The 61,180-nt window shown below is 38.6% G+C and overlaps 1 protein-coding gene and 1 long non-coding RNA gene across 3 annotated transcripts; one reads left to right on the forward strand and one right to left on the reverse strand.

The window, feature by feature from the left end:
- Nucleotides 1-37,513: 37,513 nt before the first annotated feature.
- Nucleotides 37,514-41,442, reverse strand: LOC121403107. 2 transcript variants are annotated; one of them, XR_005967056.1, is made up of 3 exons: nt 41,305-41,442; nt 40,613-40,807; nt 37,514-37,717 (listed from the first exon to the last, which is right to left on the reverse strand). It is a non-coding gene; the product is annotated as an uncharacterized LOC121403107 (long non-coding RNA). The 2 variants fall into 2 exon arrangements; XR_005967055.1 differs by having other exon boundaries at nt 41,290-41,435.
- Nucleotides 41,443-41,530: 88 nt separating this feature from the next.
- Nucleotides 41,531-60,219, forward strand: adh5.L (alcohol dehydrogenase 5 (class III), chi polypeptide L homeolog). The gene is given in 9 exon segments (NM_001092958.1): nt 41,531-41,664; nt 48,938-49,039; nt 49,678-49,819; nt 50,804-50,891; nt 52,747-52,966; nt 55,049-55,309; nt 55,593-55,728; nt 58,525-58,663; nt 59,976-60,219. Coding segments are annotated over 9 exon segments (1,131 nt in total). The 5' UTR covers nt 41,531-41,646; the 3' UTR covers nt 60,001-60,219.
- Nucleotides 60,220-61,180: the final 961 nt, after the last annotated feature.

Here is a 61,180-nt window from a genome sequence, read left to right on the forward strand (position 1 = left end):
TTGTAATCAGATAAAGCCTCAAGGAGCCCTGCACCACCTCAGTCTTGCCCAGTGTGTAAAGTCCAAAGAAATATTATGGAAGGCTGGTCTCTGAACAGAACACAGCTTTATTCTCTCAACACTTTATATACATACTTGTGCATTCCACACTAGACTCAGTGCTGTTATCTATCCTTTCCCTGTGAGGCCAAGCTTCTTTCCCTGACTCTAGCACTGCCTGAATGGACACCACTCCCTTTCTTCCTCTGGGTTTTATGTCCTCCTGCTTACAACTTTATTCACAACCTGACATTCTGAACACATATGTACACTGAAATGTAAAATATATTTCACCTTCTTACAAGCTCCCGAAAAGAGGGGCCCCAGCCTATCTTAGCCATGCTCAGCACCCCATAAATATTATAGGGGCCTTGGTCTTGCCTTACTTGCCTGGGCAAGGCTTTCCAGACTTTTGCCTTTTCTGACAAAAGGGATCCTTCAGGATACTGGGCACCCACAAGGGTGGCTTTGCCCACACTGCCCATGACCCATGAAGACATTAAAATCACATCCAGTATAATGCAAAAAGACTTTTTATACCCCATTCCCACACTTTAAAAAACGAACTTGTTAAAATGTAAAATATATGTCATATTTAATGGACTAATATTGTAAGTTCAATTAAAGTCAATGGATGATAAAATCTGATATAACTTTCATTCAGTTACTGCCCATACAGTTAAACTAAATTTATGCAATTCTTAACTTGTACTTGTCCAGATTGGAAGTATTATGACAACTGCACAGAATGTAATAAATATGGTTTACAGCAAACTGCAAATATCAGTGTCACATTTATAAAGCTAAAATAAAATTCTGCTCCTTAGGTAAACAGACATTTACTTCTGCCAAGATCACACAAGTATTTGCATTTTCTACATTTAATTCCACATTCCAGACTTGATCCAAACTAAGATATAATTAATCCTTATTGGAAGCAACACCAGCCTATTTGGTTTATTTAATGTTTACATGATTTTCTAGTAGACATAAGGTATGAAGGTCAAAATTACAGAAAGATTGATTATCCGGAAAAGCCCAGGTCCCAAGCATTCTGGATAACAGGTCCCATATAGCTGTTATTTTTTCATATAAAATATATATGAAAATGCTAAGTTCTATTCACATAGGATGTTTGTTGGACATTCATGGAGGAATATTATTATTAACTGAGAAATCATGCTCAGAAATAGGTTCTATTCTACATACTGTAGGTACTGAATGCAGATTGGCATTTTAAAAGTCTTAATTATGCAGCAGTAGGAAAAAAGTTAATAAATATTGAATTAAAGTGATTTGTGCAGTTACAGAAACAAATGTTCTCTACTCTCTGTTACTAGAACACAAGTTCTAGTAACCTATCTTCTACTACTCTTTTGTTTGAAAGCAAAAATATAATATATTGCTATAGGATACTAGTCCTGTGCAAACTGTAGATGTTTCCCGTAACTTATGTCCCTTTTTTATCAATAAAAAATCTTCCTTTCTTTCTGTATTACTATTATTATTGATCGTTCTATACCACTATTATTATTATTATTGATCTGTGTTATCTGTGTCTCCCTAATTGCAGAATATGTTCATAATTTGAAACAATAAATAATTTATATACCTGAAACATTGTTATGGCAGAAAACACTGTATATCACATATGTGCAGAAGCCTGAGCCAGAACAGAAAATTAATTTATCATATATTAATAATAAAAATCTACTCCCTAATTCAGTGCTGGCTATATAGTGTATAATGTTACTCAACAAGAAGGATATTGCCACCAACTGTATCAGCCAAAGAGAAATTCCTTGTATTTATCATAAAATGAAAATTATACTGTAGAAAATATTGAATATTGAAGAAAGGGTTCCTAGAGTTCAAACGGGCAAAAAAATTGCCTTTCATGAAGCCATTCCAAGATACCTCTGTTAGGTAGGTGTAACGGTTGGCACCCTAAACCCAGAACCGATGCCAAGCACCCTGGTCTCGGCTCTTGCTTCTGCCTGTAGCAGCTGCCTTTGGCTTCGGGAGGAGCCCTCAGCTACTCAGATGCCGCCAGGTCTTAATAACGAGAGGTGCAAGGCAAGGGGTTCTGGGCAGACAAAGGGGTACAACTGTAAGCGAAAGTCTCTGGGCAGAAGGTCGTGGTACAAGGCGTTAGACAGAATCATAGTCAGATCAGGCCGGGTCGAGGCACGCAGAGAGTAAATGTAGTCAGGCAGACAAGGGTCAAACCAGGAAGTCAATCAGAGGGGTTAAGCAGTTTGAAGTCGAATATCAGGCAAAGGTCAGGTTTCAGAAGTCAGGATAGTCGAATAGCCAGGCAGGAATCACAACAGGAATCAATCAGAAACAAAACATGATCAGAACAGATAGCTCAAAGCTCAAGAGCACCACAGGATAAACCTATCATGGGCAATGAGTGAATGAATGAGCTCCCTTTAAATACCCCTTTGAATTTCGCACCATTTCACTCCATTGCACGCTGGCGTCATTACGCCAGCGCGCCTGCGTCAACATTAGCAACGAGACGCGGCTGCGCGTGCCCTAAATTGCCGTAATGGTGGCCGAAGAGGAGCGGCGCAGCAGGCATCCCCGCCACACCAGTAGACTACCAGGGTGAGTTCTTTTTATCACAGTAGGCTTCTGAGGGATTTGGGTGTCTATCGCTGCTATTTTGAGGGTTATGGTGGGCATGCAAGGCGTTCTCTTCCAAATCTGTACTTACAGTATAACATAATTCAATTTCACACCTTAAGTTACTGAGGTTGCATAAACAGAATTGGCTTTTTATGACTGCTGTATAACCAAATTTAATTTGTATAAATTAAGGATTGACATTTTTAGAGCAATAAGAATGTACTAAGTGTAGGATCACAGTATTGGCTCCGCTGCACTCAGCCTGCTTTTTTCTGCAGGCGAAGAGAAGAAGATTTGTTCTCTTCCGCATCTCCCCAGCTGTAGGCATAAGTGGTGGATTTCAGAAACAAAATGTAACCCCTGAATCAGTTACATGTGTCTGCACCCAGGCCTGCATTTGTCTACTACACTACTTGTGACATTAGCTTAATCATGTATGATCATTTCCTCAATTTAAATGACATGATCAGACACTGGTGCATACAAAATAAATCAGTCTAGCTCTCATCTGCTTGATTTTTATGGTTTTTATTGCCTTATCACTTGTTGATAACACTAGAAATCTATTCTGCAATACTATCACGATTACTTTATATTCATGTTCTGTGTAGCAGAAAGCGCATCAAATGATAGCAAAAGAGGATGTATAAACAAAGATGTATCAATAATGAGACAGATTTGTACTGAAAACTTTAACGATAAACATTTATAAGCAATATTACATTAGAGATACAATTCTTAGTACCGTTGCTGGGTTCAGTTCTTTGGGCTAAGCTGATATGAAGTATAGAACAGAGGTTTAATAATTAACAGTGTATCTTGCAATGAATGGATTGTTAACAGAATCTTGTAGTATAATATAATCAAATCTCAAAGCAAATAAACTCAAGCCATTCAATAAATTTCTGTGGCTTTAAAAATACATAAAATGATAGTTGCCATTGAGAAATAATACGCAAGCTAATGTTAAACTATAAGCAAGGTGAGTAAACCAGACCTACACACTTTGTTTTGTGTGTTCATGGCTCAGAGAGATTTATCTGCATGAAGTTGGCTTTATACGGAGCTAACAATCCAATATAAGGCAATGTGAGTATACACACATATTTCACTGAGCAAGTTATTCAGTAAACAGAATAAGCTTAGTGTTCTGGTCACATAGTATAGAGGAGATGTGGCCCCTATCATTTACTAGCAAGTCTATGACCCCTTCCCTACATCCTATGGAGATTTATCTACAGTTTATCTAAATTGGCAACAATCCAGCACAAAATAACATGGGTATACACATATTTCACTGTGCTATTTTTTGCCCAAGGGGCACATTTACTAAAGTGTGAAATTTCTCTTCACCTAACTTTACCACAGTTCACCTCACTTCGCCAGGTGTATTTTCATAACACATCTCCATATTTACTAAAGTTCACTTTTTCAAGAGAAACGTGTTGTAATTATATTTCCCCATACAATAGTAGTGGGGAAATTTGTCTAGTGAATTTTCGCTAAAGAATTTTCGCCAGAGATTACTTGACCTTAGCCAAAAGGCAGAGAAGCAAGATAGTTATTCAGTTCATAATCTTAATTCTAGTCTCATAGTATAGAGGAGGCTCCCTACCACATTCTAGTTCAAAACCACAAACAAAAATATGAAATAATATCAATATAATAACTGTAGATTATGCAGTTTGCTGGATTATCATTTAAAGGGCATGTTGCAGTGATTTAAACAGAATTGGACATATGTTGGACAGTTCATGCAGGGAAGCCATCTTTTACCTGCTAATGCCAAGTAGGTTGCACAAACACACTTGTCCTCAAAGCTGTGAGGACAGTTTAATTCCTGCAGTTGATTTAGAGAACATGCCTTGCAACCCGGTGTCAAAACATTCAATCCTTAATAAAGATTGGGGGCCCATTTACTGACACTGTGGAAAATTTAGATATGCTTGCTTTCATCAATCTGCTTGTTGTAGTCTTATTTAATTGTGTGTGTGTGTGTGTGTGTGTATGCACTTCTGCCATTACAGGTATGGAATCCGTTATCTGGAAACCCGTTATCCAAAAAGTTCCAAATTACGGAAAGGCCATCTTCCATAGACTCCATTATAACCAAATAATACATTTTTAAAAATTATTTCCCTTTTCTCTATAATAATAAAACAGTACCTTCTACTTGATCCCAACTAAGATGTAATGAATCCTTATTGGAAGCAAAACCAGCCTATTGGATTTATTTAATGTTTACATGATTTTCTGGTAGATAAGGTTTGAGGATCCAAATTCCGGAAAGATAAGTTATCAAGAAAACCCCAGGTCCCAAGCATTCTGGATAATAGGTCCCATACCTGCACTATTAATATCACCACCAATCAGTATTTAAATGGGTAGTTTACCTTTAATTTACCTATTCATATGTTCTTCCTAGCAAACTTATAATTGCTTTGTATAGTTTTTTTTAAACTTCCACTTCTGCCTCTTTCCAGCTGCATAGTGGGGTCACTGACCCCAGCAGCCAAAATACTATTCCTCTGAAAAACTACCGTTTTATTGCTATTGTTACATTTTGTCACTAGGGCCGGTTTTACATAGCAGGCATCCCTAGGCCCATCACCCCCATCCCCTCCACTGACCAGAGCAATGGGGATTGGCTCACTGGAAATTTAAAAAATGATTTTAGCTCCTATGCATCCCCAGTGTTTCTGAACGAATGTCGGTGTGGTTAGGCAGCATGCCGCCCCATAAAATCCTGCCGCCATAGGCTGAAGCCTTGGTGGGCTTTCCACCAATCTGGGCCTGTTTGTTATGTACCGTATATACTTGAGTATAAGCCGAGTTTTTCAGCATCCAAAATGTGCTAAAAAAAGTCTACCTCAGCTTATACTCGAGTCAGTGGGCAGTAGCTGAGATTGCAGTCACTTTTAATCATTCCTATACAAACAGTTCGCTTGGGGAGAGACTGCAATATCACACAGCGCCCTCTGTTGGTTATATGAAAAATAACAGTGCGCCCTCTGTTGGTTATATGAAAGAATAACAGTGACTGCAATATCACACAGCACCCTCTGTTGGTTATATGAAAGAATAACAGTGACTGCAATATCACACAGCGCCATCTGTTGGTTATATGAAAGAATAACAGTGACTGCAATATCACACAGCGCCCTCTGTTGGTTATATGAAAGAATAACAGTGCGCCCTCTGTTTGTTATATGAAAGAATAACAGTGACTGCAATATCACACAGCGCCCTCTGTTGGATATATGAAGGATTAACAGTGATGGCAATATCACACAGCGCCCTCTATTGTTTATACGAAAGATTAACAGTGATGGCAATATCACACAGCACCCTTTGCACATGGTAGTGGGACAGTGGGACAATGCACACAATAATCCGTTTGGCAATTCTCTGTCACCATCAACTTTGCAAACAAGTCCGGTTGATCGCTGGTGGGGTCGCTTTGGCGGAATATGCGCTGCTGGGAGACAGGGCTGTAGTTGTGTCTAGTCTTATACTCGAGTCAATAAGTTTTCCCAGTTTTGGTAGGTAAAATTAGGTACCTCTGCTTATACTCGGGTCGGCTTATACTCAGGTATATACGGTATGTATATATTCTATTCAGGCCCTCTTCTATTTGTATTCCAGTAACCACTGACTGGATATTAGGGTAAATTGGATCCTAGCAAAAAGAAAGCTGCTGAAATTCCATACTTGAAAGCTGCTGAACAATGAAGACTAATTTCCAATTGTCTCGGAAAAACACAGTTTAAAGGAGAAGGAAACCCAGTCGGCGCAAAAACCCTCCCCACCTCCCGTGTGCTGCCCACCCTCCCTCCTCCCTGGCCTACCTGTCCCGCTGGGCAAATGCCCCTAACTTGTTACTTACCCTTCTGCGCAGGTCCAGTCCACGGAGTTCACTGGCACCATCTTCTTCCACGCGATCTTCTTCCTGCTTTGACTAAAAATTCATTATATCCGTACATAACCCTAAGCTGTGCAAATTTACAGTTTTTTTTCTGTCACCTATACTTTTACATCTGGGCTATTTCCATTATTAATAATTATCTACATGCATTCAAAACCTTTTCCTATTCCTTTCTCAAACCATAACACTTATCCACACTGTCTTTATCACCTTATGTTTGCTGTATTCTGTGAATAGAGAACTTAATCTAAAGGCCATCAAAGCCAATAGTATATTATCACAGAAGACAACAGTGGTTGTTTCAGATAAGGAGAAATTGCAAATCCATCTAGCAGAAAGGAAATTGTATATATGTGCATTATCTGTGGTTTTCATGGACTTCAAATGAAATGACTAGAGTTGGGATAGACTGTGACCAATGGAGGAATAGCTCTCTATAAAATCTTTATATCCATGGACTGACAAACATAACGTTTATGGTTTTAGTGCTTGTTTATTTTTACTTTATTAGCTTTATTTGTGCCTCACAAACATTACTGGAAATTACACTCTTTTCTGCAGATATATTCTATGGTATCAATAAAGACTATGAAATATTTGCATTGTGGAACTGTTTAACAAAAGGCAAGGTTAGTGACTATATAACAAAAGGCACCGCTGAGTCTAGTGTTTATATACATTTTCTATGGGAAGTAGATTGTAAATTATTATTGAAATATTATGAATTCTCTGTGAGGCACTGAAAATATATCAGTGCTAAATATAGAGAATAATAAAATAAACAAAAAGAGAGTGACTACATATAGTAACATAGTAAGTTAGGTTGCGCAACCATTAAAGTCTATATAAAACCTGCGTGACTGCTAGTTGATCCAGAGGAAGACAAAAAAACCGAGTCTGAAGCCTCCTTCCTGACTCCAAGATGGTAATCGGACTAGTCCCTGGATCAACTTTTAATACAAGCTATCTTTCATAACTCTGTATTCCCTCACTTGCTAAAAAGCCATGGGGTTTTTAGTGTTAAGGCTGTTGAATTTGGCATCTTTGCTATCATAATGACAAGGTATATGGATTTTACAGATTATTTTTGTTTTAAGATAATAAACTATGTGACGTCCTAGCTCAAAGAAAAGTGGCCAGAGATGGGTATTAAATATGTTACTAATAGAGTGCTCTGCATTGTTCACACTTCATATTTATGCTGCAAAAGCCCTGCATTGTTCACACTAGTTCACACTTGTCATGTAATCTAATGTGGATTTTATTGTTTTTGTATTGTTTAATACATATTTTCTCCAATTTTGTAGAACCAGTGGCTGCAGCAAAATAATCCTTAAATAAGAATCCAATTTTATCTTTAAGATATCCTCATAATGAAACGAATGAAGCATTTGAAGACACTTGATATGAAAACATCAATATAACAGTGATAATGATTTGGTTCCAGGGATATCTATTGCAGGAAATAAAATACAGAATGGGCCCAACCTCCCACTAATCCCCCAAACCCAAGGTAGTTAGCCCCACAGATTTGTAAACACTGCTCTAGAGGCAAGTACAAGTAGTTTGGGTCTTGTATTATTCATGTTACTGAGATACTTCAACCACTACAGCTTTATTATTATTTCTAAGGTGTCAAATCTTACTGCAGAAAAATATTATAGTCTATTTAACACTATACTGTATTTGGTTAGTCAGATTTGTATTTGCCATTTGAAGAATCAGTCACCTATATGTTATGGAACCTGTAAATGCAACTTTTTAGTTTTAAAAATGTATTTGTACCCTCCATTTTATAAAACTTTGCTTGCCCCATACCAGTTTCTTTTGATCATAGAAGCTTTTGTGTAAGTAGGAGTTGGGGTAGTAATTACAGGGCGCCTGGGCAGAATGTTGTGTATGGGGATCAGATTTGGCCTTGCAATTACAATAAGGTTCAGACTAGATATGCAAGTACAAAATACCTGTCAAGATGCTTGGTGCTACCTGGCACTACTGACACTTGTCATATTACTAATTAAAATTATTATTATATTTCTTTTAAGTAAATTTTCTGCACGTGCCATGTTGTGCCTTTTTTTTTTTTCATTTTGCACTACCAATGATAAATGGGCCCTATTATGTTTAAAACTACAGATGTTAACCTATCGAATTATTGCGTTAAGCACTTGTTGAATTCCTAATTGGTTTGGGGTGTGGAAGGTAAGGGGGGTTTTACTTCTTTTCTCTTGGTCTTAATTCTACAGTGTCATAGGGGCAGCAAATAACACCCTTCAGACAGCTACATTGGAGAGACACTGCACTGATACAGTGGTGTAAACATGCTCAGGAGCAAAAGAGCATATCCTTGTAAGGCGTTGAAATATATTTTTTTTGTAATGTAAATAGTTTAGGCAATATTCAGTACAACCACGATGTACCACCAACCCATAAGTTTGGCCTATAGGGGAATTCTTCTGCAAGAGCCTATATAAGGAAGTGTAGGAGCCAGAGACTTCCTCTTTGGCCTAAGAACATCAAGATCAGGTAGAACTAAAGAAAGCAGAGCCAGACCAGGTGGGAGGCTGTACCCAGTTAGAACTAGAAGGTGAGTTAGGAGATTGGTGTCAGCTCATAGGAGTGGGAGATAGTCAGGTTAGCTAGCAAGGACAGTCTGTTGTCCCAACAAGGAGTGAGTGTTTTTGGGTAGAAGCCCGGGCATTTCTGTGCCAGTTAGAGAATTAGAGTGTTCAGGAGTAGGCTAGTGGGAACCTACAGGAGCTGTAGTGAGACAGAGAAGTAGGGGAAAGGTTTAATTGGAAGAGGAGGGCTCCTCAATGGCTAGTGCACTTCCTCATGATAGAAGCACTGTAGGCTTCTGACAAGGGAATGTTGTGTGATTGTGAGGATGTGAGAGGATCCTCAGGAGTAGTGCTTATTTGTGTAACTGATATACTTTTACTCTACTTTTCTTCCAGTAAAGACCTACCCAATCCCCTTTCCTGTTATAGGAGTCTACCAGCGATTGGTAGCCCAGTTACAACCTTATTAATGTTCTGAAATAGGAATTGCTGCCTAAGCTTTCATGTTTCATTACATTAGGACTGTCGCTGGCTTGTGATATAGAGACATTTAAATACACAAAAAAGCATTTAAACGTTTTTTATTGCATCTGTCTGTAACCACCAATAAAGACGCAACCTGTTATTCCCACACATTAGTCAAACTCAACAAAGGCTTACTTATTCTCCATAAATCTAAACCATTTGCTCCCTCCCCACTGCAATCAGACCTCTGACAGGACTACCACCTGTCCTTGCAGATTAAATGGCTGATGGCGTGACCGACCCCAATCCTTGTGTACAAGTGGCCTTAAATGAGTTGGTGGGTATTTGCCAAGGGATTTTCCAAAGTATCATAAACCAAATGTATTATAACAAAGGTTGCAGCAAGAATTAAGCATCCATAATAATTGGTGTCATGGTATTTATTTGTCCATAATATTATACTTTACTTTTATTTGGTTTTGGACTGCAAAGTATTTCTTACATTCTTGGGCTCAATGACAGGGGCTTAAATATAGACCAGACGTGGTAGCTAGGTCCCTGATGCCAACATGAATTAAGAGAGATTTTTAGCAGTGTCACAAGGTTTTGCTATAAAGAACAAGTACAGTAAATTCCCTGACGAAACTAGGTTTGATGGTGCTTGTTATGCTTGTCTGTTACAGGACTATCATTGGGTTACAAATAACAAAGGAGTAGGAGAAAGGAAATGGGTGTTATATATTTGGGACTGGTTATACAGCAGCATATTAAACCCCCTATCATGCAGTTGTGTTTGTGCAGTAGGAGAGAGCAGCCTGCACATCTCCAAACAACTCTAAGAGAAAAGTCACCATGAACACAGCTGGAAAAGTAAGGAAAAAATATTCACCTTTGCTTTTTTAAAATGTGTTAACATCAGTGAATTGTAATTTGCCTTTGTATCCATTCATAAGCTACTTACATAAGACAAATATCTGCAGATAAATTAACTCCGGAAACATAGCATGCTACAAAAAGGGAAAGATGCTTAGAGATATATATATATATATATATATATATATATATATATATATATATATATATATAGACACATGGAAAAGTGCACAGAAGAAGTTCATATAAAATTAAAATATAGCAAAGCTTTAGTAACATAGCAAAGTAAAAGAATATACAGTAATATTTCATATTTCAATGTTTAAGAATGATAATATTTTATAATTGTTGTGGCTTTAAATTGCACAATTAAAATCAAAAATATCCTTACATAATACTGATACATATATATATATATATATATATATATTGTATTTTAGTCAGTTTCCCTTTAGAAATAAAGATCTACACTAGTTGGTAGATTAATAAATAGACTTATGTGCTCGAAATAAATGTATAGAAGAAGCAAACAATGGTTTGCCATTTGTGCCTAAGATTCAATTCCTCTTATTAAAAAAAACCTGTAAATCCCATTGTATGATATATATCTAGAGACATAAACAGGTGCCTGCACACAGATAGACAGTGACACAGCTGATACCTATGTCTCCTGTGTTTCGTGCTGATGATAGGGATGTAGTTATACAGTAAAAACTGTATTTAAGTATTATTGCAATTACATTATACAGAAAACCACTAATATTGTAAAATTGTTGTTATATATAGTCAGTAATCCATCTTTTATTCTAATCAGTGCAATGTTCAGAGTATTACTGGAAAACAGTGTGTCCAAAATGGAACATTAAGCAAAATGATCCTTTACAGTGGATAATATTATGTTTATTCAGAATCTAGAATTCTGTACTTGTCATAGGTAGTCACCAAAGGGAAATAAAAACAGATTGTGGAATTCACACATTACATTCATTATCAAACAGTTAATTATTTGAGCCATAATAGGTTAGTCAGATGTTCTTAATAGAAAAATATACCTCCGGTTTTTACATTAAGGGGCAGAATTATCAAGGGTCGAGTTTTTTTATGGCCAAAAAATTAGACTAGTGAATTGTTAAAATTGAATTAGAGTTTTTTAAAAAAATTTGAATTCGATTTTCGAGATTTATCATACTCTGCTTCTAAGAACTCAAATTTGACTATTCACCACCTAAAACACGCAAAAAATTGCACCTTTCCTGACAATCGTGTTTTTTAAATTCAAATTGAATTAGATGAGAATTCAATTTGAGTTTTTAGATCAATCCTATTCACCCGAGTTTTAGAAATTCGATTTTTTAAATAAATTTCGATTGGTCGAATTTCGAGTTCATGGGAGTTTTTAAAAACCTTTGATAAATTTAAAGTTATTCAGCTGGGCATATTTAGTAAAAAGTACATAAGCACCCCCGCCTAATGGTTTTTAAAAAATAGTGGTGAGCACAACTTTCCCTTGTTTGTTATAGTTATACAGGAGCAGTGACCAGCTCTATGTTGTAGCTCCCACCCCTCCCAGCTATAGTCAGGTGATCCCACTGGTGTCTAATAAAAGGGCAGCCAAGTTTGGGAGTTTTACTTTGAAAGCAGCTAGTATGTTGCAGGTAAAACTTAGTCCCTTTGTAAAATGTATAAGCAATTGAATTCTTAATGAATCAGATGAAAATTAAGTGTAGGACTGGCCAGATATGGGATGACTTTGACGTAGTTGGCCAGCTTAAATATATTGCAATATATGGACAAACAATCCCTGTGTTGTTTAAAGGGTAAGGCATTTTTTAGTAGCAGTATGCACAAAATGTCTCTGTCTTAAATATATTGATAATGGGTTGAGTGCAGAGGACCTCTTGTAGTTGACTATATGTATTTTGTGGTCACACCCTCATTGCACCCCCGCCTAATGGTTTTTAAAAAATAGTGGTGAGCACAACTTTCCCTTGTTTGTTATAGTTATACAGGAGCAGTGACCAGCTCTATGTTGTAGCTCCCACCCCTCCCAGCTATAGTCAGGTGATCCCACTGGTGTCTAATAAAAGGGCAGCCAAGTTTGGGAGTTTTACTTTGAAAGCAGCTAGTATGTTGCAGGTAAAACTTAGTCCCTTTGTAAAATGTATAAGCAATTGAATTCTTAATGAATCAGATGAAAATTAAGTGTAGGACTGGCCAGATATGGGATGACTTTGACGTAGTTGGCCAGCTTAAATATATTGCAATATATGGACAAACAATCCCTGTGTTGTTTAAAGGGTAAGGCATTTTTTAGTAGCAGTATGCACAAAATGTCTCTGTCTTAAATATATTGATAATGGGTTGAGTGCAGAGGACCTCTTGTAGTTGACTATATGTATTTTGTGGTCACACCCTCATTGCACCCCCGCCTAATGGTTTTTAAAAAATAGTGGTGAGCACAACTTTCCCTTGTTTGTTATAGTTATACAGGAGCAGTGACCAGCTCTATGTTGTAGCTCCCACCCCTCCCAGCTATAGTCAGGTGATCCCACTGGTGTCTAATAAAAGGGCAGCCAAGTTTGGGAGTTTTACTTTGAAAGCAGCTAGTATGTTGCAGGTAAAACTTAGTCCCTTTGTAAAATGTATAAGCAATTGAATTCTTAATGAATCAGATGAAAATTAAGTGTAGGACTGGCCAGATATGGGATGACTTTGACGTAGTTGGCCAGCTTAAATATATTGCAATATATGGACAAACAATCCCTGTGTTGTTTAAAGGGTAAGGCATTTTTTAGTAGCAGTATGCACAAAATGTCTCTGTCTTAAATATATTGATAATGGGTTGAGTGCAGAGGACCTCTTGTAGTTGACTATATGTATTTTGTGGTCACACCCTCATTGCACCCCCGCCTAATGGTTTTTAAAAAATAGTGGTGAGCACAACTTTCCCTTGTTTGTTATATATATATATATATATATATATATATATATATTGTATTTTAGTCAGTTTCCCTTTAGAAATAAAGATCTACACTAGTTGGTAGATTAATAAATAGACTTATGTGCTCGAAATAAATGTATAGAAGAAGCAAACAATGGTTTGCCATTTGTGCCTAAGATTCAATTCCTCTTATTAAAAAAAACCTGTAAATCCCATTGTATGATATATATCTAGAGACATAAACAGGTGCCTGCACACAGATAGACAGTGACACAGCTGATACCTATGTCTCCTGTGTTTCGTGCTGATGATAGGGATGTAGTTATACAGTAAAAACTGTATTTAAGTATTATTGCAATTACATTATACAGAAAACCACTAATATTGTAAAATTGTTGTTATATATAGTCAGTAATCCATCTTTTATTCTAATCAGTGCAATGTTCAGAGTATTACTGGAAAACAGTGTGTCCAAAATGGAACATTAAGCAAAATGATCCTTTACAGTGGATAATATTATGTTTATTCAGAATCTAGAATTCTGTACTTGTCATAGGTAGTCACCAAAGGGAAATAAAAACAGATTGTGGAATTCACACATTACATTCATTATCAAACAGTTAATTATTTGAGCCATAATAGGTTAGTCAGATGTTCTTAATAGAAAAATATACCTCCGGTTTTTACATTAAGGGGCAGAATTATCAAGGGTCGAGTTTTTTTATGGCCAAAAAATTAGACTAGTGAATTGTTAAAATTGAATTAGAGTTTTTTAAAAAATTTGAATTCGATTTTCGAGATTTATCATACTCTGCTTCTAAGAACTCAAATTTGACTATTCACCACCTAAAACACGCAAAAAATTGCACCTTTCCTGACAATCGTGTTTTTTAAATTCAAATTGAATTAGATGAGAATTCAATTTGAGTTTTTAGATCAATCCTATTCACCCGAGTTTTAGAAATTCGATTTTTTAAATAAATTTCGATTGGTCGAATTTCGAGTTCATGGGAGTTTTTAAAAACCTTTGATAAATTTAAAGTTATTCAGCTGGGCATATTTAGTAAAAAGTACATAAACTCTATCTGACCTTTCAGAAATAATTTGTATTTTTTACACAGGCATACCAGATTCCGCAGACTGAAAGGAAACAAAGATTGTCAATCTCTGTGCAGCCTGGGACCAGTACCCACCCCTTAGGCTCACAAGGTAATGCAACACTTCCCCAAACTGAAGTGATAGTGATTCTGGAACTTGAAGTTCCTCTGCATTCCACAGGATCTGTGCACCACTCATTATGGAAAGCAGAGGAACTTCAATCATAAAATCCATCACTTCACAGTGGAATAAGATGAGAGAGGGGTTGCATTACACTGTGAGCCTAAGTGGGAGGTTGGGAACACGACTTTCTTTCAAATCAAATATATCTGTAAAAAATATATTATTCTTGGTTTAAAAGTGTTTACTTAACTTTTCTAAATAATCTAACTGAACAAGCATGTTAAAAAGAGAGGTTATATTTTTCCTTTAAGATGTGGTTGAGCTCTCTCAGCGTTTCAGTTCTCATCTGGTAGCCTACAGAGGTTGAAAGATGTTGGAAGTCGCTGCATCTGGAGAAACTCCATTCACTTGTCCAAGGTAATGCTGCATGAATTCTCATCCAAGAGAAAACAGTATAATATTTTCTTATATCTATTATTTTGGAACAGACCAAAAAAACCAAAAAAAAACATATATAAGGATGGCATTATCATCTTGCTATAACTTTAATATCAATACTGTGCCAGTTAAATCTTGCAGTGTTATGTTTTCCCTCCAATCAATGTTTTTTTTTTAATATAGCAAATGTTTCTGTTCTTTTCAACTATCTTTTACTACTCTATGGTGCAGAAAAGTAAACACTAAGAAAACATTAATGAAACATATGTATGAACTGTATTTATTTTAAATGGCAACTATCATGAAAATGTAATTTCAGCTTCATATTACTTAAATAAGGCCCCCTTTAAGTATGCTTTATGGCAAGTGCTATATATTCCAGGATAAGTAGGCCTATAGGGAACATCGGTACAATGTTATTTTTTCTTCACCAAGAAAATACTAGTTAATCAATCTCTTCCCCTTAAGACAAACACCACATGGTTATGTTTACCAAGTTATAAAACCAAGAGGAAAGTTCAGCAGTAAGTTTAAGGGAACAGTCACCCAAAAAAATATTCAAAATCCAATTTTATCACATTAATCAAGCAAAATTAACTTTAATTACACTATATAAATTATTTGAATCTTGTTTCCTTCAGTCTGGGAATTCATAATTTTAGCAAGCAGGAGCCATTTTTTTGTTATTAAGGCAAGCCTTGCATCATCACAGAATCTTGTTCGTGCAACAGAATAGGGGATCCGATGTTCATCCCCATGCCCTGGCTACACAATTAAATGGTGAAGAGAGTGGGTGAATGTGGGGAGAACAGTGAAATTAAGGAAATGCTGAATGGAAAGTGAAAGTAATTGTCTGTCCCGTCTCGATGCCTAAGGCAAAGAGGAGGGGCAGAAAATATTTGATTGACAGCTGAGATTTTTAAAGGGGACATATAGCATAAATTTTCACAATGCATCAAACCATTTCAAATAATGTAAAATAGAAGAAAGTGTTTTTATTTTAATACCTTTTGCATCAAAAAACATCTGTATTAGCTTGAAAACTGTTCTCAGCCCTCCCCCTTTGCAACTTCCTGTCTCAGACTCTTCAGTATCTGAACTGCAGCCGATGGCTCTTTCTGTATAAACTATAGAGCAGCAGCCAATGAGGGAGGAGTGGGCGTGTCTGTGATGTCTCTCTCAGTCCTTCCCTGCAGACATCTGTTAACCCTTACTGCTGGTTTTCCCTTCCCTGCTTCTTTCTCTCCCTCTCTGTCCTATTTATTTAACCCCCTCTCTGCCCTGTTTATTTTCCTCCCCCTCCCTTCACTGCTTCTTTCTTTCTCTTGCCCTGCAATAATTGTGGAAAAGAAAGAAAAGCAAACTTCTGTATAAATAAAACAATCTGCTGTTAAATGTATTTTATTCTTTTCTGGGAACAATGTGTATGAGCAGTTAGTACCATAGTCCTTTTCTACCCAGTATTATGTTGTATACAAACAGCAATCAACATCTTATGGGTTTTCCTTTGTAACTACCTGCATCTGTTATATGTTATACAATTCCATCAGCTGCATTTATTCCATTGCAACTCCCTGCACCTCATTATAAATTGTTGCATAACAGCTGTATTTCCCCTTGCAACTCCCTGCACCGGATCATAAATTATCCCAGAACAGCTGCATTCAATTCCTTTGCAACTCCCTATAAATTGTTCCATAACAGCTGCATTTCCCCTTGCAACTCCCTGCACCTCCCTATAAATTGTTCCATAACAGCTGAATTTCCCCTTGCAACTCCCTGCACCTGATCATAAATTGTTCCATAACAGCTGCATTTCCCCTTGCAACTCCCTGCACCTGGTCATAAACTGTTCCACAACAGCTGTATTTCCCCTTACAACTCCATGCACCTGATCATAAACTGCTCCACAACAGCTGAATTTCTCCTTGCAACTCCCTGCACCTCATTATAAATTGTTCCAGGAGAGCTGCATTTTACCTTGCAACTCCCTGCACCTGGTCATAAATTGTTCCAATCCAGCTGCATTTTACCTTGCAACTCCCTGCACCTGATTATAACTTGTTCCAGAAAAGTCTATGGAATGGAAAGGAATGCAGGGTCTACTTAGTGGCTTAAGGGTGCTCTTGTCTATGAAACCATATTTTAGCTGTAAGGGGTCAGTGCTGGTGAAATTATGGTGGTTGGGAATTGAAACAGAGGGGGATATGGCTACATATACATGGGAGCGCATTTAAGCTGCTAGGTGAACACTGCATTCCTCTCCATTCCATTGGACCCCAGGCAGCCTGCAGACCCGGCTTCTGCAGTCTGAGGGATGGAGTGAAAAGGAATGCAGGGTCCACCGAGTGGCTTGAGGGTGCTCTTGTCTATGTAACCATATTTTAAGTGTAAGTGTGGCACCACTAGTGGAATTATGGTAGAAATAATTGGGGAAATAAGGGACACTGCAGTTGGAATTGCGATGGAGGGAACTAAAATAGAAGGGAATATGGCTGCATATACATGAGCACCATTAAGATACAAAGTAAACCCTGCATTCCTCTTCATCCCATTGGACCTGGATTCTGCAGTTTGAGGGATGGATTGAAAAGGAATGCAGTGTCTACCAAGTGGCCTAAGGGTGCTCCTGTCTATGGGACCATATTTTAGGTGTAAGGGGGAGCACCACTGGTGGAATCATGGTGTATTGGAGTGGAGGCACCGCTGGCAGACTTGAGAATGGCTCACTCACCTCTGTGTCATGAAGATTACCTACACAGAGGTGCATCGATACGTGGTACCATGTAAACTGCGATGGTGCTGGTGGCTGGTGCAAAACCAAACAAAATAACGTTAAACTTGTACCCAATGGTTTTACCTTAGCAAGTGATATCTCTGTAGAAATTCTGGGGGGAATGGGGGATTTTAATCAGAAATATGGCAGTTATGCATATTAACATTACTAAATGCAAATGTACCATTTCCCTCTGTGATTTTGGGACAAGTTGCAAATCGCAGGTTTCTCTACATTTTCAAGCCATTTGATCCCAATCCCAATTCCTTGCCAAAATGATGAAGATACACTTCCTATTAGTTTCTATGGCATCTCAATAGGTTTTAGTTGCACAGGATTTATATGTTCTTTTTATGGTTGTTTTTAACAAAATCACAGCATTGCAATGGCTTTAAATACATCAGCCCTATTACAAAATAGTATTAATTGAACAAATAAATCCATTAGATACTGTACCTGGATATGTTTCCATGTACTTCCTGAAAATTGCCCAGTTTATCTCCTCTAGTTGTTTGTAGAGGGATTTCAGTTGGGCTTTGGCCTTCATCTTGTCCTGCAGGCCATAAATCTAATTTTTCCACCACCTTAATTCCAGGCTGTCTCTAGCTATACAATAATCATAACTTGTCCATTTTATTTCGCCAATGATGTCCTTCCTCATGCTCTCAAAATCAGTGATCTTACAGATCCTCTCCTCCTTCCTGTAGATCCACTAAGAGCCCTAGAGAAATGTAAGAAACAAGAAGACATTAAGGTTTCCAGCAGTTTGTGTTTAATTCCCAGTAATAATGAAAGTGACAATTTCTTCCCATAGGCACAATAAGCAAAACAATATGTATTTATTACCACTAGGGGAGCTGTTACATTGATCATCGTTGCAAAGCAAAATCTTTTTGGTTCAATAGAAGTGTTGGTGTTGAGGTGGGTAAGAAAAGACATGCTTTTAAAGCTTTCAAGTTAGCTGGGAAAGCCAAATCATTTATAGGTACTAGGAGGCAAATAAATCATGCAAAGAAGCTATAAGGCAAGCTAAAATTGATATGGAAAAGGATATTTTTTAAAAATAATGCAAAATTATTTTTTCAATATAATAGTAAAAAAATGAAGCAGGAAGGGGTGGGACCTTTAGTATCAGAGGGTGGTCAGCTGTTGATGAAAACAAAATAAATGGACAGATTCTGAACTCATATTTTTCATATATAGTTAGTATAAATATGGGTATATATAATTTATGGAGAGTATGGAGGGGTGTGTGTATGGATGCTGGGTTTTCATTTGGAGGGGTTGAACTTGATGGACTTTGTCTTTTTCCAACCAGATTTAACTATATAACTATGTATAATATGTAACTATGATCTCTACAGACAGAGCAAATAACATGGCAACTCTCTCTCTCTAACTCTAAATATGGGAAATGTAATGCTCAGGGCAAACACTAAATTAAACCCTGTTATATTTCTATTTAATGACATTTACATGAAAGATACATAATGTTAATAATTGGGTTAGTATTCCCTTTAACCCCTTGGGTACCTTTGTCAGCAGCCACTTTAGAGAGCAGCCTTACCTTGCTTGAACACAAGCCCTTTTCTGACACCCCTGCAATACAAAAATAGAGATTTGGGAAGGTTAGAGTTTCACACAGAGACAGCACAGAGGAACAAGCAGGTTTACTAATATGATTTATCTGCCATGATATTATGCCCCTTTTTTGTGCTTCTACTGAACCTGTTGAACTGAAACTATTCAAATGCTCCGATTGGCTGCCCACCTGCCTTAAATTACATAATACATAATTTGCCCCACCCTGGAATTTTCCATGTTAGTCCCATGTTAGGGATGCCCTGGAATAGAAAAGCATACAGTCCAGTTTATACTAGAGGGATAAAGTACATTGCTGGGGTGGGGACTATACATTGAATTTCAGGGATAATAGTGGGTTGGGACCAAACAAGGGGGACTGCAGGGACAGACTAAAGATAAATCCCCCAACTCACACAGTTGAGACTAAAGAAGAACAGCTATAGCTACATCTATAATGAGCAGCATGGCAACTCCTACAGCCAAGGGATAAGCTAACTTTACTGTTGCAAGCACATATTATAGAGGGGGAAATGCAGGAACTGTACCTTTGTCCAGAGGATCCCAAATGAGAAGATGTTATCAATCTCTGGCAGGGGGTCACTCAAGGTCTTCTTTCTTCTTTGTCTTCTCTCTTCTCTTTGCTTTTCTCTCTCTTCTTCTTTTGCGGTCTCTCTCACAATCGCTTTCTCTCTCAAATCGGTCTCTCGCAAATCGCTCCGAATATTTCACTTTTTGGGGAGAAATAATAAGGGATTGTGAGCAGGAGCATAATGGGGGCTGTGGACCCTGACACTTCTAGAGCCCTTCTAGACACTTCTAGAGCTGCCATTTTTTGTAATCCCTACACATTTAAAGTGAAACCATTTTTTGCATTGCCAGCATTCAACCATGCTATGCCCTGGCTTGTGGATATTGCAGGAGCAGTGAGTTGTCATTGTCAAATTTTTGCACTTTGGTTTTAGTGGAGCAGATACAGAATAAAATGGAAACATGGATATAAGCCCCTGTTCCATACACTGTACAAGATGACTTCTCATCTCTGACTGAGTAAACCTCACGTCTGCTAGGCAATATCCATTGGCTAAAGCAACAATGTTGGCTATAGCAAACAATCCACAGTCAGAGGCCCCAATTTGCTGCTGGTAACAAACAAGGTGAACATCTAATACTGAATATTCCCCTGAAAAAAGTGGAGCATGGAGCAACAACAGTTGTTTCTTAAGCTCCTCTGACAACTGTAACGATTTTAATGAATCATAAATCGTTACAGTTCTGTTGTTTCTTTCTGAAACCACCCAGTGTGCTCCTACATGATGGATCTGAAGTAAATGGTCACTATCATGTAGTGACAAGAATCCATGTGCCAGAAGCACTGTATCAAAGAATCCAGAAATTGTTCCAAATTGCTTTGAAATCAGGTGCTGGCAGGTATTTGTTATGTTGTCATCAAGCCAATCATTATTTTGTATAACTGATTTGTCAGCCAAAGTAAGTGTTATGTTGTTGATTGTCAACCAGTTACTCGATGGTCCCTGCTCCTTCTGGCCTTCATCATTGGAAAATACAGTTTTCCAGGTGTCATCTTTTAACATTTCGGCTTTTTGCCCATATCTATTTGCTCCAAGCTGCTTGCTCCTTCCATATTGTGCCTTTTTAAGTGGATGTATATTTTTACTTATTGATTTTTTTTTCGGGGTCTCAATAAGCGGTAAGTCTTTCTCAAATGGAATGTTTGCTTGTATATTTTGCAGCAATAATTTTATGTTCTCATCTAGCTCTACAAGGTATTTTTCATTCTTTTGTAAATATGTACAATCTATAATCTGCTTTAAATTCAGAACACAGTTGTGGATCAGTTTCTTTCGTCTGCTTTTCTTGCGGTCTGGAAGAGCTAGAACATTACTGTCTGATAAAGGAGTGGCCATATAATCACTCTCAATTTTTGGCGCTACACTGCTAACAGACAGACAGTCTTTATCTAAAAGAAACAAGGGATTTTGACAATAAGCAGGGTTTAGCCTATCCCACTTCAATTGACTGTTATATTTTAAAATGCAGCATATGTGCTTGCAGGGTAAAAAGTGGTTTTCCCAATCTGCACAAGTGCAAGATGGTATTCCATCTTTAAATGTAACTTGATAGGTTTTAACTGCATTTTCCTCACTGTTTACTTCAAAAATGCCAGATTTTCTGTCTAAAATTTTTATGTGGCCATTGTCCAAGGTGGTGTCAAGCCTCGTCATCATATGCCTCACAAAGTCTCTTGGCCGATTTCTCAGAAAATCTGGAACCTCTTTTTTATATTTTCTGTAGGCCTCACAGTTTTGTACATTTAGCTGGATGTATCTAGTAAAAAAGACAGTAATTAAAAAATTCTTTTACATCTTGATTAAATATAAAATTCTGAAAAATAAAGCTTGTTGCACAACATTTATTAACGTCACCAAAATTATATTCCCCAATTATACACATATAAACAAATACAGTGAATGCTATTCAAAATCAATTGAAATTTAAAGGTTATATTTTATCTTAATTATACTAAGGATAGCATCATGCAGGTTTGTGCCTTGGCCACTAACAGGTCGTATTTCAGGTCAAAAAAACTCCACGCTCTTGTGTTTTTAAATAAAATCTATCACAAGATGGTTGCCATAAACCATGCATTTTATTCAGAGGCTTAACTAGGCACAGAGATGCTGCCCCCCCCCCGCACAGAAACAAATGTGTGCTTGCAAAACAAATTGCCATGCTACATGCAATCGAACTCATAGCGGCTCTAGCAGCCCCCAAGGGGGTGTGGGCACAGGTGCTATAACACCCCCAGAACTTACACCAGTGTTACATTGGCCAAAAATTAATTTGATTTACATATCTGAATTTTGTAAAACTTAATATATCCATACTTACTTTTTGTGTGCATTTGGGAAGAAATGTTTATGAAGAACTATTAACAGTTCACTCAGTGTACAGTTTTTATATCCTTCCATATATGTGTGCTTTAAAATTTCATTTTGCCTTTCAAGACCATTATTTGTATGTATTGCAATCTGTAGTTCTCCAGTTCTGTATACATGTGCCCATTTCTATGGTGGAGAAATCAAAATTAGTTTTTTATTTTCTGTTTTGTGCACTCCGATTATACTGCAAAAGGTTTACAATCCTTAATATGGTTTAAAATACAGTCAGCAGCAAGTATAAGAAACCTATTACAGAAACAACAAGTGAATATATGTATTTAAGCTTTATAAACTGTCTGTTGGTTAAGAATTGTATACTAGGGGAATAGTTCTATTTCATTAGGGTTTTTGCAAGCGATTACATTTTTCATAACCCTAAATGTAACTTGACATATGCAAAGCATTTTAATACAGTGGGGGTCATTTATTAACAATGGGCAAATTTGCCCATGGGCAATAACCCATGGCAACCAATCAAATTGCTGCATTCATTGTTCTACTTGCAGCTGGCTTTAAAAAGCTAATCACTGATTGGTTGATATAGGTAACTGCCCATGGGCAAATTTGCCCAGTGTTGATAAATGAGCCCCAGTGTTTTAGGCACTAATATTCACAAAGTAAAATATGGATGCAGTAAATCCAATACAATATATATTTTTTAAAATATGTATACAGGTATTGTATTTTTACCTCTATTTCAGGTAGCCACTTGTTTGAAAACCAGTGCCTCAGGGCACTGCATGTCTTCCAAATTTTTGATTCTATCAGATTTTTTAGAGAATTTTGATGTTCATCCATAGTTCGAGCAAGTGCTATTTTACGAAGCATGCTCAAGATGGTCTTCCGAAAATCATACACATTGTGGTCTTTTTTTTCTGGTCCATTCAGTCCATGCTTTTTCACGGTGGAAATCACAGAGCAGGACTTTCGATGCTAAAATTTTGAGAGATGTACAGACAAAACAAGATTAAATTTAAAAAATGATTCATATTACCCACTATAGATTTAGAATGTCTATTTTATTTATTTTAATTGAATAATATATAATATAATAGTTATACATATTGTCAACTTCTATGCAATATCATCTAAGACTTATGGTCATATAACACCAGTAAAGGAACAGCAACACCAAAATTAAAGTGTTTCAAAGTAATAAAAATATAATGTAGCATTTCCCTGCACTGGTAAAGTTGGTGTGTTTGCTTCTGAAACTCTACTATAGTTTATATAAAGAAGCTGCTGTGTAACCATGGAGGCAGCCATTCAAGTACAGGATACACAGTAGATAACAGATAAGTACTACTATAGTTTATATAAACAAGCTGATGTGTAGCCATGGGGCAGCCATTCAAGCACAGGATACACAGTAGATAACAGATAAGTACTACTATAGTTTATATAAAGAAGCTGCTGTGTAACCATGGAGGCAGCCATTCAAGTACAGGATACACAGTAGATAACAGATAAGTACTACTATAGTTTATATAAACAAGCTGATGTGTAGCCATGGGGCAGCCATTCAAGCACAGGATACACAGTAGATAACAGATAAGTACTACTATATTTTATATGAACAAGCTGCTGTGTAGCCATGGGGTCAGTCATTCAAGCACAGGATACACAGTAGATAACAGATAAGTACTACTATAGTTTATATAAACAAGCTGATGTGTAGCCATGGGGCAGCCATTCAAGCACAGGATATACAGTAGCTAACAGATAAGTGCTATTATAGTTTATATACACAAGTTGCAGTCTAGCCATGGGGGCAGCCATTCAAAGAAAGGAATTAACTCCAGCATACATAGATACTCAAGGGATTCAACCCATGTTTAATGTCAAGCCAACAAGTACCCCTTTCAAAGCCATTTCAAAACTAAAGAAGGAGAAAGGGCACTGGATACACAGCACATAACAGACTCTGTAGTATACAATGGGATGCCTCAGAATTTATGTATCTACTGTGTATCCTGTGCTTGAATGGCTGCCCCCATGGCTACATAGCAGCTTCTTTATATAAACTATAGTAGTACTTATCTGTTATCTACTGTGTGTCCTGTGCTTGAAAGCCACACCCATGGCTACACAGCAGCTTCTTGATATAAACTATAGTATTACTTATCTGTTATCTACTGTGTATCCTGTGCTTGAATGGCCACCCCCATGGCTACAAAGCAGCTTGTTTATATAAACTATAGTAGTTTGGTGTTCCTGTTCCTTTAATTGCAAAAAAGACAATAAGATCAAGATATGAATATAAAAATATACCTGGAAATGTTTCATATATTGCATTAATCTCCTCTTGACAGAAATCCACAAGAAAACACTTTGGTTTCCACTCTTGTTCCAGTTTTTAAATAACGGTAATGCTTCTTTAATGCTTGCTGTATTTTCTTCTTGGGTAACAAAAGCCCCAACCACCAGGTAGCAAACATTAGACCGAACACAGAGGAAAAATAGGGGCAGAGCATAACGTGTTGTTCTGCAGGTAGCATCAAGAAGTGTTATATGGTTTCCATAGATCGTTAGTAATCTTTGTTGCCAATCCTTTTGGTAAAAGAATAAGAAAGTCTGATGTTTGTTTTCAGTGGTGCAGCAACTTGGACGACAAAATATAATGTCATTTGGATTTTGCATCTTCCATTGTTCTATAAGGTCAAGGATATTCTCTTGATCTAATGTTGAATCATGCCCTTCACTTTTAGCTTTGTACATTAGATTGGCAAGGTCTTTTCTTGTTGGGTAATATCGTCTTCGAATTTCTTCAGGGAGTTCTAGACCCAAGAAAAGCTCTTTTAAGACAAAAGCATCCATGTGTCTTTTCATTTCAGCAACTCGCCTAACACCATTTCTGTATAGATCAATTATTTTTCTCTTGACCCTTGCATCGATTTTTTCTCTTAGGTTAGCCACCTGTAAAAATGTTAAATGTATTAATAATTGTTCGTTTAAATTTTAAAAAACGTTACTATTTATATTTAATATCTGTACTTGATATTTCAAAATTATAATATTTCTTTGATATAAAATCAAGTAATTTAAAGTGTTAATTTAAATATATGAGCTTTCAAAATAAATGAATTTATTTATTTTATTTTTATTTACTTTACTATTTATCGCTATGTTGATAAGGGGACCCAAAATAATAATGTTGTAAAAACCAGGGAATTGTGTTAAATCACCTTGAGCTTAAATTATTGAAAGGATATTGGTCTGTTTTAAGTTAGAAATACAATATGTCCTGTGGTTATGACAAGGTCCAAGCATTGCAGCATTAATATTACGGTGGGGTTATGGTGGGAGCATTTTACATGCACATATAACACAAACAATTGAACACTAGGGGGCACATTTATCAATGGTCGAATTGAAAATTGAAATTTGATTTTGGAGATGTATCATACTCTGGCCCTTTAAGAAGTTTAATTTGACTATTCACCACCTAAAACCTGCCAAATTGCTGTTTAAGCCAATGGGAGATGTCCGGGGATACATTTTGATTTAATTCAACCAAGTTTTATAAACTTGATTTTTTAATTGAATTTCAAATGGTCAAATTTTAAATTTATGGGAGTTTTTATAAACCATTGATAAATGTGCCTCCCCATGTGATTTGAACATAGTCATAGGGCTTGCAAATTTAATTGTTACAGAAGGATACAGGGCAAGATATGCATTTGTTTAGCATTTTAAATGTTTAGGGTGTTATTTATTAAAGTCAATTGTTTTTCTGGTCAGACTTTTAAATGGGAAAAAAACTCTTTTTCATAGAAAAAAACTCACATTTCTCATGATTTATTAAACCTTGATGGTGTTAGGCTGAATAAAAAAACACTCCATCTCAAATCTGCCATTGACTTCACGCTGAAGTTAATGGGAGATGTCCCCTTTACATTTGGAAGATATCCTAATCTGTGCTTTGTTTTGTTCAATAATCTGAAAAATTTGAGGTTTTCTGGCAATAATCAAAAAAAGTAATGTTCAAATCCAAAAAAGTGTGATTGTTATTGGTAACGTTTTTATAGAGTATTTTCCCACACCAGATTTTTTCAATTGTATTGATAAATATAAGGAAAACATTTTTTGGATTTTGATAAATAACCCATTTAAAGGGTACCTGTTGGGTAAAAGTGCTATCCCCAACCAAAGTTGCAGGCTAATAGAGCCTGCATTCCAGTTGGGGATAACAGTTCTAAAATAAAAAAAATTGCCCCCCCACTAGCGTTAGGCTACCCACACCAGGAAGGAGCTCCCTGTGCGAGCAGCCGTGTCCTGTCACTCACATGCACATAATGAAAAGCTGCCCCAAATTGTTTATTTTTTAGTGTGACATCACATGCACAGTGTGGGTAGCCTAACATTGGCGGGGAGCATTTTTTTTAAATGAAAATGACTGTTATCCCTAAATAGAATGCGAGCTCTATTAGCCCATACCTTTGGTTGAGGATAACATTTTTACTCAACAGGTGCCCTTTAATGACAATGAAAAGAGGACAAACAGCTATGTACAGAGAAACAATGTAAATACATTAGAATTATTGGGACCACAAAAGAGCTAGTAAATGCCATAACAACCTAAGTTATGTGGCATAAATACAGCACCGAATAGACAATACATACAACAGGGCAATCACGGCAAGGTATCTCCTATGGGCCCCATGGGCAGTGTACCTGGATGTAATTGCACCCCCTGCCCCATAGTAGTTATGCCACTGGGAAATGTAAGTTTCCCTTTTTTATTTTGTTGAACCTTGTTATCAGGGTATACTTACTTCTCCAGTAGTTTCATGATTCATATGGTCAGACAAATGTGGAAATACTATTTTATATGCATGCTTGACTTTAACATTATCTCTCTCATGCTGAAGTGCTTCTCTAAGCTTGCTAGATGCAATTTTTCTCCTTTTCTCTGTGCTCTGTTTGATCTACAAATATAATGTACACAATGAAACGGCTGTTTTTTTGTTTGTAGCAAAATTAATTTTATAGTATTGATCATGATAAATGGTTGAATGTTTGAAAACAATTACTAAAACATATCAACCAATGAGATGTTTCTTTCCAAGAGTGGAACAGTAAATACAAACTGCTGATTGGTTGCTATCTGTTAATAGACAAGAATGAAATGCAAGACTGGTTATTATAAAACTCTGAATTTATTCTTACAGGGGAATGTAATATAAGTCGGTAAAGCAAAAACTATTCGCAATGCGAAAAGTTATGCCTCTGTGCAAACAATTTTTGCTCTGCGCGAATTTAATATAGCTTTTGAGAAACCAGAAACCGTTTTACCGACCACTTCCGACAGTGGAAGAGAGTTTGCGAATTTTACAGATTGCGCCAATGCGCAGTCAATGTAATAAAACTTCTTACTGAAAAAGTCGTTATGTTTGCTCCTAAAGATTACCACACCTTCAAGCACTTCTTAAGGGTGCGCAATTAAAAGTCGCAATGCGCAATTAAAATTCGCAATGCAATAACAGTTTAAGGAACAATATTGCATTGCGAGATGTGGATTTTTAATCTTATTCATGCGCACTCTTTTACTCTTTGCGAATTTAATTACATTCCCCCCTTAGAGCAGCAATCCTCCTGACATAGAATAGTATCTGAGTTTATTCTGAGCTATAAAAAGGTACAGTAATTTAATATAATATATTAAACAAGGGGTGTCCAATCTTTTGGCTTCCCTGGCCATATTGGAAAAAGAAAAGTTGTGTGGGGCCACACATGAAATACACAAACACTTTTGGTTTGGAAAAGTAAAGAAAATGAACAGTAACCATAATAATAACCAGATGGAGCTATTGTCAGGGGGGCCTATTGGCTCCCAGCTGGGAGTAGTCTGGACCAAGGAGGAAGCTTCAGGGTTAAACTCCAAGTTCAAGGCACAGTACGATTTCAGGAAAAATCTTGGTCAAAATCCAGGAAAAGATCACAAGGCAGGCAGAAGGGAACAAGGTCAAAGTTCAGGCAGGGCCAAGTCCAAGAATCAGTCAAAAACAATAGTATAACACCCTGGAATGCTAGAAAGTGAGCCTATACTTCTGCAGTGACATGACATCCTGGGTATCCTTTTAAGTTCTATTTTGGCTCCGAATCTGGCGCAGGCATTCGCGCTGACATCAGACGACCACTGCATCGCTGGGCACCACCATTACCCAGAGCACCATCTGGAGCACTCCTGATAGCTATACACTGGAATATGGGACACCTGGATATTAAATATACTTATTCTTATATTATTATTATTACTAACTAGGCAATGGGCAGAGTCCCCGCTCCTGCCCACTCCTATATCCTTTGCAACATAATGTTTCCTCGGGAACCAAGGGTTTCAAGCTGGGCCGCATTCATATCCATCCTTGGGCCACAGATTGGATACAACTTTATTTATCAACATCTAAACTAAGAAGGATTTATCAAAATGTGAGTTTAGAGTTTAATATATAAAATCTCAACCACATTATATTCATTCTTATGGAATTTTTAGAATTATTTTATTGATGGGTGAAAGTTAGAACTAACCATTCAATATATATGGTTCTAAACAGTGACGGAACTACCAGGGGAGCAGGGGGTGCGATTGAACCAAGGCTCACATCCCCTCAGGGCCCTCCTGCAGCTTGCACACTGATGATTCCAGCCAGAAAATTGCATACAGTGGGGGGGGTCCGTCCCCTGCTAGTTATGTTATCGGTTCTTAAAATTCCATAGGAAAGAATAAAATGAGGTAAGATTTTATTTGTTAAATTATTAACTCACATTTTGATAAATCTGCTCCTAAATGTTTACTGAAAATGAAAAAAAAATAGATATTGAATATTTGCTTGAATAATTGCATTTATGATTTTAAAACTGGTGAGTTTCTATAAGAAGTCAATGGGAGGAATATTTAGAAAAATCAAACAATTCTAAAATTCCTATATTCCTGACAAATTTTTTTTTTACTTAATTTAAATATTAAGGTTACAAAAAGGTCTACTGGTAGATCCCGATCTACCTTTTGGGCACCCCTGTACTAAGGTGTAGCCTGCTAAACATGTATGTTTAAACTCAGTGCTGAAGGCCCTCTTGCAAAAAAAATCTTTGAAGGCGCCAGTGCACTGCAAGCCTTATCAACCCACCCCATCCCCATGCCACTCAGTCTCCCAGCCACCTGCATCCACCTTACCTGGCCAAATGTAAGAGAGCGGCTGGGGAAGGGAGGTCCACGTAACTTTAGAGGAAGCAGACCCTGTGGACCTGGCCCCTCTTTCCCAGGCCCCCACACAACCACAGGGTATGCTTCTGCTATATTTACAACATTGTTTAAACTGCAAAGTAAAAAATTCCAAATATTTTATCACTATTATTTCAAAGAAACTATATACTGTATATAATTATTGCTTTTGAAAAAGTACAAATAATTACACTCAGTTTAGTTAATATGAAGAGAATGCTACCTCGTATTCGGGATACAGGATTATATGAGTTATTTGAATTGAGGCAGTGCATCCCATTTTCTTGGTATCCTGAATAATTCTTCTCCTTTTAATTATGCTGTGCTCATCACCCTTTTTGGCATTTAAAGGAATTAAAAATATATATTTATTATATGATACAATCTCAAATGAACTATTTTTAATATATACTGCATATATTGGTGTAATTACTGGAATTTCAGATCATTAAGCACTCACCCCCCCCCCCCCCCACACCCCCGTGATGAGAATTGCTTACCCGAGACCCTGGGTTGATTCCCCTATTCACTGAAAACTGCAATGTCCTAGCTTTCTAGTACAGGAGTGCTTTTCTGACGTCTTTTTTCTACATTGTCTGTCTAATCCAGTCCAGGTGTACATATGAATATTTGAGTGGAATGTATTAGAATATACTTATAGAAATCAAACATATAAGCAAATAGCTGGCTTATCATTACTGCACATGCGCACCCACTCAGATATGCATAGAAGAAAGAAGAAGCATAAAATGATTATGCAGGACTGGTACAGTTTTCTTCTAAAATGACAACCAACCTGGGGGTAAAAAGTAAGCACGTATAATTACTGCCTAACATTTATCACCCAATAGAATATAACTTTCTTTGCCTATTAAAATACAATATATAATGCTTACTAGCAATGGTTTTTATGATAAAACATTTTTGAAAATAACCAAAAAACACCTGTTTTATATCTCGTTGTTCTGAATATTTCTACTTCTTGCCAAGTCCTGTGTCCTTTCCTAAGTGACACTGAAGAATTTTTTTCCCTGCTATTACATAGGGATTAAACACATCAAACTGGACCGAATGGCATTCCCAGTGAACTCTTGCATTTGATGGAGCTTGAAAACCTAATTAAAATACATAAATGTATTGAATAGATAAGGTGGGAAGTAAATTAAATTTATGATTTGAAAATACATTATTTTCCTAAAAACTCACACAGGCTGTTGCATTATATAATCAGGCATCCAAAATATTGTTTTTGGCGGTATAAAACTACATTCCAAATCCTTGTCTTATTCTGATTGATAGCTTATAATGTAATAATTTTGTGTAGATTTACTTAAAAAAAATTGCCATTTAGAAATGGCAGGGTATAACACTCTGTAAGTAAGTGCCTATATGTATTTTTTATAATTTTAATATATAAAGTTAAGCTGGGTCTGCATTTTCACTTTTAAAGATTCATATATCTGTTATAGAAGCTGATGTTAAAGTAGTGATTATTAAAGAATTGTGAAGCATTTGATTCTGTGCTATCATTTAACATGATCTCAGACTGTATACAGGGCTCATTTTCTAACACTAGTCAAATGTGGACCAGGGCAGTTGGACAATAGTGGTCCTTTGAATCAGGATGATTTGATTTTAATATCATCACCAATGGTGGATTAATGAGATATAGGTCCCTAGGCCATATCCACAGGCCCCCCTTCTAGGCTTCTGCTGGATGCAGATGCAAGCAAATCCACGCACATGTGCACCTCTCTCCAAGCCTGACCCAGTTTGGCATACGCGTGTGTACTGTCAGATACACTAGATAGGTTACAAGGGAGGGCCAGATGCTTTATTCACCAGAAGATCCTCCCAGCAGCCAACCATATTAAAGGAAAGACAGGTCCATATCAAGGGGGAAAGGGGTGTTACAGGGAGAGCTGGGAAATTGGGGAATTCTCTCACCGAATCAGTGGTACAGGCTGATACATATAAAAGCAAATGAAATAAAATCTAATTTTTACTTTCTTTAATGAAAAAGAAATCTGTTTCAAATGTACTTTAATTAGAAATGTGTACCGTTTTTATAAGAAACTTGGCTGTATTCAGTGAAATTCTCCCTTCATTTACTGCTGTGGATAGGAATTGTCAGACGGTCCCTAACTGCTGTGTGCGGGGAAACAATCATACTTATGAACAGCAGGGGGAGCCCCACCTTATTTCCCAGCCATGCAGAACTCAAGCAGCTTTGTTTGTTTCCCTGTAGAGCAGTAGGTGACTGTGTAGAGATTTGTATTGGATTTTATTTTTGCCTTTACATCCTCTTTACTGTTTCCAACTCCAGCTGCAGGGCCAAAGATCATGGAGCCAGATTTAAACACATAAATTAGGATTCTATTTGGAGGATTATTTTACTATAGTCACTGGTTATGCAGAGTTGGAGAAAGTGTATATTAAACAATACAAAAACTATAAAATCCACATTAGATTACATAACAACACATGACCCAGTGCAGTCTGTATATTCTGATTAATAATCAGTCTTGCTGTATCGGCTTCTGGCAGATATTATTTGACATGTGCTGTTTTGATCATTTATGACGATCCCTAAGCTTAGCCCAGATCACACTGAGCATGTGCACAGTCTTGGTCTTGCAAAGATGTATAACAAAGTTACAAGATGACAGCCCCCTGTGGCCAACTTTGAAAGCATAAATCATTTGTTTGATTAGGCTTGTGGTGCAGTAAGTTCATGTTTATGTTAATATACAAAATACACCATTTCTAGCCTTATTCTATTTTAGACTTTACTTCCCCTTTAACAAGGGGTAGGATGGCTTTTTAGCAAGAGAGGGAATACAGGGTTATGGGAGATAGCTCATAGTTCAAGTTGATCCAGGGACTGGTCCCATTGCATTTTAGAGTCAGGAAGAATTTTTTCCCCCTCTGAGGCAAATTGGAGAGGCTTCAGATGGGCTTTTTTTTTTGCCTTTCTCTTGATCAGCTAGCAGTTAGGCAGGTTTCACTTAGACATAACATTTTTAACTTGATGAATGTGTATCTTTTTACAACCTAAGTTACTGGGGTACCAGTTTCCAACATATTAACACCTTCAGATAAATTATATAAGTAATAGTTATTGCTCACCTTCATTGCCAAAATGCTTTGTCTTCTTCTGAGTGATGTAATTGGACTTTGTGCTTTCCTCAAAATCACATATGATTTTCATAACCATTTGGTGAGAATCACATAATTCAGTATGGATAGGTTCATCTGGCTTTATATCATCAACCTAGAGAGAGCATTATAATTCTAATACACACAGTGACTTAATAATAGGTGAAGCAGACCCTGCAACCATGGGGGGGGGGGTCTGGGAACAGGTGCAGGGCAAAAAGGCAATTGTGGTTGAGTTAGCTGAGAAATGTGCTGTATGTGTGACTCACAACCGCACTGTATTTTTTGCATATAGTTTGTGTGCATAGTAGCAGTAGACCCAGACTTATCCCTGTTTAAAGGATCCCCAGCCACATTTGGGCAAATAAATGCAATGCAAGCAAATAAAGAATCCCTGAACTTCCTCAGCTTGAACCTCACTCAAGAATCTTTAGGGGAGTAGATAGTAGACAACCCTACTTACTTTACACATGGAATATGTAAGTCAGACACAGCGGTGTAACTACGTTACTGGGCCCTACAGCAAAATCATTTTAGGGCCCCCAAAATATCCAGAGGTTGGCCTGTTTTACAAATATATATTAAAATGACTCATTAATTAGGGTGCCATGGGGCCCCCCTATACCTCCTGGGCCCAGTGGGGTAACTACTGGGGAAGCAGGGGGTGCAATTGCCCCAGGGCACACTCCCCCTCTGGCCTGTCGGAGATTGTGCGACAGTAAGTAATCTGCGCATTTAGAGCATCTAAAGGGGTGCCGGGTGCATTGCCTGTGCATCGGAAGCTGCAAGTTACGTTACTTCCTGGGCCCCCCACCTTTGCAGCCACAGGGTCTGTTTCCTCTGTAAAGCCCTGGTCAGACATACAGTGCTTTTCAAAAGTACTGACCCCCTTGGCATTTTTACCTATTATGTTACATTCCAACCTGTAATATAAACAGGTCTTAATCTTTTTATGTGATGGATCTGCACAAAATAGTCTTAGTTGGTGAAGTGAAATGAGAAAAATATATATAAAAAAAATAAAAATTGGCATGTGCATATGTATTCACCTCCTTTGCCCCTAAGAAATTCTGGTGCAACCCATTACCTTCAAAAGTCACATAATTAGTGAAATGAAGTCCACCTGTGTGCAATCTTAGGGGCTACTTTTCTAAGGGTCGAAGCAAATATTAGACATGAATTTTGAAATAATTTTTTGTAAAAATTCGGCCATCAAATAGTCTACTATGACCATTCGATTCAAATTGTAAAATTCTTCGACTTCGAAAATCGAAGTACTGTCTCTTTAATAAAACTTCGACTTTTTTACTTCACCAGATAAAAGCTGCCAAAATGCTATGTTAGCCTATGGTGACCTTCTAGACTATTTTTCTAAGTTGTTTTTTATCAAAGTAAAATCGTTTGTTCGTATGCTAAAATCGTTTGAATCCATTTTATTTCAATTGCAGGAATACTAAATTCGGTGAAAAATACTTCGACTTGATATAAATGGTCAAATTTTAAAGTATTTTCTACTTCTAAATTTGACCCTTAGTAAATCAGCCCCTTAAAGTTAAAAATAGGAAAGAACATTTTGAATCTGCCAAAAGGCATTTGGGCGACTCCCCAAATTTATGGAGGAAGATGCTCTGGTCAGATGAGATGCCAGATATGTCTGGCACAAAAATTTTTTGTGCTTCAAATAAAATTCAATAAATTTCATCAAATTTTTGTAGAAGCAAAACAGTGGCTAAACATTGTGCAGAGCCTTGACTCGACCCAGTGGGTTTAATGTGTATGATCGGTGATCAAGCAGTGGATAATACTAGAAATTAATGGGCATCCTGTGAAGAAATGGTGCCAACGTATACACCAGATACACCACAGCCATTTAAGGACTAGCTGACTGATGAAAGTTTTAATCTTTTTTGTCTGCTTTTTTTGGCCACATCCCATTTTTGATGACATCACTTCTGTTTTGCAGCAAGACAACTTCCGATTTCATAATGGCAGTGTGCAGGCTTGCAGATAAGGTTGTTGCAGTTTGGATTGGGTAGCAGGTACAAGCAGGTAAAATTGCAGAATCTTGGTCTGGCTTGTAGCTCTGGGTCAGGTCCAAGTTCCAGCAATTTGGACCGCATAGAACATAATAGAAGCTAAAATAAAAAACAATAATTGATAAAATATATTTGAACTTCATACCTTCTTCTCAGGAGACATATTTTTTTCATCCAAGCCTGCCATTACTTAAATACTTAAAGTCTCAATCAAAATCCTGTTAAATGCAAATAATTAAGAGCTGTGCAATAGCAATTTGATAAACCTATTGTACATGTTCAAATTAAAAAATATATATTTAACAACAGAACATGCCTTGAAATGTTGCATTTCTGCATTATGTTTATATATTTATTTATGTGAATTGACAATAAAAATGCATGAGAAAAAACCTCTGCCCAAAACCTAAGAGGGCACTAAGAACAAGTCTATGACTAGGGTGCCATGAGAAATAGTAATGTATTTAGCTGCACAGTGTCACAAAGGTTAGCTAAAATACACTGATGCTGGAAACATGAGGAATACAATGAAGGAAAATATACATGATACTAAACTCTTTTCTTGAAATACACAACCAACCTCTTGTAAATAATATAATTCACATCACAGAGAGCAATCAACTTGATTTCAGAGAGTTCCATACACCTGTGTGCTCATAAAGGCTAGTTGCTATACCAACAAGTTACTTGACAAACACAGCTACAGGAAATTGATTTAGGATGTATGCCACCTAGTGGATAAATTAGTGTTTGCAGCCCCCATTGTGCAAACATAAAAGTATATGTATGGGGCAATACATCCATTTACAAAAATGCAGATTGATTTATTTACATGATTTATTTATTGCCTTGTGCAAACTTGACAATACATTTATCAATATGGCACCTTTCATCCATTGACCCCAACATTATGAAAATATATTGGCAGACTCAATTATCATTATGATGCACTTTATTCATGGATGCAATGTCAAAAACCTAATTTATTCACATGGAACCAAACATGTCGGCAGGTCAATTTACCCTAACATACACTATCATTTCTACAACTTTACTAATATTCTCTTTCCATTTCTCCAATTTACTGATAGAATAGACTTGGGAATACAGATGGGGCATATGAGAGCAGCCATACACAGGCAGATCTGTAAATCTAACCTAACACGTCTACACTCTATAGCAATTGGCATTGGCAAAGACCAATTAAAAGTTGAGGACAGTACTTCAAAGAAAAAAGTAATTTTATTTATAATTTTATTATGGCAATGCCAAACCAAGCCATTCAGTGCACATGGATTGTCAGAGCTGAAGGAAGTCGACCATTATTTTCTCTACCAGAGTAACTACACCAGTAAAAAAAATAGCTACCATGGAATAGACATAATAATGGCACACGGGGCCCTACATCTGCTTTTCTCCACAGGTATAGAAAGATAAATATGGTTCCAATTCGCTCCTTCCTATATTTTTATGGACAGGTACAGAATTGTCCTGTGTGCAGACACACAGAGCAGATGTGAAATAAGGGCTGCGTATCTGCACATAGGCAACTACCATACCTGTCCCTGAAATACAGGAAAGAGCAGATTGGAAGAACATGCATCTTTCTACACATCTGGAACCATTAGCCTTTTGTTGAAAACATTGGTCAACGCACATTTGTCTTGCCACACTTTTAATGTTATATAATATAAAGTGCTGATGTACAAAGTGGTCGGGAAAACATCACTTTAAAAACACATGATTTCAGTCAAATAACATTGAGATCAGTCAGTGGTGTACAGGGGCATTTTTTAGAAGTTGTCTGCAGGAATATATACACTGCATGGAGGCAGGTTTCCAAGAGCTGTGGAGAAGCAGTGCAGGTCATTGCCTAGAGCAGGGAACCTGTGAGCAACATTCAGAAGTAAAAGTAATTGGGGACCAACACTAGCATGAAAAATGTTCTTGGGGTGCCAAATAAGCACCGTGATTGGCCATTTGGTAGCCCCTATGTGGATTGTCAACCTATCTTGAGGCTATTTGGCAGTACACCTGTTTTATCTGCAACCAAAACTTGCCTCCAAGAATAGAATTTAAAAAGAAGCACCTGATTTGAGGCCACTGGGAGCAACATCAACACGGTGCAACATTTTGCTCATGAGCCACTGGTTGGGATCACTGACCTAGACTTTCAAACGTGGCAGAATGGTACTAGTCGAGAAATAATCAAATCTGACATTGAGTTTAATGGCATCCTCCTATGGCCAAAAAATTGTGAAAAACACCTGTAGCAACAGGAGTAGTTAGTTGCAAATTGAAGAAATAACCAGTGGCACTGGAGGTTTCAATTATATTTCTACAAGAATAAATGAAAGCAGCCAATAAAGACATAGTGATTACATGAATGATACATTTCTTGGTGTTCTCAAAAACTAAAGCTTAAACAAGAGTTCTACTTTATTTTAACTGATTAAAACAAAAGTGTGGTGAAAATACATTTTCTCTGTTTGTGCAAAATAAATTGCACACATATTACTGAACTACAGCTCCCAAATACCCTGAAAGTCTTTAGCCAGGACTTACAATGCAATCAACTAAGGCTGACTCTGACAAATGTAACGTGCATAGTCTATTTCTAGCCAAGTAGATAAATTTACCTATTCGATTCTAAAAAGTGGCCAAAGAAACTGTACATCAAACAAAAAAGTAATTTTATTTATAATTTTATTAAAACATAAATGAAAACATGAAGCAGGATCATAAAACAAATCTAAGACACAATAAATAAAACCAAAGATTTTCTTTAAAGAGTACCACTTCCATTCCTGGCAAAACAATAGAAAACTGCACAAAATGATGGCAACAAAAGGAGTCAGGATGTGAGGAATCCAACAGCAGCTGTAAAATAAAGAAAAAAAAATAAATGAACACATTCTTATCTAAATAAATTGAAAAAACTGATGTCATTAAACAATTACTAAAATTAAATAGTTCTGTGAATTAAAGGAGGAGATAAGTCCACATCTGACCCCACTCAGTTTGTACCCCTCCCTGCTTCCCCCTGCACAGTCTTACCCCTGAATCCTTCTCGCTCAAGAAATAGCGACAGGAAAAGCAGAGTGAGTGCTCCCAGCCACCATCTTCTAAATCTCATGAATCGAGTGGATTTTTGGTACATGCGCAGTTGTAGTGAATTTCTGGGTTTGAAAAATACGCATGTGCCGAAAAGAGACAGGATGTGCTGAGGAGGAGAAAGAAGAAAACAAGATGGTGGCTGGAAGCTCCGCTACACTCACACTGCTTTTCCAGTCGCTATTTCTGGAGGGAGAAGGATTCAGAGGTAAGACTGTGGGGGGGGGGGACGACAGAAGGGCAGTTAACATCAAGGGGGGTTGAATTCTCCTTTAAGTTATAATAAAAAGGGATAAGAAGCCATATCCCACTACAGGAGGATGAGGGATTTCTGATATCCAAGACTGGCACAGTGACCTCCCACCTAGGGTTGCCACCTTTTCTAGAAAAAAAAAAAAAAATACCGGCCTTCCTATGTTTTTATGGTTTTTCCCTATACTTAACATTGCAATCATGCAACATTTTTACCAGCCAGGCCAGTAAAATACAGGCCAGCTGGCAACCCTACTCCCACCCCATCAACTTTCAAATATACAGTGACTCCCCTTCCCCCCCGCTAAAGGGCACAATAACACACCCTCAACCCACAGAAGAGGCACAGTGACACCCCACTCATGCCACTGATTCAGAGGCACAGCATCCCCCTTTACCCCAAAGAATTTCAGAGGCACAGTGATCCCCAACACCACAGAAAATCAGAGGCACAATGATCTCCCCATCGCCCACAGAAATCTAAACACAGCGATCCCCCCCAAAGCCCACAGAAAATCAGAGGCACAGTGATCCCCTCCCCCATCGCCCACAGAAAATTAGAGGCACAGTGATCCCCTCCCCCATCGCCCACAGAAAATCAGAGGCACAGCGACTCCCCCATAGCCCACAGAAATCGAGGCACAGTGCAGTGACCCCCCCCATCGCCCACAAAAAAATCAGAGGCACAGCGATCCCCCCCATAGCCCACAGAAAAACAGAGGCACAGTGATTCCCCCCCATCGCCCACAGAAAATCAGAGGTACAGCGACCCCCGCTATAGTCCATAGAAAATCAGAGGCACAGCAATCCCCCCCATCACCCACAGAAAATCAGAGGCACAGTGACCCCCCCCATAGCTCACAGAAAATCAGAGGCACAGCGATCCCCCCTATAGCCCACAGAAAATCAGAGGCACAGTGATCCCCTCCCCCATCGCCCACAGAAAATTAGAGGCACAGTGATCCCCTCCCCCATCGCCCACAGAAAATCAGAGGCACAGCGACTCCCCCATAGCCCACAGAAATCGAGGCACAGTGCAGTGACCCCCCCCATCGCCCACAAAAAAATCAGAGGCACAGCGATCCCCCCCATAGCCCACAGAAAAACAGAGGCACAGTGATTCCCCCCATTGCCCACAAAAAAATCAGAGGCACAGCGATCCCCCCTAAAGCCCACAGAAAATCAGAGGCACAGTGATCCCCTATATAGCCCACAGAAAATCAGAGGCACAGTGATCCCCCCTATAGCACACAGAAAATCAGAGGCACAGTGATCCCTCCCATAGCTCACAGAAAATCAGAGGCACAGTGATCCCCTCCCCCATCGCCCACAGAAAATTAGAGGCACAGTGATCCCCTCCCCCATCGCCCACAGAAAATCAGAGGCACAGCGACTCCCCCATAGCCCACAGAAATCGAGGCACAGTGCAGTGACCCCCCCCATCGCCCACAAAAAAATCAGAGGCACAGCGATCCCCCCCATAGCCCACAGAAAAACAGAGGCACAGTGATTCCCCCCATTGCCCACAAAAAAATCAGAGGCACAGCGATCCCCCCTAAAGCCCACAGAAAATCAGAGGCACAGCAATCCCCTCCATCGCCCACAGAAAATCAGAGGTACAGAGAATCCCCCCCATCGTCCCACAGAAAATCAGAAGTACAGCGACCCCCGCTATAGTCCAGAGAAAATCAGAGGCACAGCAATCCCCCCTATAGCCCAGAGAAAATCAGAGGCACAGCGATCCCCCCCATCGCCCACAGAAAATCAGAGGCACAGCAATCCCCCCCCTATAGCCCAGAGAAAATCAGAGGCACAGCGATCCCCCTATAGCCCACAGAAAATCAGAGGCACAGCGATCCCCCCTATAGCCCACAGAAAATCAGAGGCACAGTGATCCCCCCCATAGCCCACAGAAAATCAGAGGCACAGCAATCCCCCCCCTATAGCCCAGGGAAAATCAGAGGCACAGCAATCCCCTCCATCGCCCACAGAAAATCAGAGGCACAGCGATCACCCCTATAGCCCAGAGAAAATCAGAGGCACAGTGATCCCCCCCCATCACCCACAGAAAATCAGAGGCACAGCGATCCCCCCTATAGCCCACAGAAAATCAGAGGCACAGCAATCCCCCCCTATAGCCCAGAGAAAATCAGAGGCACAGCAATCCCCTCCATCGCGCACAGAAAATCAGAGGCACAGTGATCCCCCCTATAGAAAATCAGAGGCACAGCGATCATCCCCCCCATATAGCCCACAGAAAATCAGAGGCACAGTGCAGTGACCCCCCCATCACCCACAAAAAAATCAGAGGTACAGCGATCACCCCTATAGCCCACAGAAATCGAGGCACAGTGACCCAGTTAACTGCCCTAAAACCTAGGGTAGAGGTTTCAGCCTGTAACAACTTACATCAGAAGTTGGCAGTTCCAGAGATTAAGCTGCACGTCCTTTGAAATGTTCGCTGCCTGCCGGTACAATGCATTAGCGCTTCTGCTTATTTGAATCTACCGCTCAATAATGGATAATGCGCAATGGAGCGGTCACATGGTATGATCACATGACCGTGACGTCAGGTCCTTTCCGAGGATGGGAACTAGCCGCTACCTAAAAAATATTGTTGGTCAGGGCCCCCCATTGAAAAATATTGGAGGCTATGACACCACATGGGAAAAAAACTGGTGGCCAGGGCCCCCCACGTTATAAGAAACGTGGGGGCCAGGGCCCCCCTTAAACATCTATGTAAAAAAACTTGCCCCCACCAGAAGTTTAAAAGAAATTTGGTGCCCAGGGCCCCACCACACAACAGGGACCACAAAGGGTTACCTTTAGGGGGGGCCCTGCCATGTTACACTTCATTAGTGGGGCCCATCTGCTGTCAGTGAGAGTAATGGTAAAAAAAAACCCAGCTCCAACAACAATATTGTAGCTGCATTCGGGTATGTAAATATTGAATTCAGTCTAGCTGACATTAATTCCCTGTGATCCCCCCTCACTCCACAGAAATTCAGAGGCAGTGATCCCTTCAATCCCTAAGAACATCCAGCGACACAATGAACTGCCCCAAAACCTAAAGTAGAGGTTACAACCTGTACTAAACCTACAATACAAGTTGGCAACCCTGGGAATTTAGTTGCAGGTCCTGTCAACAGTCCGCAGCCGCCACTAGAACCCATTACCACTTTCCCATGAAAGGTAAGCCGCAGTGGAGCGGTCACATGGTAGGATCACATGACCGTGACGTCAGGTCCTTTGTTAGGCTAGGAATTAGCCGCTGCCCACTGAAAAATGCATACACTCACATCCTGCTTGAGGTCCTTCACTCCACAGGGTGGCGCTGTAGTTACTATGTACGTTCTACTGCTCTGCTCTAAGTGTGGAAGGAACCAATTACGCAGAAGAGGGAGGTGCTGCTTCATAGAGAAGTCTGGTGCACAACGTGGAACATGGAGACAGCCGGGAAGGTGAGAAATATTTCTGTGCAAATTGCCATTGGGTCACGAGGGGGGGGGATAACGCAGTTGGTAGGGGAGGTGACGCGGTTCGTGAGTGAGCGATTGAGCGCTTTCTGTAATCCCGGTGCGATTATCCCTTCCAGGCAGCACTCGGGAAAGTGTAGTTGAGCAGCTGTAAGGGGAGTTCAGACGAGAACTTGAACCTGCAGCGAACATGTCGCTCTGTTACTGTCTGGCCGCTCATTCCTGCCTGTATAATGTCAGTCACTGACTGCTTGCATGATTTCGTTTTGACAGCGAGTTTAACTCTCCCCTTGCCACACTCCCGCTACGTTCTTTGAGTTGGATATACATAGGCTGGAGAAGTGCTGCAAATGCCACAGGATCTCCTATCCCATGAGTTACTAGTGTAATAACATTGGCCTATGTTTTTAATCATATTTTTACTGGTTTGGCCTGGTAACCTATGGAAGCATGGGAAAAGGCCACTATTTCGTGTCTGCAGCTATTAAAGTGGTGGTTCTCCTTTACGTTAACTTTTAGTATGCTACAGAATGTCCCAAGTCTAAGCAACTTTTCAGTTGGTCCTCATTGTTTATTTTTGATGTTTTGGGGGCCACATGATCTGTAAGGCTACAGATGTAATGTTAGTGCTACTTTATTGCTTCTCTTTCTATTCAGACCCTCTACTCTTCATATTCCAGGCAATGCATGGTGGCTAGGGTAATTGGACCCTAGCAACCGGATTCCTGACATTGCAAACTGCAGAGCTGCTGAATAAGTCAAACGCCACATGATAAAAATGAAAACCAGCTACAAAATGTCTCAGACTATCGCTCTCTACTTCATACTAAAAGTTAATTGAAAGGTGCACTATTAATTAATTTAAAGTTGCTCTATTTCTGCCTTATAATGTAACTCTGAACTACTTGCTTGACTGACTGCTGGCCACAGGTTTTAACGGATTAAATAACAACTGCCCAGTGCCCTGTGTATATATCCATTAGAAATCACATGCATCTACTATTACCGTAGTCTGAGCTGATTTCTGAGATACCGTCTGTATTGTAACTCAATCTTAGAATCAGAATTTCAGTGTGGTGCTAATTTGCTTTGAGTATACATTCTTAATTCTACAGCATCTGCTTAGTAGCAATGAATGTCACGGTAAATGGGTGTTTAGGGAATAAACCTGCTGTCAGTCAGAGGACAGTACATGACAGTCGGTTCAAGCAAAAATTGTGTCATTCGTAGTGTGGTTTTCCTTTTTCCGATGAGCATCAGAGGATGTTTCATCAGCAGGGGACAGAACTTCTGTCAGTGGCCTGTACTTTCACAGGGGCAGAAATCTGATGTCTGATTTCTGCTCTATCAAGGGCAGTAGCCTCCTCTCTCTTCCTCATTGAAGCTGCTTGGCACAAACAGACTCAGCAGGTCTCTGCATTTTGAGACAAAATCCGCCGAAATCATGTTTGCGACGAGAAGAAAGAGGAGGCTACTGCCTGCGGTAGGGCAGAAATCAGCCAGCAGTTTTCTGCCCCTGTGTGGCCCTAACATAAAGGGGCAGGGCTTTCCAACAAACTAGAGGAAGGGAATCAGCCTGACTGTGAGTGGGGATAACTCCCAAAATTCCGGCTGAAATGGATGAAGATTTCCTTGATTCCAATCATTCTACCTGCAAATAACTGACTGCTGTGTGTTCTGTGAGTTATCTGACTGAGACAAACAGCTTTTTCTTTTCTCTCTTTGGGGTAAACTAGTTGATACATTAAGTGCATTTACTTTCTTTTTGTGTTTTAGCTTTAGAGGTCTAAGGGGAACATAAAAAAAAAAAAAAAAGTTAATAAGGGTTTTTATTTACTGCTGGTAGCAAATAGCATTTTTTTTTTCTCCTTTCCCTCTTTCTTCTAATTAAGGGGGAGGGGTTAATCAGGTAAATTCTGAACAGGCTTTGTGTGCTCTGGTTGAAACCTTACACTTGTGAAGTGTTGCATGTGAATTAAGTGTTAAGCAGCGTTAAAAACCTTAAGGCGATTAAAACTGAAAAGGTGTTGGTGAGGAATTACATTTGGGAGACTGTAAGTACCCAGTGTAAATATGAGTGGGTTTGCTGGTATTACTCAGCGTGTGTCTTGTCACATGTATGTGGTGTTGGAGCAGCAGTTCCATGCAGTATTTACATGTGAGAGATGTCGGTGGGTTTTCATCTTGGAATCTGAGCTGCAGACTCTAAGGGGTGAACTTGCAGCACTGAGAGCATCGGCAAACGAGGGGGAGGAAAGGAGGCTCGCAGAGCAACCACTAGCAGGGGCTAGTGGAGTGGGGGGAGGAGAAGGGGCAGTGGAGGCTAATGAGGGAGGAAGGTTTGTGACAGTCAAGAGGGGAAGTAGGGGACAGAAGAGTAGGGGGGCTGGTCCACAGTTTGTCCAAAACAGCAAATTCGCCGTTTTGGCTGAAGATGCTGGGGAGGAAAACTCCGAACTGGCGTGTATGGAGCAGGCTGACTCTCGGAGCACCCCGGGAGGCAGTGGCTCTAATACGGGTGGTGGGGGGAGTGCAAGGAAGGAAGGAAAGGCAGGTTCTAGTTATAGGGGATTCAATTATTAGAAAGGTGGATAGGGTAATCTGTCGCAAGGCCCCTACATGCCAAACAGTCTGCTGCTTGCCTGGTGCTAGGGTTCGGCATGTGGTGGAACGAGTGGACAGATTATTGGGAGGGGCTGGGGAAGACCCAGCGGTCTTGGTACACATAGGTACCAATGACAAAGTTAGAGGAGGTGGTGAAGTCCTCAAAAATGATTTTAAAAAACTAGGTTCAAAGCTGAGGGCGAGGACTTCCAAGGTAATTTTCTCAGAGATATTACCTGAGCAACGCTAAGGAGACAGCGGGAGCGTAGGGAGATTAATGCGTGGCTGAAAGATTGGTGTAGGGAGGAGGGTTTTGGGTTTTTGAAGAACTGGGCTGATTTTTCAGTCGGCTACAGGCTCTTTGCTAGGGATGGGCTGCACCTCAATGATGATGGGGCAGCTGTTTTGGGAGAGAAGATGGCTAGAGGGTTGGAGGAGATTTTAAACTAGGTGTGGGGGGGAGGGTTCAGTAAAAGATTCAGTGGTAGACAGGTTAGATGAGATAGTGGGCAAAGAAAGGGAAAATGGGGAAGGAGATTTGGCCGGGGATACTGTTAAGGATAGGGAGGACCACATGTCATATGTTCAATATGGTGCCAGTATTAAATGTATGTTTACAAATGCAAGAAGTCTGACTGGTAAAATGGGAGAGCTGGAGCTGCTGGTGTTGGAAGGAAAATATGATGTGATTGGTGTGGCCGAAACATGGCTGAATGAGTCGCATAACTGGGCAGTAAATATCAGTGGCTATACTTTGTTTCGGAGGGACAGAGGCAATAGAAAGGGAGGAGGGGTATGTCTGTATGTTAGGCAGGATTTAAAAGCTCATATAAAGGAGGAGGTTATGTTAGAAAATGAGGGGGCAGAAGTCGTATGGGTGGAGTTTTTCACCAATTGTAAAGAATCCAGCAAATTAATTGTAGGCGTATGCTATAGACCCCCTAATGTAAGTGAGGAGGAAGAGACAAAGCTCCTAATGCAAATAGAAAAGGCTGCTAGTTTAGGTAAAGTAATGATAATGGGGGATTTTAATTACCCAGATATTGACTGGAGCAACGGTACTGCTAGATCAGTTAATGGGAACAAGTTTATAAACTTATTGCACGACAATTTTTTAGCACAGGTTGTTGAGGAGCCTGCCAGAAAAAATGCTATTCTTGATTTAGTGATCTCAAATGACCCAGAACTTATAGCAAATGTGCAAGTCATTGAACCCCTGGGTAATAGTGACCATAAGGTTATATCTTTTAATGTCTGGTGCAAAAAACAAAAATATACTGGGGCAACAAAAACCATGAATTTTGCAAAAGCTAATTTTAGTGCCTTGAGGGCTGCCCTACAGAGCATTGATTGGGGCATTAGGTTTTCAGCTAAAAACACAGAACAGAAATGGTTGTCCTTTAAAATGATATTAAATCATTACTGTTCTCAATTTATTCCCTTAAGGACTAAACGTAGAAGCTCTAAGAATCATCCTGTGTGGCTTAATACAGAAGTAAAGAAGTTAATGGGAAAGAAGAGAGGCATTTAAAAACTACAAATCTGTAGGGACAGAAGCTGCATTTATTGAATATAAACACTGTAATAAATGTTGTAAATCAGCAATCCGGAAGGCTAAGAAAAGAAATGAAGAGTTAATTGCGGTGGAGGTGAAAACTAACCCTAAAAAGTTTTTTAAATATATTAATAGTAAAAAGATGCAGGTTGAGAGTGTTGCTCCATTAAATAATGGTACCAGTATGGTTGTAACAGATACAGATAAGGCACATGTGTTAAATCAGTTCTTTTCTTCAGTGTATACAATAGAGGAGTCTGAGTTCCCAGGCTCACTTTATAACTGCACGAATGGTTCAGCTCAATCTAGTCAGTGGCTGACTCAGGAAATGATTCAAAAAGCTTTAATACAAATTAATGTAAACAAGGCTCCAGGGCCTGATGGCATACACCCCCGGGTTCTAAGAGAGCTTAGTTCAGTTTTAGACCAGCCCTTATTTCTGATTTTCTCAGATTCACTGTCATCTGGTATAGTGCCTATGGATTGGAGAAAAGCTGATGTTATTCCAATATTTAAAAAGGGATTACGATCTCAGCCTGGCAATTATAGGCCAGTAAACTTGACATCTGTGGTGGGCAAATTATTTGAAGGCTTGTTAAGGGATCACATTCAAAATTTTGTCCTAATGAATGGCATTATTAGCAACAATCAGCATGGCTTTATGAAGGATAGGTCATGTCAGACGAATTTGATTGCATTTTATGATGTGGTAAGTAAGATTCTGGACAGTGGGGGGGCAGTAGATGTGATCTATTTGGATTTTGCCAAAGCGTTTGATACTGTGCCCCACAAACGACTGCTTTCTAAACTAAGGTCTGTTGGGCTTAATGAAGTCGTTTGCACGTGGATAGGAAACTGGCTACAGGATCGGGTACAGAGGGTGGTTGTTAATGGGACATTCTCTACTTGGAGTAAGGTTCTTAGTGGGGTCCCCCAGGGCTCAGTATTGGGTCCACTTTTATTTAACTTGTTCATTAATGACTTAGGGGAGGGTGTTGTAAGTAATGTATCGGTGTTTGCAGATGACACAAAATTATCCAGCCCAATTAATTCCATCCAGGATGTGGCATCCTTGCAACATAATCTTGACAAACTGGCAATCTGGGCAGCTAAGTGGCAAATGAGATTCAATGTTGATAAATGTAAAGTCATGCACCTGGGATGTAAAAATATCCAAGCCACTTATACCCTTAATGGGACTGCACTAGGCAAATCCATTATGGAAAAGGACCTTGGATTCCTTGTAGATGATAAACTTGGCTGTAGCAAGCAATGCCAGTCAGCAGCATCAAGGGCAAATAAGGTCTTGAGCTGTATAAAAAGGGGCATAGAGTCAAGGGAGGAGGGGGTCATTCTTCCACTGTATAGAGCATTTGTAAGGCCCCATCTAGAATATGCCAGTAAAACAAAACAGAGGCGCCAAAAGGATAAAAATAGCTAAAAGCACTTAAAAACCCAATGGGTAATTCAGAGGAGGTAGTAATAAACTTACCTCCTCCAAGCAGACACCAACAAAAGTGGTAATTTTCAATAGTAGTTTATTCACAAAACTGTATTGCAACGCGTTTCGCAGGCATTTCCTGCTTCATCAGGCAATATGGAGCGGGAGCAAAAACCAACAGTGTCTTTGTATAAACACACCAGGCGCCTCTGTGACAGAGGCGCCTGGTGTGTTTATACAAAGACACTGTTGGTTTTTGCTCCCGCTCCATATTGCCTGATGAAGCAGGAAATGCCTGCGAAACGCGTTGCAATACAGTTTTGTGAATAAACTACTATTGAAAATTACCACTTTTGTTGGTGTCTGCTTGGAGGAGGTAAGTTTATTACTACCTCCTCTGAATTACCCATTGGGTTTTTAAGTGCTTTTAGCTATTTTTATCCTTTTGGCGCCTCTGTTTTGTTTTACTACCATATCGAGTCCACCCCGAGTGGAGGGGTATCATCCCCACTTTCTTCTTTTACAGAGAGCGACTTCTTATTCCTGAGTGGGGTTAGGATAATTTCCCCACCTGCCTATACAGTGGTTGCCTAGCGGTAACCCTGGTTTGTGAGTATTAACTTGTTTACTCTACCATTACTCCTTGTTAAAACATATTACACTATTGGGGCTCTTGGTGTTCCTTTTTATCTAGAATATGCCGTACAGTTTTGGTCTCCATCACTTAAACAGGACATTATTGTATTAGAGAGGGTGCAGAGAAGGGTAACTAAGCTGGTAAAAGGTATTGAAAATCTTAGCTATGAGGAAAGACTGGCCAAATTGGGGATGTTCACGCTGGAGAAGAGGCGCTTAAGGGGTGATATGATGACTATGTATAAATATATAAGGGGATCATATAATACTCTCTAATGCTTTATTTACCAGTAGGTCTTTCCAGCTGACACGAGGTCACCCATTCCGATTAGAAGAAAAGAGGTTCCGCCTAAATATTCGGAAGGGGTTTTTTACAGTGAGAGCTGTGGAGATGTGGAATTCTCTCCCTGAATCAGTTGTACAGGCTGATACATTAGATAGCTTTAAGAAGGGGTTGGATGGCTTTTTAGCAAGTAAGGGAATACAGGGTTATGGGAAATAGCTCATAGTCCAAGTTGATCCAGGGACTAGTCCGATTGCCATTTTGGAGTCAGGAAGGAATTTTTCCCCCTCTGAGGCAAATTGGAGAGGCTTCAGATGGGTTTTTTGCCTTCCTCTGGATCAACTGGCAGATAGGTAGTTAATAAAAAAAAAAAAAAGGTTGAACTCGATGGACATGTGTCTTTTTTCAACCTTTCTTACTATGTTACTATATGGTCTTGTAAATGTTTTTCTGATTGTATAATATAATATAATGTAATTTGGCAAACCCCCTTGTCTTGCATATTTTTTTCTTAAGAAATTAAATTGCCATGTTTGCACAGTTGCTGTCATGCTCCAATAAACTTTATCAATAAAACTTCCTCAGTCACCTTTATCCCAGAGACACATGGGAAAGTTTCTGTTAATTCTGCAGAAGCATGCATCTTAACAAGCAACTTGTGTAACAAAATTTTTTCTTATTGTTTGTTTTGTAAAACGCTAAAAAAAAAAACCTTTCATTTATCTGTATCCTCGTTTAGGTCATCAAATGTAAAGCTGCTGTAGCATGGGAGGCAGGGAAACCCCTCTCAATGGAGGAAGTTGAAGTGGCTCCCCCAAAAGCTCACGAAGTTCGCATCAAGGTAAAACGATGGGCGAATCTGACCTGAAAACTCGCTAAATGGAGTAAATTTGCTTAAGAACATTGAAGTTTATGGGCAACAGAAGTTTTTTGATGTGCGACACATTAAGCAACAAATGTTTTCCCCCTTTACAGTTTATTGGCGTCATTTTCACGGCAAACTTGGCGAAAAATGACGCTCACCACTAAAAATAATTCAAATTTGCCAACAGTTTTCGTAATACGTGATTTCTATTCTAGATAAAAGTACCTTTCATGTGTTTTCTTTTTCTATTTTGTTTTTTTCACTTGACTTTTGGTTTGTATCATTATTTAAAGATATTTTATGAATATTTTCAGTTTGGTGGCACAAAAACAAAATTGGCAAATGCTTGCTTGCATGTTCGATAAAAAGCCAATATTTTTGCCCCATTTCATACCAAAAAAGAAGCCTCCTAACACTAAACTCACGAATATCTGGAACAACAATTTAGCATTCATTGAAAAACGTCTTTTGACATTTTTGTTGTGACCCACTATCCACTGCTAAGAGTAGTCAAAGGGGATCAGAATGATTGTTAGGGAGCAGCTTTAGATAGTCAAGTTGAAGAAGTGAAACATATTCTAGCCTTTGCAACCATGACTATTTTCATATTGTAGATAGTCTCCACTGCTGTGTGCCATACCGATGCCTACACATTGAGTGGTGCTGATCCAGAAGGATGTTTTCCTGTAATACTGGGTCATGAAGGAGCTGGCATTGTGGAAAGCGTAGGAGAAGGAGTTACCAGAGTAAAACCAGGTAAGGATTATCATGCACTCTCCACCTTTTAGGCTAATCTTATGCTAGTCTGTTTCTCTGCCTGTGTGGAAACAGCTGATGTGCACTGGATTTCAGTGTATTTAACACACGGAGTCTATGGGTGTGGGTCCACTTTGTTCAGCAGTTTCTTGGACTTTGCTTCTAAGCAGGCAGATAAACGGCTTAGTATGATATTAGCCTTACCTTGTCTCTCACTGTTCAGCAGCAGCGGTACTGTTATATGAACTGTTAGCTTTCATTAAAGGGGTTTTTCACCTTTAAATTAACTCTTAGCATGACGTAGAGAGTGATATTCTGAGACAACTTGCAATTGGTTTTCATTTTTTATTATTTGTGGGTTTTGCGTTATTTAGCTTTTTATTCAGCAGCTCTCCAGTTTGCAATTTCAGCAATCTGGCTGCTAGGGTTCAAATTACCTTAACAACGATGCACTGAATTGAATTGATACTGGAAAATCAATAGTAGAGGGCCTGAATAGAAAGATGAATAATAAAAAGTAGCAATAACAATAAATGTGTAGCTTTGAAGAGTATTTTAATTTTTAGTGACCCCCATTTGAAAGCTGGAAAGAGTCAGAAGAGGAAGGCAAATATTAAAAAAAGAAAAAAGAAAAAATATAAAAAAAAATTATGAAGACCAATTAAAATTTTTTTTAGAATTGGCGATTCTATAAAATACTAAAAGTTAGCTTATAGGTCAATCACCCCTTTAAACAATCATTAGGCAAAACATAATCTTTTTAAGTATATTGCTAAATATTCACTAATCTAACTGTTGGGTATTTAACCATTAAAAAAATTGACTATACTAAATACACATGTACAGAGTCCATGTCTATTTAGTTCTGAACAACTGATAAAATGAGTCATATACAGGTATAAAGCAGGTTTTTCTTGTGGTATAAAACTAGTCATCTTTTTTATTTAAGCCACTGTTACAACACTCTGATGTTTCATTTCACAGGTGACAAAGTAATACCCCTGTATATCCCACAATGTGGTGAATGCAAGTTCTGCTTGAATCCCAAAACAAACCTGTGCCAGAAGATAAGGTATTACAAGCAACCCTTCACTTTAATTAGGCTCTGTTACCTTTCACCTTAAGCAGCCGGTATATTTAGCAGAGAAGCACTAAGTAATAGGTGTTCAGCAAATGTGTTTGCACACAATTTTCACTTATATAGTGTGTAAACATTTTACATCATTTCTAGACAGCATTATATGTTTTATTTCAAATTATCTGTACTTTTGGCTCTCATTATCTAAGTTAATGTCAGACTGAGCATTTTGCTGAATGCATGATTCCGCAAAACACTCAAATGCTATTCGTATAGATTACCACCATGCAGTTAGCATGCCCTGCAAATCAAAGAGAGTGGAGGAGCAAGTAGTTTATCACCCAGCTGCCAAACTGGGGATTGTTAGGGTGACTGATAACCTGCAGGAATCTCCTTGTGTGCCATTGCTTTTACAGGTTACAAATAACTAGTACAGGTATGGGATCCATTTTCCAGAAAGCTCCGAATTACAGAATGGCTGTCTCCCATAGACTTCATTATAATGAGGAAATTTCAAAATTTTAAAAATGATTTCCCTTTTCTCTGTAGTAATAAAACAGTTCATTGATACAAACTTGTATATAAATTTATCCTTATTGGAGGCAAAACCAGCCTATTGGATTTATTTAATGTTTACATGATATTCTAGTAGACTTAAGGTATGGAGATCCACATTACAGAAAGAACCTCAGGTCCCGAGCATTCTGGATAATAGCTCCCATACCTGTATATCAGTTCAAATGGATTACATAGCTGTAATGGTGTTACTGGTCCTTTCACTACAAGATTTTAAAAGCAGAACAAACACCTGTTGCCGTTAAAAGGGCAATGTATAGTTAAAAGGAAGTTAGTAATTGTATCTGCACTAACCTCCTTAAAGGAGACATATAGGATAAATGAAAAAAAACCTTATTTTGTAGGCAATTATAAGTAATATATTGTGTTGCTTTTACATGGTGCTAAAAATTTATATTATCTTTAATATTATCTTTAAAAATAGCCCTTTTATTGGAGCTCCGTATAGATGTTCTCTGGTCCCTGTCTGTGTTTCAAATGAGGGGTGGGCGTGTCCTAATGGTCCCTGCTGGAAGCACAGTAGAAGGGGGGCAGCCAATCACAGCCCTGCAGTCACACAAGCACAGACAGACTTCAGTTCCCTATCAGGTCATGCTAGCTGCTGATTGGTTCCTGTCCTACAGTACAGTGTGCTGAGAGCCGCCGGCTCCCCTGCATAGCCTGGGAATTCAGGGAGTAGGAAGTGGAAGAGAAGGGAGGGATTATTAGGGTTTTTGCAGAAATATTCACTAAATCAGCCTGAAACACAAATTTTTTTAAGCACAATTCTTCTATATCTAAATGAGTATAAGGCACTGGTACGTTCTTATTTTTTTTTTACAATATGTCTCCTTTAAAACACACACACAATTTTAACCCTTTAAGTGTGACAAATCATGGAACCTATGATCTGTTTACTGAAGTGCTACAATCTAAGGCACCTCCAGTCCAGCTTTAAATCTGCTCCTTGGATCCCCCACCACTAGACAATGAGCAGAGGTGGTGAATGAGTGGTGCCTGGGATGTGGTGTTCCAAGGGTCCACGGACAACCTACTGTCATCTTCACTTCCTGGAACAACCTTCCTTTTTATACTAACGCACATCTACACACACATTTTTATGGATTATATGGGGTTTAGCAAAAACACAATTAAGGAAATAATCTGCCAAATCTAATGGGGATGATTATTGGTTCATATCTATATATCTAAATATCATAAATTTGGTATCCCTGCTTTACATTATTTTCTCAACTTCAGTATCACTATAAACTTCTGCTTCATTCTTTAACAGGATTACTCAAGGCAAAGGGTTTATGCCTGATGGTACCAGTAGGTTCACATGCAAAGGACAACAGATTTTCCATTTCATGGGCACCAGCACTTTCTCTGAATACACTGTTGTAGCAGATATCTCTGTCGCTAAAATAGAGGACTCTGCCCCTCTGGACAAAGTCTGCTTGCTGGGCTGTGGAATCTCAACTGGTTATGGAGCTGTGATTAACACAGCAAAGGTAACTGATTTCTAGGTTTCTGTTACATGTACATTATTTTAAAGACGTGTTACTGAGATTGGTTTTGGTCTTTTAGACCAGTACATTTTGTGGTTGTGGCCTCTTGCTTGAAGGTATAAAGATAACTGAAGCCCATTAACACTTTCAGACCGTGATATATTGCATAGTAGAACTTTGCACTGAAGTAGACAAAATGGAACAAAACTTGTCAAGGGGTTTAGTTCCCTTTAAACTTTAAATACTTTTAAAAAAAAAATGTCATATTTTTGAAGTTACAGTTTGCAAACACACATAATTTTGTACTAGTTACAAAGCAAGCCCTTTTTATGAATTATTCTATTTATCGGGGCTTTAGACAGGCCACAGAGCTAGTGATGTTCGAGTACTCCTTTGTAACATATGTGGAGGGGTGCGGGAGCTTTCCAGCAGGAGAAAATGCACTTCAAGCAAGTAACACATTCCTGAAAGGTAGGGTAGAACTATAAAAAGAATAGTGTTTCCATTACATACATACAAAAAAGGAAGAAAAAAAAAAAAAAAGTGTAATGGCCCCTTTAGGTGGAAACATATGCGGCGTGGCTACTTTCTGAAGTAGACAGCAGTTTCCTCACAGGAAAACTTCAGACAATCACCAGTGAAAATATTCCAGAAGGAAGGAGGAGAACTTTGCGCTGTTTCCGGCAGTAGCCACAATAGCCACAACACACGTGTTTCCCCAGTGTCAAATCCCGTGTTGGCATGTGGAGAAGGAACAAGGGACGTTTAATCTCCCGCTGTAGCCATAATTAATCTCTGGTGACTAAGGGGCAGATTTATTAAGGGTCGAATTGGAAATTAAAATTTAGAATTTTTTTTTTATGGTCAAAACTCTCAAATTCGAATTGTGAATTATCCAAACTTGATATAAATTTGAATTAGAATTAAGAGATTTATCAAACCTTTACCCTGGGAATAATTTAAATTTGACTATTCACCACCTTAAACTTTAAACTCATGTATACGTCAATGGGAGAGGTCCAGTGACCAATTTGAAGATGTTATTGGCCTTCCTGACATTCAAGTTGTTTTCAGTGAAAAAACTCAATTCGAGTTTTGTCGAATTTGATTTGAATTTTTTGGGTCTGTAATATTCGCTCTAGTTTTAGATATTTGATTTTTTTTCTTCAGTAACCTCCCAGTCAAGTTTAGAGTATATTCGCATTTATTAGAGTTAAAAAAACCTCATGAATTCGAAATTCGAGCTTAGATAAAAGGGCCTCTAAATGTCCCATCTGTCATTGCTCTTACAGGAAAACTATACCCCAAAAATGAATACTTAAGCAACAGTTTATATCAAATTATTTGGCATATTAAAGAATCTTACCAAACTGGAATATATATTTAAGTAAAAACTGCCCTTTAACATCTCTTGCTTTGAACCACCATTTTGTGATGGTCTGTGTCCTGCCTCAGAGATCACCTGACCAGAAATAACACAGTTCTGTAACAGGAAGAAGTGTGGAAGCAAAATACATCTCCTGTTAATTGGCTCATGTGACCTAACAAGTATGGTTTATTTGGTGTATTTGTGTGCACAGTGAATACAATCCCAGGGGATGGTCCTTGTTTTTTAAAATGGCAATTTTCCATTTATGATTACCCAATGGCACATACTATTAGAAAAGTATATTATTATGAAAATTGTTTATTTACATGACACAGAGTTTTACATATGAGCTGTTTTATGCAGTATCTTTCTATAGAGTCCTACATTGTTTGGGGGGGGGGTATATTTTTCCTTTAATGCTGCTTATTTAAGCATATTTTATGTTTACCTTCATTAGCATATTTACTAATAGTGGGCAAATTATCTCCAATCATGCGGTACACTGATAAAAAGCTAATTGGTTGCAATGGGACAAATTTATTTAGCATTCATAAATGAGAAATTGTGGCAGGCAATCATAATTTTTTTTTTTTTTTTTTTTTAAAGCTTCAATGTGAATCCTAAAATAATATATATGAAACTGAAAATGTTTTCATTACAATTTATTTTGCATATGGTTCAAAACTAGAAATAACTCTGGCTTTTGTGTTCATCAGGTTGAACCTGGCTCTACATGTGCTGTCTTTGGCTTGGGAGGAGTTGGTCTTGCAGTCATTATGGGCTGTAAAGTAGCCGGAGCTACTCGCATTATTGGCATTGACCTTAACAAGGACAAGTTTGCAAAGGCAACAGAGTTTGGAGCTACAGAATGCTTAAACCCAGCGGACTTCAACAAACCTATTCAGGATGTACTGATTGACATGACTGATGGAGGAGTGGACTATTCCTTTGAGTGTATCGGCAACGTCCGTGTTATGGTAATTGTGTTCAGTATATATTTCTGAAATAGTACTTCATTACCAGTTTCATTGATGGTAAAATGGAACATGTTATATTTATTAATATACAAACTATTGCTATTCGTATATGGTATATGTTCATGCTTTAGTTTGTAGTAAAATAGTACTGAGGGCTGTAATCTGCATAGAATATGGAAGCAGAGCTGACCGGCACTCGAACGGATCCTGTAATCTGCATGCCAAATTCATGTCTGAATTGAAATGACTTGTGCTTTGTGTTAATGTTTTTACCTGTGACCAGAGATCAGCGTTGGAAGCGTGTCACAAAGGCTGGGGTACAAGTGTTATAGTCGGAGTTGCAGCGTCTGGCCAGGAGATTGCTACTCGCCCCTTTCAACTTGTCACAGGGAGGGTTTGGAAAGGAACTGCCTTTGGAGGTGAGAACTTTTCCATATGTATATTGTGTTCCTGTTTTTATCTCTGTCTTCACATTCTTTCACCCATTCTGTGTGGGTGTTCATCTGTCTATGTTCATTGTTCTTATCAATACTATAGTGATGGCATAATAACTATGAAAACCATAACAATTCAGTATAATTGGGCTTGAGAGATGCAACTATAATTGTTTTGTGCAAGGCAAGCATTCTACTCTTGTGGCTACTTGGCCACTTAAAGGAGAACTAAAGCTTCACGGAGGAAGTAGGCTAGAAATGTTGTACATTATGTTTTGGGCTTCTGTACCAGCCCAAGGCAACCACATTCCTTTAGCAGTAAAGATCTGTGCCTCCAAAGATGCCCCAGTAGCTCCCCATCTTTTTTTTCTGCTGATTCCCTGCACATGCTCTGTGCTGCTGTCACTTAGTGAGCTTAGGGACTGAAGCAGAATATGCTGATGTCATTAATTACATAATTAATGTGATTGGTGCAAACTTTGTACAATTCGTGTTCAAGTGCCTGTCATAATCAAATATAACCACTAGATGTCACGTGTTACATTGTGTTATCTCTGTTCGTATATTACAAAAAATAATTTTTCGTGTCCATAATCATGATAGTGAACAAAAAATGCATATTGTACAAGAATAAAATTCACGTTAAAAAAGGTTTCTGGTTGTTGCTTACTTTGTCTCGAAACGGCAGATACATTGTATTACCTCCTAGAATTGAAGAAATTAATTGTTACTAACAATGTTTCTATTTATATTGGAACAATTTATGAATCCTATTGCTTTGCTACTTTGTTTATCCTTATCTAGGTACTTTACTGCCAATTGAGAAAGGGGAATCTTTATGTAAGGAAACTAACTGGCCATTTAGTCCCTTGGGAGCCACACAATCCAATTCATGGATCCAGAATGCCTCTTTTTTTCAAGAGCATGTTGTCATAGTCCCCCCCTCTTGCTCTTTTAGAGATCTGATCTATGGGCATACACCTGAACGTTGCTGGGCTGTGTTTGGCTTCTGCCCAATGCCTGGCCACTAGTTGTTGGGAGATACCCTGTTTTTTGTGTTTGCCCCTTTGTATTCTGTCTGGATCCAGTGCTGTCCTTATGCTCGACCTATGCATCGCAATACGTTCTTTTAGCTGCCTGATGGTTTTTCCACAGTATATAAGGCCACACAGGCACTAAAAACAGCTGATTAGTAATTAATACAGATAACCAGTGCAACTAGCACCAGCATTTAATAATCAGCCCTGTAGCATCAGCTTATATTACAGGCTTGATATTATATTTCTGCTTGATAATTTGCGACGACCCTTAAGCTTAGCTTCTCAACAGCTGTTCAGAGCTCACTGAGCATGCGAGTGTCACAGACACTTTCCAAGATGGTGAAGTCCTGGATCATTGCCCTAATACAAAACCCTAACCCTAATACACTAACAATAACCCTAATACCAAACCCTACTACCCAACTCTAATACCCTAACATAAAACCTAACCCTACCCTAATACACTAACCCTAACCTAAATACCCAAGCCTAACCCTTATAGCCAACCCTAATACCTTGAAACTTTAGGCTGGTGCAGTATATATTTTTGGCCATATTCATTTTTAGGGTTAAATTCTCCTTTAAAGGAGAAGGAAAGGTTAAAATTAAAGGAAAACTATACCCCCCAAACAATGTAGGTCTCTATTAAAAGATACTGAGTAAAACAGCTCATGTGTAAAACCCTGCTTCATGTAAATGAACCATTATCATTATAATATACTTTTTTAGTAGTATGTGCCATTGGGTAATCATAAATAGAAAATTGCCATTTTAAAAAATAAGGGCCACCCCCTGAGATCGTACGATTCACTGTGCACACATACAAACCACATGTAAGGTCACACAATTAATAGACAGAGTTCTGCCTTTTGCTTCCTCACTTCTTCCTGTTACAGTTAGTGTTGTAGTATTTCTGGTCAGGTGATAGAGTCACGAAATGGTGGTTCAAGGCAAGAGATGTAAAAGGATAATATTTATGTAAATATATATTCCAGTTTGGTAAGATTCTTTAATATGTCATTCAATTTGATATAAACTATCTGTTGCTTAAGTATTCATTTTGGGGGTATAGTTTTCCTTTAAGTAAGCCTTATCAGAAAGGTCCATCAAAATAAACCAGTAAACCCCAAAGTAATGCTGCGCTGAGTCCCCTGTCAAAAGAAACACTGCATTTCTTTCTTCTATTGTGTACACATGGGCTTCTGTATCCGACTTCCTGCCTTCAGCTTAAACCTCATTGCACTGGGCAAGAGCATGCTCAGTTTGCGCCTCTTCCCCCTCTTCTGAGCCCAGAGCAGGAAGTGATGTCACACCACATTAATACTGCAGCTCCTATCCTAAACAAACAGAGAGCTTCTAGAGCTTTTTACTCAGGTATGGTAAAACATTCTACAGAATAAATATAGCATTCTAGCTTGCACTATTGCAGCTCATCTATTGGCAATAAAATGCCTCCATAGCTTTCCTTCTCCTTTAAGGCCGTTGTTTTACTAGACTTTTTATCCTGACTCAGTTTTTATTATAACCGACTCCACACAGTGTTTTTTCTTTCTCAAATTTCCCTTAGGGGTTGAGTCCATAAACACATGCTGATTTACATTACTTTGTAAAGAGCTTTATAAATGAGTTATTTCATGCACCAGCCAAAAATAAACAGTGTTTCTAGGAGAAATGTCTTGTTAGTGATATGTGTGCTAGCTAGTCCATTTATGCAGTGAGCACCTTCTTGTTTGTGTTGCAGGATGGAAGAGTGTGGACAGCGTGCCAAAGCTGGTTTCTGAATACATGGCAAAGAAGATTAAGGTTGATGAGTTTGTGACTCACACTTTACCCTTCGATTCTATCAATGAAGCATTTGAACTTATGCATGCAGGGAAGAGGTAAGAGCTGCTATCCACAGCACCATTTGCATGTTAGCCACTGGCAAAGCTTTTAGGAGACTCTTGTCTCCTAAAAGCTTTGTCTGCCTCTTGTCCCTGCTTAAAGTAAATAGTCTTGCTGGCAAGTTCAACAATTGCATAAATTAATTATGACACCCGAATATATCAATTAGTTCATATTGTCCAGCATATATAGTGAAGGTATTCTTTACCCGAGATTATAGCCTGAATATACTGGGAGTAATTTTGAATCACTTAAAGGAATAGTTCAGTGTGAAAATAAAAACTGGGTAAATAGGCTGTGCAAAATAAAAAATGTTTCTAATATAGTTAGCCAAAAATGTAATGTATAAAGGCTGGAGTGACTGGATGTGTAATAAAAACAGCCAGAATCCAACTTCCTGCTTTTCAGCTCTATAACTCTGAGTTAGTCAGCGACTTGAAGGGGGGCCACATGGTACATTTCTGTTCAGTGAGTTTGTAATTGATCCTCAGCATTCAGCTCAGATTCAAAAGCAACAGATATGACCCATGTGCCCCCCCCTCAAGTATCTGATTGGTTACTACCTGATAACCAGGGTAACCAGTCAGTGTAAACCAAGAGAGCTGAAAAGCAGGAAGTAGTGATCTGACTGACATGTTATACATCAAATCACTCCAGCCTTTATACATTACATTTTTGGCTAACGAACTATATTAGAAACATTTTTTTATTTTGCACAGCCTATCTATTTACCCAGTTTTTATTTTTACACTGAACAATTCCTTTAAAGGAGAATTAACCCCCCCCCAATAAGAAAAGCCCCATCTACTACCCTAGATAATTCCCTGCTTCTTCCCCGCATAGTATGAGGAGGGACTATCTAGGGTAGTAGATTGGGCTTTTCTTATGGGGGGGGGGGGTAATTCTCCTTGAACCAATGGTTTAATTGATGGACACATCTGCAAAGTCCAGCTAGAATGGCTTCACTGATGTAATATAATTTAAAGGAGAACTAAAGCTTAACTAAAGAAGTAGCTAGAAATGTTGTACATTATGTTTTGGACTTCTGTACCAGCCCAAGGCAACCACAGTAGCTCCCCATCTTCTTTTCTGCTGATTCACTGCACATGCTCTGTGCTATAGGCTGGTGCAATAAGTTCAGTATATAAAATACGGCATTTTTAGCCGTATTCATTTTTAGGGTTTAGTTCTCCTTTAAATGCAATCATTGCAGCCTTGCAACATGCATTTATTACGTGTTCCTGAATTTTCAGACTAATAACCGTAACTTTTTGTTATAAATAATAAAATTTCTTCTCTTTTTTTCAGTATTCGCAGCGTCTTGAATTATTAGCAAAAGAAGAAATCCTTCACAAGAAACACGATGGATCGTATGTCCATATGTTATGTAATACAGAGCACTTACTATTACTTCATTAGTTATTGATCTCTACAAATGTTTTCGTTACAGAACCTGATTGACCCTAAACTCAATGTGTATTCTCCTACTGATTTCAAAGTCTGTAGCTAAATAGTTAATAAAATGAAGTAACTTTGTTTACTTGTTCAGTTTAGTTGCTTGATGTGTCTCTTTTGATTTCTTCGATGCACTTGAAAATTCAGGCTGTCAAACATTGTATTAATGGTGATTGTGATTGCTTATTGGCATGCAGTTTTTCATCAACAATTGCTATATTATGTACACAATTTGGTCATTTGCTTGCAAGTTAAAGGAATACTGTCATTGGAAAAAAATGTTTTATTCAATAATAATAGTTAGTAGTACAATTCTGCACTGAAATTCATTTCTCAAAAGAGCAAAAAGATTTTTTTTATATATGTAATTTTGAAATCTGACATGGGGCTAGACATTGTCCGTTTCCCCCAGTCATGTGACTTGTGCTCTAATAAACTTCAGTCACTCTTTATACTGCTGTACTGCAAGTTGGAGTGATATCACCCTTTCCCCTCTAGCAGCCTAAAGCTGGCCATAGACGAAAAGATTCGTACAATTTTGTGTGGAGAGTCCCGACAGAGAACGGTCGTTCAGTCGATTCAATTTCTCTCGGCTGCTGATAATATCTCTGCATGTATTGCCGATCTGATGATGTAGAGTGGGAGACTGTCACCAGCTTTGTCGGACATAAACTTTCATACGATTGCTGTTAGGAGCAGAACATCGGCTGATCTATTCTTTTACTACTTTATTTAAACTGAAGGTTAGTGGCAGGTCAGGAGATGGGGAAGTCCGATTGTTCGAGGATTCGAGCGATCGGATCTTAGCGTCTATGGCCAGCTTTACAGCAGAACAATGGGAAGGTAACCAGATAGAAGTTCCCTAACACAATAACAACTGCCTGGTAGATATAAGAACAACAATCAATAGTAAAATCCAGGTCCCACTGTGACACATTCAGTTAAATTGAGTAGGAGAAACAACAGCCTGCCAGAAAGCCGTTCCATCCTAAAGTGCTGGCTCTTTCTTAAAGCACATGACCAGGCAAAATGACCTGAGATGGCTGCCTACACACCAA

This window comes from Xenopus laevis, chromosome 1L (assembly GCF_017654675.1).
Source record: "Xenopus laevis strain J_2021 chromosome 1L, Xenopus_laevis_v10.1, whole genome shotgun sequence".
Taxonomy (NCBI): domain Eukaryota; kingdom Metazoa; phylum Chordata; class Amphibia; order Anura; family Pipidae; genus Xenopus; species Xenopus laevis.